The sequence below is a fragment of the Canis aureus genome, chromosome 3, assembly GCF_053574225.1.
Source record: "Canis aureus isolate CA01 chromosome 3, VMU_Caureus_v.1.0, whole genome shotgun sequence".
Classification (NCBI taxonomy): Eukaryota; Metazoa; Chordata; class Mammalia; order Carnivora; family Canidae; genus Canis; species Canis aureus.
Genome location: NC_135613.1, coordinates 14,872,729 through 14,944,817, shown reverse-complemented (window position 1 = coordinate 14,944,817; position 72,089 = coordinate 14,872,729). Strand labels below are relative to the sequence as shown.

At 38.3% G+C, this 72,089-nt stretch overlaps 2 long non-coding RNA genes across 2 annotated transcripts in view; both read right to left on the bottom strand.

Annotated features, from left to right (window-relative positions):
- LOC144310188 (uncharacterized) overlaps positions 1-7,869 on the bottom strand; it is an 11,214-nt gene extending 3,345 nt beyond the window's left edge. Inside the window, exons 1-2 of the long non-coding RNA XR_013375869.1 lie at positions 7,620-7,869; positions 1,897-2,017 (exon numbers count right to left, since the gene is read on the bottom strand). This is a non-coding gene — a long non-coding RNA (uncharacterized LOC144310188). The remainder of the gene's footprint in view (positions 1-1,896; positions 2,018-7,619) is intronic.
- A 21,444-nt stretch (positions 7,870-29,313) lies between these two features.
- On the bottom strand, positions 29,314-31,006 carry LOC144310187 (uncharacterized). Its single transcript, XR_013375868.1, has 2 exons — positions 30,705-31,006; positions 29,314-29,563 (listed from the first exon to the last, which is right to left on the bottom strand). It is a non-coding gene; the product is annotated as an uncharacterized LOC144310187 (long non-coding RNA).
- Between the last annotated feature and the right edge of the window lie 41,083 nt (positions 31,007-72,089).

Here is a 72,089-nt window from a genome sequence, read left to right as displayed (position 1 = left end):
TAGACAGGTAGTTTAAAGAGTGAAGAGGGAATAGTGGGCACCCTTAGGAATACAGACCTTAACCCAGGGAATGACATTTCATTTTTTTAAGGCAAAGAAGGATGACTTGGGCCAGATCTGGGGCTTGGTCCACTAATGAGCAGCCATGCAAAAGCTGCATTTTTCACTAGTAACTGTGGCTTGATAACTTTCTTTCATACAGCCTCACTACAAATTATCAGGATGCCCACTTTCTGCATCAAGGCCCTCTGCCCAGATACACTGGAAGATTTAATTTTTTTCTCTAAATAGGTTCTGACACACAAACAGGTGTGTGTGTGTGTGTGTGTGTGTGTGTGTGTGTGTTTGGGGGGGTTCCCACATACCAGCAATCAATTCTCCAATTCTCAGATTCTCAAGAGGGTGTCTTGCAATTCAATTCTGACACCACCTATCTGGAGATAGCATCAGATTCCGCAGGTTAGGGGCTCAGTCCTTTAAGACTGCTCCCCCAACCCCCTTTAGACACCAGTTGCCCACCCAGACTATTATCTGTTCTGACTGGCTGACTATAAAAGGGAAGCTCCCAAGAGCCCATCCAGTTTGATTACTTTGCTACAGCAACTCATAGAACTCTAGAGGAACATTTTATTTACCAGATTACCAGTTTATTATAAACAGATGTAACTCAGGAACAGCCAGACAGAAGAGATGCAGAGGGTAAGATTCTTCTAGCACTTCCACACGGTCACCACCTTGGAAGATTTCTGAACCCTGTTCTGCTGTTTTTTTGTGTAGGTTTCATTACATAGGCATGACTATCATTGGCACCGGTGACTGACTCAACCCCTAGCCCCTCTCCCTGCCTTGGAGCTACTGAATGTTTCAACCCTCAAATCCTGTGGCTTCCCTGGCAACCAGCCCCCATCCTTTGGTGACCTAAGGGCTTTCCAAAAGTCACCTCGGTAATATAATAAAAGACACCTCTGTCACCCTTCACCCAGAAAATTCCAAGGATTTTAGGAGCTGTGAGCCAGGAACAGGTTGATGACCAAATACAGATTTCTCACTGTCCATCAGTGTCATACTCTCCATTTCCCATCCAGGTTTCTACAGCGAGCCTCCTTTCTGCCTCCACCTCTTCCCCACGAGGCATTCTCTGCACACAGCTACCATGCTTACTCATCTTTCTGCTGTTTCCACTACTGAAATCCAACAAGCTTTACAACAATTCCAACTTGCCCTCCTTTCTCACTCTTCAGCCCAAATGACTGCATGCTTCTGAGCCAGAAGAAAGAATGAGCACAGCCCAGGGAGAGAGAGTACCACATGATCAATCCATGGTTTTGGGACCTGGGCCAAGGAAGACCATTTACTGTTTTAAGCCTCAGTTTCATCATTTAAGAAATGGGCATAAAACATACCTTTCAGGGAAATTCTTGAGATGAAATGAGATAACGTATAGGAAAAGACAAGCAAGCTGCTATCAATTCAACAAATATTAATTATGTTTTATGTGTTGTGTAGTACACAGTGTTTCCTGGTCCTTGTTTTTCATTATACTCATTGTCTGCTGTCTGGAATGTGGTTGGCAGTCAATAGTAACTGAGAGTGACACTACCAAAAAACAAATATTTTCTTTATTCTACATATTGAATTAAGTGCTTAACTTTTTCTTTACTCAACTCTGCATATGATGAGGGTTTATTTAATATTCTAAGCAGGTTTCCTGCCATAGCTTAGGACTCTTGAATGCCAAGGGCCAAATCAGATCCTTATCTCATACAAAGGAGCATTTGGTGAAAGCTTCTGATAGATTTCAACCTTATGTCACTTAGCATATATTAGGAGCAAGTCTCCCACATCTCATTCATCAAGTGATGTCCAACATGATTAAGATATGAAATATGTACTTACCCAACTGAAATAGACAGCTGCTAGTGAGTTAAAAATTGGTATCGTTCTTCATGTTATTTTCCAAATTAAGTAATTGCTGGCTAACTTCAACTTCAAGAGTAATAGCCAAGACTTTTAAGACCTATAAAGTAAAATGAATTTTAGTTCTAGATAGGCCATCAGTATTTTCCTTTTTTTTTTGTCCTACATTTTTTTTAACATCATTTATCATGTTTACTTGAGTGGCTCTGATTCCTCAGGGAAACAAAATTGATAGCATTAGAGATGCACTTTTCAGAAGTATCAAAATAAAGCAGAAAAGAGGAAATCAAGATATTTAATTTTTCCCAAGATGTTTCTGGAAAACCTGGAGTTTTAAGTCCCATGCTTTTAGTTGATCACTCCCTATACTTGTATGTTGCCATCCTAGTGAGGGTCCAGTTCTGCATTCTCATGGTTTTCACTGAAGTCAGACTTGGGGGTGGGGAATAATGGGGATAATCCAGGACCAGGCCTGCAGTGAAGATCAGTGGCATATTTTCAGTCCTGGAGCTAAGAAGTGGTTAGACTTTAGAGTATCTTCAGACACCTATATCCTCAGGTACCAATCTCCTAACTAATACATGTTTAGTTTTAATTTTAAAGCCTTCATCTTAGAACTCAGATTGAGTTTATTCTCATATGAGATGCTCATTAAAGTCAACAGTTACTTATTTTATTCTTATACTGTTGTTACTTTCACCTCAACTGCAGAACTTCACTCTCATCCTGTTCATGTTCAATTTAGTTCACCTCATTGTGAACAAAGTCATAACGAGGAATTAATACAACAAATGAGTGTGTATTTTTGTTTATAATAGACTTTTATTTCCCTTCAATCCTGAGATTTTCTAAGACTATATCTTCTTTTTTTGTGGCTACTTGGCTGGAAAAGGAAATACAAATTTGGGCATTGTTCTGCCCAGAACCACAGAGAAAGCATAACTTAGCAATGGTGATGTTAAAAAGTGTTGCTTCCCTACCACCAATCGTGTATGCTTCACATTCACTTACATAATAGAAAGTTTAACTGTTTATAGTTTATAGGGGCCAAAAAAGAGTATTACCATTTCCTCAAAAAATACGATTTTTAAAATACATGATCAACCAGGACATTCAGTTGAGATCCCATAAAGTCAATGCCATTTGGATAAAGATATGTGTTAGGACAAAACTGTAGCAGATCTAACCTAACAAAACCTTAAAGTGTTCCTTGCCAGGAACAAAGTGATCTGTTGGTATTTTAACTGCAACCAGGACAAAAGCTAACCCTCTTTAGAGGAAGATAACATAATACAGAATCTCATTCACAATGTCCAACATGCAATAAAAAAGTTACCATACATGTTAAGAAGTGTCCAATTATAAATAAAATAGTCAAAAGAAACAGACCTAGAGATGATCCAGAGTTATCAGGCAAGGACTTTAAGAAACTGAGTACTATATAAAATAAAGGATAAAATGAATGTAAAATTGATTATTTCAATGGAAAATTGTGATCTATAAAAAGAATCAAATCAATGTCCTGGGAATAATAAAGTACAGTATTTGAAATAAGGAACTCATTAAATGGGTTTAGTGGCAGAATGAACACAAAAGAAGACAGGATTAGTAAATCTGAACAAATATCAAAGCATAAGTCAATGTACACGAGGCATGACGAGCAAAGGAAAACAATAAAAAAAAAACTCAGAAGTGAACAAAAAGGAAATGTGGGAACCCTGTCAACAAGTCTAATGTATGTACATTGGAAAACCAGAGAGGAGAAAAGATGTACAGAAATTATATTTTAAGAAATAAGAGCCAAGACTTCCAAATCTGATGACAGACATTACTCCATTGATCAAGAACCTCAATTAACACCAAGCCAAATAACTACAGAGAATACCACACTCAGAACATTATATTTAAATTGCCAAACACCAAAGACAAGGAAAACCTTAACAGTAATTGAGCTATGTGTGCACTTTGTTGTTGCCATGGTTACCTTTAGTAGGAGAAGTAGGTGTGATTTTGTTGTTGCTATGGTTACCTTTTGTTCCGTAAGGGAAGAGGATGTGGGTGGGGATTTAGGCCTTCTGTACCACCCCATCCTCCATCTTTTGTATAAGTACCCAATGATGTCCATGAATAGTAACCTGTAAATTGGTACAAACTTCCTTCCCATCTGAAAACCTCAGGGGTTCTATATTCTCACACTCGCCACAGTCTTAGTAAGTCATTAAATTTTTAGCTGAAATTTGACCCATTTGTTTGGCTTATATGGGTTGGCTTGGTGAAGAAATCAGAATTATCTCCTTATTCAAGGTATAGTTGTGTTTGTATCAAGCTTTCTTGGATTGTGGAAAGCCCAAACAATGATGGGGAAAGGAATATTTGGCCAAATCTGTCCATGGTGTTAGTTCTGTTAGTCTCACTCTCTGTACCCAGCCCCCACACCTTGGCAATTACTGCATTTGGATGGTTCCCTTTTTTTGGGAGGAAGGAGCTGTGGGTCCAAGCAGTTGATACATTCCTAAAACTATGTATTCATTTTGTGATTTATCAAATCTTATACTCTTTAAAGATAAGTGTGATACTCTATCATATTCCCTATGGAGCTTCATAATCTGTGGATACATGTGGAGCAGAAGGAATCTTCCTAGACCCTTATTAGACACATATGCTTTTAATATAAGTTGCCCCAACCCACAACTCACACTGGCTGAAGCACAACTGGTCTTTCTGGAAGAAGTGAACTTGTAAGATTTGAGGTGGAAACTTTAATCGATTTTAAAAGATCAAAAGGGTGGAAAGTACTTATCATGGGGGAGGACGGATCAGGTGTTTATGTGTATGGAGGAGAAGAGAGCTGGGTGGTTTGCTAAGGTTTTTGTGTGTGTGGGGGGGGGGAGCAGGGGATGTTGTGGAAGTAGAGCTTCTTCTTTTGTTAGATTTTTTTGTTTGTTTGCTTTTTTATGACACCTGAGATGGTGGCAGCCAATCTATGTCCTAGCAGAGTAGCAAGAGAGAAAGATCATAGCTCCTTGATGATGATGGTAAGACACTGAAATACGAATTGGAGTCATATAAAAATCTAAGCAATATAAATAATCATGAAATGACAGTATCGATAACTTAAAAGTATGTACCAACACAATCTAATTTTAATAAGTATCATGTTTCCTCTAACAATAAAATGAAAACACATCCTTAGTGTAAAAGATAAATGTAATACAAAAGTATATCAACTTCAACATGGACCTTTCTCTGTACCACATTCTCCCTCTCCTGGGCCAAATCTTTCTTTACCTCCTCTGAAGTAACCACTGGCCATTGTTGGATTTCCTTCTCATTCTTTTACTTTGCATTTGTATACTAACATGGGCTTATGCATACACATATAGTTTTATTTTACAAAATGGAAACACAGCATATGTATGTATTTTCATAGTGATTTTTCACTTAATGTCTTTAGATTATATTTCTGATTCATCATACACACTATATTTATGTACTTAAAAAAAAGCAATTCAGTGGGACTCCTAGAAGAGGACTTGCTGCATCAGTGGCTATGCCTATTTAAATTTTGGCTGATATTACCAGATTGCTAGCTAAATCAGCTTTAGCAGGTTATGCTCTCACCAAAAGTGTGTGAGAGAAAGCAATTTTATGTTTTCTGGAAAACTTCTTGGAGAGCAGAAGACAATCAAACCAGTAAGTTGTTTTTCTGATAGGTGTCAGACTTTACATTTTTTACAGTGAATTCCACTTTTAGAAATTAATCTTATAGAAATAATTACAAAAGAGGACAAAAATATATCATAAGGATGGCAAATACAGAAATACTTACAATCTTGAATTGGAGACCACTAAATATCTGACAATAGGCAATTTGTTAAGTGAATTATAATATGAAAGACTATGTACTTCAGAGATTTAATATGTCACATAACCACCCATCTCAGGGAATATATGTTCAAAGAATATAAACCCTAAAATCTAAGGCTCCTAGGTCCAGCTGTCTTTGGGCAATTCCATAAACATTTATCCCACAGGTAAGGGATTAAGATCTAGCAAATGAAGCATCAGAAGACAGGATTTCAAACTTGTATTCTCGAATGTTTTCTCATAATTTTGTAAAAAAGACAAAAAGCCCACAAACTATTTGACCTCAGGACTTAAAAGATGAGTCTCAAAATCAACCAATAGCAATTAGGAAGAAAAATGAACTCAGATGAAAGATATGAAAATTTTAAGTAGAAGTGAAAAGCAGAAACGTTTGATAGTATGTATACATGATGCTAGAACAGATGCTTTCAGTTCTATCCAATATATGTTCCTATCCTCTCACACAGCAATAGAATTTTGACTTTTTTTTTTTTTTTTTTCCTGATGGAGAGCCACTCAAGCTGCACTCCTAGTGCTCCCTTGCATCATGTTGTGGCTCTATGACTAAGTTCTGGCAGATGTGTATACAAAAGTATGGTGAGGAACTTCTGGGAAGGCTAAGAAAGGGGGGGGGCTGAATCATTGGCAATTTGATCCTTTTATCATGCCTTTCTTCCACTTGCTGCTGGCAGAAACATGAATCTGATCATTAGAGCTTCAGTAGTTATTGTGAATAATAAGGATCATAAGGATGGAAGCCAGGTGTTGGGAATTGGAGCATGAAGGTAAGTCTGGGCCCCTGATGATGCCAGGGTGCTAACACATCAGTCCCAAGCTGCACACTTCTGGACCTATTTTACATGAGAGGGAAATGAACGTTCGTCTTAAGATACTGTTCCTTAACTTTTTGTAATATGCTATGTGTTCTATGTTATATGATACAAATTTTATTCTTTAAAAAGACTACAGTAAAAAGGGAAAACCCTAGCCCACCTAATAAACATAGAAAATGAATGTACAATGTCAATAATGAAATATAATCTTAAAAAAGATAAGCTTAAAGATTTATATGAATGCAACTTGTACAAACTTACCATAATAAATTTGGGAAATCTGAAACTGGTTACTTGTCATCAAAACATAAAATACCTCATTTGACCCAAAATGAGAAGATTTGAACAGCCCAATAACCTTAGCCAACAAATCTGGTGGCAGGTTCAGATGGTTTCACTGAGTTTAATCTAAATTCACACAACACATAATTCCCATGTTATTTTAAATAATTCTAGTCCGTAGAGAAAGATGAAAGTTCCCAATTCATAGTATAAAGTATTTTAAAGATGGCACACAAAAGAAAATAAGATGAATTCCTATTACAAATATAGAAGCAAATATTTCAAATAAATCCATTAGAAGTCTGAATCCAGCTATTCATTTATAAAATTATGATATAAACAAATGGGATTAATTTTAGTAATGCAAGGGCTTCAGAAATGGGAGCTTTGTCAACATATTTCATTACAACAACAAACTAAAGGAAAACAATAGATGTGGAAAGCTATTCAACAAATCGCAGAGCTACTGTGCATTAACTACAAGGACAGTAGCAATAGTAGGCAGCCACTTAAACACATAAAGGCTATTTACTGAAAATAGCAAACACTCTTAAAAGGTGTAGTATATTAAAGCCAGTTGCCACTAAAAACTGGAATCAGTACTAACCCCGTCTCATATTTACTCGTTTAATCTTCCCGTTGGTCCTTTGGGGGAAAACTACTAATGCGCCCATTTTAAAGCCAGAGAAAGCGAGGCAGAAAGGAGTTAAGGTAGCTTACAGTGAGCCAAGATCTGTCCGCGGGCAGTCGGGCTCCGGAATGTTTTCTCCGCATCCGAGCCGGTTCATCTGGCCCCCGGGACACTCATGCGCGCATCCCCGGCAGGAGGCCCGCGCCTCCTCCACCTGCAGCATCACACCTGGGGCCGGTGGGCAGCCGCACGACGGTGCTGCGGGCCTGCAAGCTTCTCTCCACTTCCGGGGTCCACGTGTCCTTCGGAATCAGCCTCGGGCCTCGCTAGCTGGAGGGTGACCCCTGGTGACCCCCCACCCCCACCCCCACCCCCATCCCAAAGCGCAGGGGCCCGGCGTCCTGCACCACGTCCGTCCAGCTGGCGCGGGCCAAGGCGCATGCGCAGGGCTCTCCGAGCGAGGGGAGCCGCACGTGGTGCACGAGGCCGTCGAGCTGCGTGAAGCGCATGCGCATCGCGTCTGCCTGGCGCAGCGGGTCTTGGCTCTGCGGGGCGAGGCGCGGCGCTGCTGCTGCTGCTGCTGCTGCTGCTGCGTCTGCGTCTGTGGCTCGAGTCGTGGACCAGGTGGTGGTCCTGGGGGGCGGTGATGGGACTCTGAGCCTGGGAAGCGCTTTGTCCTCGCCGTTGCTCGCGGGCTGAGCATCCCCGAGCCGCTCCCCGAGGCAGGCTTTGCGGGAGGCTTTGCTGGAGGCCTCAGGCTGGAGGCGGCGCCTGCCCTGGGCCTCGGGCCCGCGCAGCATCTTCCTGCCTCCCCGAGGGGCCGCCCCCCCCCCCCCCCCAAACGCGCTCTGGGATGGCCTCGCGCTTCGCAGAAGGTCCTCGGAGGCGACGACAGGCTCGCCGCAAGGCCGAAGAGCTGGGGCTGCGGCCCGTGTCCTGGGGGACGTTCCTCCGGGGCCTGAGGCTGCTGCGGCCCCGCGTGGTCGGTGCCCGCGTGCCCTGCGGGGTCCTCCTCGCAAGGGACCCCGCATCCCCGCCCCCAACCCCCTTCCGGCTGTGTTACCTGCGCCCCTGCAGCGGCGAGACACCAGGTCATTTTCTCTCCTGTGGATTTAGTTCTCTTTGGTTTGGCGTTTTCCTACTGTTATCTCTTCCCATCCTTTTACTGTTCACCTGTCTATTCTTTATAGTGAAAGTTCGTATTTTGTGGCTGACCGGTAGTTCTTGGTTTTTATCCTATTTGACCGTCTGTCTTTTACTTGCAGTGCTTAGGCAGTTTACAATCAATACTGGCATCGGTATGATTGGATCCAAATTTCCTGTCTTACTGCGTGTTTTCTGTGGGTTCCCTCTGTTATTGAATCCTCTCCCCCCTCTTTTCCCGCCTTCTTTTGGGTTAATACAAGTTTTGTTTTGTTGTTGTTGTTTTTGGGGGGGGAGAGGGAGAGAATCTTAAGTAGGCTCCGCCCAGCACCAAGCCTGGGGGGCTCTATCTCGCCACCCCAAGATCATGACCTGAGCTGAAATCAAGAGTTAGAGGCTTAGCTGACTGATCACCCAGGTGCCCTGATACAGTATTTTTTTTTCTTAATGCCAATATTCTGACAAGTTTACTGTGTATCCAGATGGACAAATTCTTGTCCTTATAAAAGAGTTGTTTTTCCAGATTTGCCTGGATAGAATGAATTGCAAGAATTTCCTGTAGGTAATACTGAACTTTTATTAGGTTACATTCTTCTTTTTTTTTTTTGCATGGGGCTCTCCAGGAGCAAATAATTATATTTTGTTGATTCAGGTATTCTCTGTTCTCTAGCTAAGTTTAACATACCCACAGGGTAGGATGACATTGTCACACAGTTGAATATTATACAGCAGTGAAAATGAAGTAGCATTAGGAATTAACATGAAGTGATGAATATCAAAAACTGAAAAAAGCAAATTGCTAATGAGTACATACAGTAAGAAATCGATGTGAATTCAAGAACTCGTAAGTGGTAGAAATACAAATAAAAATAGAGGAATGGTGAATACGAAGTTCAGAATAGTTACACACCCCCTCTTTCACAAGATGAAATTAGGGAAAAATGGGATCAGGAAGTGTCACAGTGAAAGCTTAAATAGTACTGCCATTTGTTAAAGTAAGTGACCTATTCATGGTTCTTCAGGTTATGCTTGCCTAGACCATATACATGATATATATTTTTATTTAAAAATATTAATTTGAAAAGGCAAAATGCTAGACTTGAATAGTACTCAAAACGTGCTTTATCACCCTCTTCCCTTTTCCAATCAAGCATAACTGGCATTCATTCATTCAGTCACCAGTAAATCAGGGCATTTTCAAATTGCTTCCACACTCCAGCCCACGGCTTTGTCTCTGCAAAATAAGGAGAAGCTGTTTTTATGACCACTGAAGTTCCTTATGGAACTAAAATGCCTGGATGTTATAACTATATTTGAACTTGCCAAGAAAACCCCAAAAAGCCAAAAAGCAAAATTGGAGTCTGAGTCTACCATTACTCTTATTTTGATCTTTTTTTTTTTCCCTTTTTTTTTTTCTTTTTGGAGCAGCAGCTAATGCAGTGTGGACAAGAAATGAACGATTTACAATGAACATTGGAGAGAAGAGACATGATTATAAAATTTAAAAACCCAGGGGATCCCTGGGTGGCAGGGGATCCCTGGGTGGCTCAGCGGTTTGGCCCCTGCCTTTGGCCCAGGGCACGATCCTGGGGTCCTGGGATCGAGTCCCATGTCGGCCTCCCGGCGTGGAGCCTGCTTCTCCCTCCTCCTGTCTCCTGTGTCTCTGCCTCTCTCTCTCTCTGTCTCTTTCTATCATAAATAAATAAATAAATAAATAAATAAATAAATCTTAAAAAAAAACCATGAAACTCTATTGAAAACTATGAAAATTAAGAAAAGAATTTATAATAAAGTAGTGAACAGGTATATAAAGTGTTAAGTGCCAAGAAGAAAAAGAAATAAGAGATGTATTAGCGGTTGTCTGTGAAGAGGTTTCATAGTTTATAAAGGTGATCAGAGAAGGTGTGTCTGAAGAGAGCTTTTAGCAAGGCCTTGAATGATTAGATCTGTCTTGACTGGAGATGGAGGATGAGAGTCAAATCCAAACTCTGAGTATCCTCTCAGCTAGTGGTTTGTGGATTCAGAGAAAGTGTCAGATTTAAAGGACCTCCAGAACACATACCTGTTTTCAGTGGGAGGTTGGAAAATACTGGTGTTCCCAACTTCCAGTTGTTCTCCTAATTCTGGTGCGCTGGTCCATGGTGAGCCAGAACAGGAGATGGGAATGGTCTTTGCAAATCTCAGATTTATCTTTACTTTGGAGGAAGAACAAACCCCTCTGCCTAAGTCTGCTGGGTTTGGATATGTCAGAAACATTTTTTTCCTGCGAGCAAGGTGAAAAATTTCGACAGCCCAGTGACCACCAGGGTAAACTTTTTTGCCCAGCAAAATAGGCTTATTAATGCAATGAGGGAGGGTGTGCTAGGTAGAGTCCTGAAAGTATCTCTTGGTTAAGAAGGAGCAGGGATAGTTTTACTTTATTTATTTGTTTATTTTTGAGACTTGTGCTGGTGTTACATGATTTCTAGGAAGGGTTAGAGGAAGCAGGAATCATCTCTGAATTGTTGGCTACCATGGTGAGGTGGAAATTGCAGAGTGGGGCTGGGGAAACCTTTGTAAAAAATCAGTAGCCCTCAAAAAAGAGGGTCATTGTGATATTCTACAGCTGCAACATGACCTTTGGAGAAATATTCTTTAATGTTAACTTTGTAGTTGGCTTTATTGTGTCTGTTATCACAATCAGGTTAATGGCAGGCCTGATATTTAATACCTCAGAGGAAAAGTGTAAAATGTCCCTGACATTTTTACGAAATCAGGGCTGTGATCAATAGTGTTTTTAGCCCCATCGTACTTGAAGTCAGCAGAATAAACCCACTGAATAGCCGCAGGCTGTCTTTAGTTAGATTGACTATCTTCCATCCAAATCAGACTGACCCTGAATTGGAATGGTTTATTTTGCTGAACTGCAAATTGAATCTAAATACTTTTTTTATTGTACTAAAATATTTTTCCCAAAAAATACTACCCAAGGAAAAGCAACCTAACAAACTCGTTCAGATGAAAACTTAACAAATCTAACTTCAAAATCTTTAATTTTTTGTTATTGTGTCAATACATGACATTAATTTTACCATCTCAACCATTTTCAAGTGCATAGTTTAGTAATGTTAAATATAATTGTGTGTATTCACATATTCACAACAAATCTCTAGAACTTTTTCATTTTTTAACATTCAAACTTTATATCCACAAGCACTACCTTCCCTTCCCTCTCTTCCCTTGGTAACTACTTTTCTGTTTTCTGTTTCTATGATTTTGACTATTTTAGATATTTCATATGAGCGGGATTGTACAGTATTTGTCTTTCTGCACCTGATTTAATTCGCTTAGCACAAATATCCTCAAGTTTAATCCATATTGAAGCCTGATAGGATTTCCTTTTTTTTAAAGACTGCATAGTATTCAGTTGTATGTAAAAACCCCATATTCTTTGTCTGTTTGTCTCGCGATGGATATTTGGATTATTCCACCTCTTGACTATTGAGAATAATGCTGTCATGAACATGGATGTGCAAATATCTCTTCAAGATCCTACTTTGAGTTCATTTGGATATATACTCAGAAGTGGAATTCCTGGGTCATATGGTAATTTTAGTTTTAATTTTCTGAGACACCTCCATGTTGTTTTCCATAATAGCGCACCATTCTGTGTTCCTGGTAACAGTGCACAAGTGTTCCAACTTCTCCAGATCCTTGCCAATACTTGTTCTCAGTTCTTTTGATAATGGCATTCCTGATGGATGTAAGGTGATGTCTCATTGTGGTTTTGATTTACATTCCCTATTAGTGATATTGAACATCTTTTCATGTGCTTATTGGTCACTTGTATATCTTCAGAGAAAGATCTATTCAAATTCTTTGCCCATTGTTTCATCAGGTATTAACTTCTGTTGTTGAATTGTAGAAGTTTCTTACACATTCAGGATATTAAGCCCTATCAAACATATGACTTGCAATTATTTTCTCTCATACTATAGGTTATCTTTTCACTCTGTTTATTATTATTATTATATTTGATATGAAGAAGTTTCTGAATTTGATGTGGTCTCATCTGTCTAGTTTTTATTTTGTTGCTTGTGCTTTTGGTGTCCCATTCAAGAAGTCATTACCAAATTCAGTATCCTGAAGCTCTTTCCCGATGTTTTATTTTAGGAATTTAATAGTTTTAGGCCTTACATATTAAGTCTTTAATCCTTTTGAAATAATTTTTGTGTATTATGTTATTGGTGACACAAATTACTTCTTCCTATATTGCATATCTATTAGCATAGATTTAAAATTACTTTTTATGCTTTAATAATATTCTGTATATATTGATAAGGCATTTACTCATCTACCTTACAATATCACAGGCTTCTATATTTGTCTGTATATTTATCTGTGTAGGACCCTGATGAGAGTGGAAGGAGAGTGCTGTGAATTACCTGCTGGATTTTGATGGGGTTGACTTCATGCTCACTTATGGTGCAGGAGCCTTTTAATTAGGTTCTGCATTTCTCACCAAGGTATTTTGTTGGTTTGTTGTTAATAAATCAGTGTTCCTGAGGGAGGGAGGGTGTAGGGCTTCTTATCCCATTGTCTTGCTCATGTCACTCCTCCCAATCTACTTTTTAAAACAAGAACCTGCAAATACTCTCCACTCAATTTAGTTGGAGGTCTTTAGCACGGAGTTCGTAGAAAATCTGTGGTTGGAAATGTCTGGAAGAGGCTTAAAGTATGCATACCAACATACACTCAAATTTATTAAGCAGAAGCAGAGTGCTTGGTTCCTCCCTTCTTTCTCTTCAAAAATAGAATGGAAAATATTTTCAGTGTTTTCATGCCAGGTGCTGTGGGAGAAAGAGGAATGGTACTTTCCATGTCCATATTTTACAGAATTATAAACTGAAGTTCAAAAAGATTTAAAGAAACTAACCAAGAAATACATCTGGTAATTGACCAAGCTAGGATTTCCATTTCTGCTGTCTGAACCCAATTCTTTCAAGAAAAGCATTGTTGGGGAGAAACCAATACTTTTAGACAACTATTTAGGTGTTTCCTAGGTCTTTTCCCCATACACAATCCTCTTTCCTCTTAAAGTTTGTTTTTTCCCTTTCTTTCCTCTGCTGCTCTGTCTGATGGCCCATTCTCCTTTGTCACCCAACATCACTTAGGACCCCAATATGGATAAGTATGAAGGAATGATGTAAGAAAGAGCTATCCTTAGCTTTCTCTGGATTCAAAGGAAAAACAAACTTCAGTTAAGAACCAGGCATTGACTGAGCTGATATATGATTTTCAGGAGAGTAGCCTACATATTTTTTTGGTTCTGGACTTCTTTTCTTCTGTTTATTAAATGAGGGTTAGTGAGACTCACCTTCCAGTGAGAACACCTACCCTTGAGATTGATAAAAACCCAGTAGAGACGGCACAGGCATTTCAAAGAGCAGCATCATTGAGCATCCCTGCAGTTTTCAATTAGAAGGTTACTGGGAACGTAGCTATCACTGTAGAAAACAATTTTTGAACGTCCACTCAGGAGTGTAGGTGGCTAGCCTGGGAGTCTAGAGGGGATTGGGTTGTTATTATTGAAAGAAACACCACCAATTATTTTCCTCTCCTAATAAGATGTTCAAACTGAAAGATGAAATGAGAACTAGGTTCAGAGTGCTACTTTTGAAGGCCTTCAGCCAACAAAATGATAATCTTGCATTTGCATCCAACCTGGAGAAAACAGTAAGACAGTAATGCGGCAGGAAGTTTTTTTTCCTTTGCTTGTTTTTGTTTTTGTTTTGGTTCTGAGGTAAAATCTAATGAGGGAATAAAATGCAGGGGAGTGAAAAAAGATTTGATTGATATTTCTCTGGTGTTTTTGCTCTTCCTTCCTTTCCAGCCTGTACGGGGCTGCTCAGGGAGAGAGCACTTAATGAACTATGGCAACAGATGCCTGCTTTGTTATGCAGTTCTTCAGTTTGTAAAGGTGGAGCACACCTGAAGGATGAATAATATTTTTCTCTAACCAATCCAAAAGAGAAAGTGCTAATAACTGCTTTGAAGGAAAGGTGATCTACTCTGGGGAGGGATGATATTTTATGGGCAGTTGAAGATTTGCTGTCAGAGGGGGTCGGCTGGCCTCAGTTGGAGTGCAGCATGTAGAAAGGAAATGTCCTTGGGCATTGTTGGAAATGGTAGCAAATGAATAAGGAAGACAAATATAATGGCTAGTCTGGTGTTATAATCCTGGATGGGGAAGGCAATGGAAAGTGGACTAGCCAGAAATTTAAGAGGGAGATGTAGGAAGAAAGCACCATTGTGAACAATGATAAGCTCCACTTGTCCCTGGAAGTTTACACAGTTGTGCATATGCATAAGGCCACATATGCTGGTGAGAGGGCCCTAACATTTTAGATGTGTCTGGCTGAACCTGATGCCTTGTATCTGTGCAGAGGTGATATGATAAGGCTCAGCCAATTTACAGATTATGTGAATTATTAATACATTTCTCAACCCACACACAGATCATTGGCCATTGACTCAAACTATTTGAGCACAACCTATAATGAATCATTGGCTGACCTCTAATCTGTGATGACCCAGAGGTGACATTGGGAAGCCAGACTTAAAAACTAAAAACAATATTTGAAAAAAAAGCGAGCAGAGACTTCAGTGTCTGCGCATTGCTGGTCAGATACACTCTGTTTACACACTCTATGAATTAACACTAGTGTTAATCCTAGCATGTCACTAAATAAAGACAAAAATAAACTAGAAAAAATCCATATCAAGGGCATCATAATCCAGATTTGTTATAAAATATTATCTGAAAGGTACAGTTCTCAACAAAATTTTGACACAAATAGATGGGAAAATGTAACTCATGCACAAGGAAAAACATTAGTCAACAGAATCTTTTTCTGGATCCCAGATTTTGGGCTGAGAAGACAGACTTCAAAGTAGTCATTAAAATAAACTCATAAGGGACACCTGGGTGGCTCAGCAGTTGAGTGTCTGCCTTCAGCTCAGGGCGTGATCCTGGGGTCCTGAGATCAAGCTCCTTGCCTGCTTCTCCCTCTGCCTATATGTCTCTGACTGACTCTCTGTGTTTCTCAAGAATTAATAAATAAAATCTTAAAAAAATAAGCTTATAAAACTAAGAGAAAACTTGTTTGAACCCCTAGAGGAAAGTATGAGGACATCGATTCAAGTAATAAATGATCCAAATGAAAAGATAGAAGTTACTAAGAAAAGAACCAAATGGAAATTCTGGAATTGAAAAAGAGACAGTAGCTAAAATGAAAAATTTACTAAAGGTGCTCAACAGCAGACATGAGATGGCAGAAGAAAGAATAAGAAAACATGATGGTAAATAAGTCAACAAATTTATCTGAACTGAATAAAAGAAAGAAAAAAAGAACAAATCCTCAGATACCTGTGAGGTATCTATCGCCAGGCAACCAGTGTATGCATAATGGGAATTCCAGAAAGAGAAGAGAGATATAAATGACTTAAAAAATTTGAATAATAATGGCTGATGTCTTCCCATTTCAGATTGAAAAAAATTAATTTTACATGTGCTTAGTAAACGTTTGTCAGTCTCCTAAATCTTAAATGTAGAATTACAATACGGTCCAGCTTTTCCACTCCTAGGAATCTACCCTAGAGAAGATGTATATCCACACAAGGACTTTTATTCATTATTCATAAAAGCCTATGATGGCTATGATCCGGTAACCCTGAGTAATGCAGGGCAAAGTTTCTACATGAGGATTTATGTCTGACAAGCAATGACCATGGCAGGACTATGAAGACGTTCCCTCCCAGCTCCCCACTCAGACCCGACTACTGGGGGACACGTCGGCGTTACCGGTACTGATTTCAAATTCAATTTTTTATGCTGCTAACTTACTCATCTTAAATCATATAACAGATATTTGTGCATTAATGTCCACAGCACCGTGATTCACAAAAGGTGAAACATTACTGAAATGTCTATTGACAGATGGATAGATAAACAAAATGTGGTATTTACATATAATGAAATACTATTCAATCCTTAAAAGGGAACAGAGTTTTGACACATGCTATAACGTATGTGAATTTTGAGAACATTATGCTTAGTGAAATAAGCAATCAACTAGACACGAAAGGACAAATATTGTATGATTCCGTTTAACAACGGAGTACTTGAGAAGTCAGACTCATAGAAAGTAGAGTGGTGGTTGCCAGAGGCTGGAGGGAGGGGAAATGGAAGTTATTGCTTAATGGTTACACGGTTTCAGTTTGGGAACATGAAAATGTCCTGGAGATGGAAAGTAGTGACTTTTGCACAACAATGTAAAGGTACTTAATGCGCTGTAGTGTAAGCTTAGAAATGTTTAAAATGATAAAATTATGTATATTTTATCACAATACAAAAACCCTAAAAAATAAAAAAGGCAGGCCTTTCCCCCACTGTAATAAATTGCACCAAAACCCACCCCCTTCCCCCTCCACAAAAGCAAGAAAGTAATCACGACAATATGCGTGGTTTTATTAGTATTGTGGACAGATGTGGGGGAATAATGTATCGGTGTTTTTAGGGATGAAAAGTAGCCAAATGGAAAAAAAGAAGTAGCCAAATGATTTTGAGACATCTGGAAATGTTTTTTGGGCACCAAGCATTGTATAAATGAAGCAAAAATACATGTATACTGTAAATAGAAAATATACAACCATGTATTTCCAATGCTTCCTTTCCCTTCCTCACCAACATGGGTTTGTCACGCATCCAGGAGCCACTGTGGGTCTGCATGAGGTTAGCCATCATCAAGGAGTGTTTAGAGTGACAAATACTGAGTGCTTTCCTCGATCCATTCCGTTTACAACTTATGAAAACCCAGGGAACCGGCAAGGGTATTTGTTAAATAAAATAAATCAGTTTGGAGTTGAAAGTAAGTTGAAAATAAGTTAGTTTACAGTTTTATCCCAGACACTCCACATTTTTCTCTTACATCTTAAAGGAATCACATTTGTCTGATGGAAAGAACATGGATTTAGGACTCATAAAATTGCTTCTGTATTTGTGTTGTAACTTTGAACTTCTCAGTATCAATTTCTTCATTTGTAAGTTGGGGGAAATGACTCTGACCTTTCGGAGTTTCTTTGAGGAGTAAATGAGATGAGCAAAGGGCCAAACCGAAGAGCCTGACACAAAGCAAATATTGAGAAAATGCTAGTTTGTCCCCCTCTCTCTCCCGTCCCCTCTTCACAGTTGATCAAGATGTCAGAGGTGTGGGTATTAGTTTGGAAGGCGTAGTGTGGAGTGGTGGGTAAAAATGTGAGTCATAATGAATGCCAGCTGTCAGAAATGGAATCCCAGCTCAGCAATCTGCCAGCTGTGTAACCTCAGGCATGTTTCTTTAATCTCTCATTTTTCTCAGGAATATAATGCAGCATATAAAATTATAAATGTACTCTACATTTTTTATGGAAACAGTGTGAAATAGAATTTATCAGAATTTCTGTGTTTGTAAGACACTCTTCTGTAGTAGTACTGCAAACAGAAGGTACATATATAAGTGAAGTTGAATGTTTTATGAGTACAAACTATCAAAACTAAAAAAAAAAAAAATTAACCATGCTAGAGGAAAGACCAAATTAACATTCTATTCTTTCTAGAGAAAATGAGATTACAAAATTATTGCTATGTAAGAAAGCAATCAGAGTATACAGGTTACAAAAAAAAAAAAGAGAAAAATATTTTCTGGATGCGTATTAGGTACCCAGTTAATAAAAGTGTCATGTGCTGGATTTTGTAATAATGGTGGTATTTTTCAGATTTTTATAGATAATTTCTCTGTGATTTCTCATTGTAAACAAGCACACAGATATGGGGCACCTCGGCGGCTCAGCGGTTGAGCTTCTGCCTTTGGCTCAGGTCGTGATCCTGGGGTCTTGGGATTGAGTTTCACATCAGGCACCCTGCAGGGAGCCTGCTTCTCCCTCTGCCTATGTCTTTGCCTCTCTCTATGTCTCTCATGAATAAATAAATAAAATCTTAAAAAAATAAACAAGCACACACATTTGTACATGATTCTGTATTTATAATTTTACGTTCTTTTTCTTAAATTGGACACCATAATTACTTCCTGGAATTGCCTCTTACCAGATCCTCATTCAAGTAAGTTGATGAGGGAAGGGGAGCCCAGACTACAAGAAATGGTTTGGGCCCACAGGAGGCAAGAATTCCACCTATGGAATCATGTCATCTTTCTGTCATTAGCCCCAAAACCTCGAGTGATGAAAATAAATAGAAGAAAAACTAGTTCCATGACTACTCTTTCAAGTTTTATTATTATTTTCACATTTTGAGACTTTCTGTGCCAGGCACTGTGACCACTTCCCATGCATTATCTCACTTAATAACTACAGCTTTATGGGGTACATACTGTTACTATCTCAACATAATGAGTGAGGAAATGAGGTTTGGAAAGATAAGCCCTTGTGCACAGTCTCCAGGCTAGAGACCACATTATCAGGTGTTTGGAAAGCATAACAGGAGCAGAGGTTATGACAAGTCAGGAGGGTGGTGGGCATTCCCATCTATTTGAATGCACATGCAGGCACATTACTGGGCGAGTACCTGCCTGCTATTTTTCTACTTGTACTTCTGCTGTAGGTTGATGAATGCAGACACTGAAATCTCTACTGAGACTTGGTGAACCTAAATTTTTCTAGCTGCTGAATAGGGACAGTGGCATTTTTACAAGCTTCCATTTATTACAACTGAAGAGGGCCTGTGGGGGGAAGGAGTCAGGGTTTTTTAATTGTTTGCCATTTTAATATGAAAAAGTGCTTTCCAAAACTGGCATGTTTTTGTCATGATTAAAATGATCTTTCTTATTTCATTTTTTAAAGACTCTAAATGCAAAGGCTCAACTCTCTTGAGATTTCTATTTAATTTAAATGATTTACAAACTAAATAAACAAATAAATGAATTAATTATACTAACTGCAATAGTATTACCATTTGGTGACCCAGACTGAGGTCAATATATGTAAATGATGCAAAATTAAGGGATGGAGGGGTCTCACTTTTTCTTTGGACAGTGAAAAATGATGTCACAAATCAGGTACTTCATTTCCCAAATTAATTTTTGGATTATTTAATCTTTGCATAATTTATTTATATAAATGGAAACACATTTTATGATATAGAGCCAGTAGGAACTTTTATACAAGCTAAGTGGTTTATATTATAAATGAAGGCATCTACGTGCAAACGAAGTGGATTTGGTTGTATAAATAGTTTGGGAGACTTCAAGACAAGACTTACAGATTGATAATTTCAAGTTTCAGAAGTGACATTTAATAGTCTTAAACTTCATGGTTCATTTTTCAGAACTCTAACTATGGAAAATTTCAAAAGTCACACCAACTAGGGAAATAGTATTTTAAAAAATCCTATTGTAATCACTATCTGTATTTGGCAAAGATCAACCTTGTATTTGTCTTAAAAAAAATCTATCCCCCTTCATGTATTTTTACTAAAGTATTTTAAAGTGAGTTCCATATGTCATGTCATTTGATCCATTAAAAATGGAGTTAATAACATGGAAGGCAAAGACAGTACATGGTCCCTGAGATGACAGGGTTTGAAGTCAGATTCCGGAGATACCACTGTGGACCACAGACCATGAAACCAAATATGGTGCATATTGATTCACAGTCAATTTCCAAAAGGCTTGGCCTGTGCTTTCTATAGAATGTAACAGAGTAAAAACAATCACTGTGGATTGGAGCATTTGAAAAAGATGAACGGAGAAGTGTGTGTGGGGGGGAGAGAGGATGCACCAGTCCTGCATAGATGAGAGGGATTTAAGAAGAGAACAGCGGGTACACCTCAGATTTTGAAAAAAGTAATAGCATGGTGAAATGGTACTTAAGAAAGAATAATATATATAGGATGAACCTGAGGATGGATATGATGATGGAGGACTGGGTACTCCTGCAGTAGTGCAGGCATGCGTTTATAGATTAGAGTAGCAATAGTGGGAATTAAGCGAAGGAGGAGATCTTCAGATATCATCAGTAAATATACATTTTTTTCCTGACTAGAAAATAAAATTCAGAACATTCTAATGGTGATTAATTTGGGCAATATGGAAAAGTATGAAAAAGGAAAGAAAAACTGACCATGTTTTCATTGCCCAGAGATGATGATTATTAATGTGTCCTTGACTCTGTTTTTTTTTTTTTAAATTAATAGGCCTTATTTTTAAGAGCAGTTTGAAGTTCAAGGAAAAATTTAGCAGAAAGTATAAAGAGTTGCCATACATATATCTCCTGACCCCCAAACCTACAACTACCCCAATTATCAACACCTCGTACTAGAGTGAGCCTGCATTGAGATAAGAGTATAACCAAAGGCCCATAGTTTACATTAGGCTTCATTCTTGGTGTTATATTGATAACTCATTTATTTTTAACATTGAATAATAATCCATTGTCTTGTCTGGTCTTGATGTACCACAATTTATTTACTCATTCACCTAACTGAAAGACATCTTGGTTGCTTTCTGGTTTTGGTGTGAATGAATAAAACTGCCGTCAAATCTGTGTGCACTCTTTTGTGTGGACAAAAGTTTTCAACTCCTTTGGGTAAATGCCAAGGAATTGAAATGCTGGATTATATGGTAAAAGTATGTTCAGTTTTGTAGGAAACTGTCAAACTGTCTTCCAAAGTACCTATACCATTTTGCATTCCTGCTAGCAGTAGATGACAGTTCCTGTTGCTTCACATCCTCACAAACGTTTGTGATCTGGATTTTGGCCATCCTAATAGATCTGTAGTGGTATCTGGTTTTCATTTCCATTTCTTTCATGACAAATGATGTGTAGAGCATCCTTTCATATGCTTACTTGCCATCTGGCTATCTTCTCTGGTGAGGTGTCTGTTAAGTCTTCTGCCCATTTTCCCCCCTAGCTTTATTGAGATATGACTGACAGAAATTGTATACATTTAAGGTATACAGTGTGATAATTAGATATATATATACCTTGTAGAGTGATCATCACAATCAAGCTAATCAACAAATCTTTCACCTTGTATAGTTACTATTTTTTTTGTGCTTGTGTTGAAAACGCTGAAGATCTATGCTTTTAGCAAATTTCAGATATACCATACATCTTTATTAACTATAGTCACAGTGCTGTACATTACATTTCCAGAACTTATTTATCTTATAATTGAAAGTTTGTATCCTTTAACCAACATCCTCCCACTCTCCCAGACCTTGGCAACCACCATTCTGCTTTCTGTTTCTGTGAATTCATTTTATAGAGAGCAGGGATCATAGCTGGGTAGGCAGCTAACATAGCCTATGGCAGATAAGAGATCATCCTTTTGGACATTGAGATAAGAGTAAGAACTCTCCATTATGTATCTTCCACTTTCATATTTTTTCAGTAGAATGCCTGTCAAATAGTACCTGCTCTTTAGCTGTAGGTTGAATATATAAGTGAATGAACAAATGCTAGTTCTTTGGTAACTTGTAATTTGGACTGAAAATTACTCAATCCACTGATAAAAATAGTAAATCAGGAAGCATACTGTGACTACCCTAAAATTGTGTGCCCAGAGAAAATCTTCAGTTAAAACTAAAGAGAATCTGAAGTATCACATTAACTAAATTTTCTAGCTTTTACATACATATGAAAGCTTCAGAATTATCAAAGATTTAGTATCCTTTAGCAGTACTTAAGCCTCAGAGGTAGACACAAAATGGGCTCCTTACCATCTTCCCACTAACCATTAACACTAAGCAAGGGCATGTTTCAGACTTCTTTCCTGCAAATGCTGCTGTAGCAGGACAAGCTTCAGGAATAAAAAAGGTTTAATTCTTATTGGTGCTGTGTCCTAGAGCAAAGCTTTCCCATATGGTTCTCCATACATGTGAGTGTGTGTAATTCTCTTCATATGTGAATCTGAACTTGGTTTATATTAGCAGTTGATTTTGCATGACACATTCAGGTAATTAATGTACAATGATTTTTTTTTGTTACATAAAATTTTAGATCTTAGCAGGTAAGAATTTGAAATTCTTTGAGAACTATAGGGGAGTAGACGTTCACTATCAGTATATGATTTAGATATTAAATTTCAATGTAAAACTCTCATAATCTCGTAATCATACTTGCTGCTAACATTTTGTTAGATTTCCTTACGAGATCTAACTTAATGTCATTTAAAAGTGTAAGATAAATGCATGTTCATTGTAAGAAATAAAAGCAGTACAGAAGGCAGATATCCGTTGCTTCCTTAAACCCCAAGACTTGTTCTTCAAAATTAACTAGTGCTACTGGTTTATAGCCTATTTTTCCCAGACATTTCAGCATGCTTATTTTTAAAGCTTATAAAGCATTTGCCACCACACATTATCTTGTTCCACAAGAAGAAGAGTGGGATTTTACTTAACAGAGAGAGACTATACTGAGGGTCATAATAGATAATGTGTTTGACTTGAATATGAAAATCTTCCAGCTCAGCCGAAGAACCACTTTTGCAGTTCACTTAAGTCCTTGGTGCTGTTTTATACCTTCACAAAGAGATGATAATAACTTTGGAATGCGTAATTCAATTATTTCATGAATGTTTATTTATAGTATAGCTACAATATGCTTGGTATAGTAGTGAGTACTCAGAGGACTATGGAAAAGGTACTGAGCAGAGTTTGTGTGTTTAAGAAAGGAAAGTGAAAATTTGGCAACTGGTTGTTCTAGTTACCTATTTTTATATAACTGATTCCCCTAGTAAGGAGGTGGCAAATATGCAATTTCAGCAGGGCTCTTACCTCTGCTCCATGTAGCATCACAAGAGAGGCTTGGCTGCGATATAGAGGATATACTTAGAAGGTGGCTCACACACATGATTGGCAGTGTGGTCCTGGCTGTTGGCTTCAAACTCTGCTGGGGATTAGGGGCCTTTGACCTTGCTTCTTCTCTGTGTGGCCTTCCCCACAAACTTAGCTGTAGCATTGTGGCTAGTTTACAAGAGTGAGCTATTCAAGAGATAGAATAGCTGCCAGTTTCTTTGGCCTGGAAACTGGACAGTGTCACTCCTACTACACTGTATCAGTCATACTGGCACAGAACCAGATTCAAGTCCAGGAAACGTATAGGCCCATTTTTTAATGGGAGGTGTGTTAAAGGGATCTGAAGTTGTGTTGTGCTGTGTGTGTGTGTGTGTGTGTGTGTGTGTGTGTTCAATGTGGCATTCTCATCCTTCCTGTGGTAGGATCACTCATCTCTCTGTGGGGAACTTTTTCACCCCTACTCACATTTTATAGAATGCTGGTGGGGCTTCCACCCTGTTTCCTCTCCATTGACCGCCAAGTGGGGATATGATTTCAGTCTGGCCAATAGTAATGCTGTATGCATATGGCTGAAATGATTGGGCCTGGAGTGAGCACATGGCTCCAGTAGGTCTATCATATTCTTTCACTGGGACTGTTAAAACAGAACCAATACAAAGCATTCCTCCCCAGTTCTTTTGCTGTTGCTGGTGGCAGTGGTAAAAGACTGTGGCCATGTCTTCACTCTTTGCCACGTAGAAAGAGCTTGTCTACCACAGATTTGAATTTTATATGCTGTATAAATACTTGGCATATCAGATAGCTTCCCTGGGTGTCAGTTTCCTGCCTTGGTAATAATATCTACCTTGCAAGGTTGTTTTAAGGACTAAATGGGACATGGTAGGCACTGACTAAATGGATTATGATTATTATAGCATTATTGATTAAAATAGGTATAAATGGATGAAAATCTTGGAAGTTTAATAAAACAAGTTACCAGATGTTTCAAGTTATTTAGATCTTACCTTTTGGAGGGCATGAAAAGTTGATCAAAGGAAGAGATGTTAATTATCTGATTAGCAAAAGTGAACACACATAAAATATATTTTGATTTGCATCCAGGGACCCGCATTATGAGAAGTCTCAACTTAGTTATTAGAATAATTAGACATTACAGATGTAAGTGTGATATTGAATTATCCATTTGTTTTCCTTATCTAAAATATGATAAATACATTTTACGTGCACATGTGACAATACTGGTAGTATTTACTCCCTGTAGGTAGCATTTCAGCAGATGTATCTAGAATACATGAACTGTTACAAGAGTGAAAGAGGGAATATATAGTCAATATAAGGGAACAATACTCATTTCAGAAATTGTATCCTCATGAAAGTTGAAATATCAACATTTCACAAAAATTGGAATGTACCTACAATTGTAAGTATGTACATAATTAAGACTCATTTTTCTTATTTCTGCATTTTATAAATAAAACCTTACCATTTCACCAGTGATTGAATACATACCTCATCTGTGATAAACTCTGTTTTCAGTTCTAAAACCACATGTAGCCCCATTTTGTATTCATATCTTCTCTCAAATGGTGTGAGTATACGTTCTTTCAAATAAAAGTATGTATCATGTGAAGTTGTCCTTAGACTAAATAATTGCTGCTTTGCGATGGTTATAGCATATACAACTCAGAATAAAGCACGGGATGATGGTTAATGTATTTGTTTTCAATGGGTTATTCACTTACTGAAAAGCATAGACACATATGCCAGCAATAGTAAATGAGATATGCCTTCAGGAGGAACCAAAAGTAGAAACTCAAGAGAAGGGGAAAACATATGGTACATATGCCCTGGAAAAACTGTGGAGCAGTCAAGAGTGCTGACACCCATTGAATGTGTTCATTATGTTTTGTATCAATGAGTTCTCACACAGGAAACTCAATCTCTAGATGTAAGAGAGGTTGAAGTGTTCTAGGTGGGTCGATGGAGGGAAATCCCTGCAGGGATGCATGCATCTGAACACTGTGCTGTTCTAACTCACAGGAATAGCCTTTTCTGTCATGCGCAGGTATGCAATGCCAGGATGTATCTTTGAACTTGAAGTAGTTTAGCAGTCCACCAGAGAGAAATCAGAATCTGTGGTCCATGATAAACTGGCTAGCCTGGCTTATAGTTTTTAACTTTTATCACCATTTTTATTTTGTTGCTGTTCTCAGTGTTCCCATTAAGTAAAGACTTAATGCCCCTAGCATTTTTGTATTCAAGAAAGCAAAGCTATTAAATAAGGTCTTTCCCCCTCTGTTTTTTTTTTTTTTTTTTTTTTTTTTATTTATGACAGTCACACACAGAGAGAGAGAGAGAGAGAGAGGCAGAGACACAGGCAGAGGGAGAAGCAGGCTCCATGCACCGGGAGCCTGACGTGGGACTCGATCCCGGGTCTCCAGGATCGCGCCCTGGGCCAAAGGCAGGCGCCAAACCGCTGCGCCACCCAGGGATCCCTCCCCCTCTGTTTGAAGGAGTGGGGGGAAATCAACAAAAATAAGGGCTCCAGTAACTGAAGAAGTGGCCCTGCAAATGTTCAAGTTTCAGGTGCTTCCTATTTACATCTCAGGGTGCTGAGATGAAGAGTCTGGGTAAGATAGCAATACTATTAAGTGGGTTCATAGCCCATTGACAGTTAATTAATAGTGCCAGGGAGGGGAGAGTTGGCAGTGGTGTTCTACAGGGTCTCTGTCTGTCCTTGGTCTGCTCTTCCTCAACATCTGGATGAGGATGTAAGTGACACTTCTTTGATTTTTTTAGGTGAAAATGATCTTGACAAGCTTGAATAATCCATGGGTTGCTTATAAGAGTATAATAGAAACATATAATAGTATCCTCCACTTAAATCTTTATATTAACTGTATTATGTGGACAAAGAAAAAATCGAAAGAGCTAAATATTTATATAAACATTCCTGAATTCATATATATCTGGGAGTATTTCTGGAAGGAGATAAAAATACGGTGACAGTGGTTACTCTAAAGAGGGCTTGAGAGACTGGGGATCTGGACAACAAACAAGTAATATTTACTTTGTCCCACCTACATTTTTCTGTTGCTTGAATTTTCTTTTTAACTATTTAGTTTTTTAAAATGTCCATGTGTTAATTTTTCTGAATATGTTCCTAATCAGAAGGAGCAAGTGAAGATGCATAGGATTTTAGGAAGATATGGATTAACAGGAGCCAATTGGAAAACCCCTAGCGATTATGATAATTGTAAATTCCAGTTTGAATCAGTGCTTGGGTGTGGTTAGTTGACAGCAAAGTGAATCTGTTAGATTTCCTTAGTGGGCCCTGGTCAGAAAGACCTGACACCCTATTCAGTTTACCTGGTTAAGGGAGCAGGTATAATAATCCAGGTATTATCCTTAAGTTATTTTCTTTTAAAGGCCTAAACGGCTCTTCCATTTACTGGTTGGACTGCCCAGTGTTATTCTGTAGGCTTCCAATATTCCTCCAAAACCAGAAGATTACCATGTTAGATCCTCAGACTTGAGCCAGGAACAAAAATGAAACCAAACACATCCAAAATGAGGAATTAATTTTTTATTTGTAGGAAAGTTTATTCTCAATAAAGATTTCCCAACATTAGCCTAAATTAGGAAAGATGGTGGTAAAATCAGCTTTCATGACATCTTAGGATATTTACAATAGTGTAATAGATGAGACTATATGATTACCAAAGATATTTCCATTTCGAGATGATATGCAATGCTTATTTTTACGTGGGAAATATATTGTTACTCATTTTGCTATATTACAACTGTCTTTAGTAGAATTCCACCTTTTGCTTGCTATCCTTATTGGCATATACACTTGATTTTGCCTGATGTTCAGTAATACCAATTGTCACTTTGAAAAAAAGCAGCAAGACAACAGTGTCTACTGATGTAAAAACAATTAAATCTACTGACTTTATTTAATCAAGGATGTAATGTGGTTGGAACATTTGATGGTATGTTCTAGGCTAACTATGTAACTTGATTTCCTATGGTGATTCATACTTTGAGTCATTAATTGCATTAGAGTATAATGGAACAGTATTTGATATCCTTTAAAAGGCCGTGAGAAACACCCTACTTCCATCAGAAATTGTATTTTAAAAGTACCTTTAAGTTATAGAATATAAATATATAGAGTACATAGATACATATTCTGTGTCAATATATGGAGTAAAAAATTGTAACGGAAAGATTTCTGACCATATCAGCCTCTGTGTGCTTTTCCCTGCTCCCTATAGCCTTTTTAATTTCTTTATTTTTTAACTATTAGAGAAAAACAATCTGGATGCTGGGGAAGTTGGAGCCAGTCTGGTATTAAACAAATAGACACAGATAATCTTCCCTAGTTACCATCAAGCTTTCTCCCAGTGCTAAAGCTGAACCAACAGTAAGTACTCCCAAGCAAATCTATTTTAACCACTATTTAAAGAGATTCCTAAAAGAAACAACAACAACAAAAAAAAACTCCCTCACAGGTGCAGATCATTTTTTCTTAATCTCTACCTTCCACAGAGTGGGGTTTTAGAATAGTTTCTGTTGCTCATGGCACTGCTGGAAGAGATAGCGGGTACCGGGGAAGGACGTCGTTGACACCTGCTGCCGTGGGACTGTACCTTGTTCCCACACCTGCCAAAACAGCTGGCTCCCTGCTTGGGGACAAAGACACAAAGAGCCTGTTTGAATGAGTTACTTCTTTTGATTTGAGTTGGTAGGAAATTTAGTTTATTGGGGGGTAAACTCAAAAAGATCACAAGTACAACTGTAATGTGTATAGATGGGATGTAGCTAAACAGAGCATAACAACAGTTATCTTTGGATGTTGGCATAATGATTATTTTAATGTTCTATTTTCCTGGGGTTTTCATATTTTCTATCATATATACCAACACCTTTTATAATCAGAAAAAAGTTATTTAAATGTTTTTTTTTTGTTTGTTTGTTTTTTGTTTTTTGCTTGATCCAAGCATCTCCTATCTAAAAAGATCATAGGATAACAATAAGACATGTCAGGATTGAAGTGTTTTGTGGTCATGGTTTATTTCCTCTTTTGTTTCTGAAACAGAAGAAACTAAAAGCATTGCCTAAAGCATTTCCTCCGGGCAACTATTCTTAACCCCAATTTACGCATCCCCCTTGCCAGATTATTCCCAGGTACATAGTGCTATTGCTGGTTGGTTCCAACGTGAGACAATTTTCAGAGCTCTGTGTGGAGACTGGTGGTCACTTGGAGCCACAGTCCTGATGGAAGCAACTGAAACTTTGCCTGATAAAAGAGCAGATAATAAATCGTTCAACCTATAAAAACTGACTCAACTGGGCCTAGGAGTCATTGGTTACTTTGATCTATTCCTCAGCTGCTTAATTTACTTATGGGGCAGTTCTGGCTCTGTAGGTCTTGAAACTGGAAAATAGACTTCTTGATAGTAAATCCTTTTGAAAGATTAGGTAGAAAGCCAGTTGCCATGTTCACAGTGAAGTGGTTCAGATTTCTGAGAAAATTCACAAGAAGCTGGCAACCGTCATCTTTCAAGAGGAGGCTTGGCGTTTTGAAGTGTGTGGGAGGTGACCTACCTTTCCTCACGTGCCCTTTGAAGCTGTTTGCACTTACGACTTTGCACTTGTGCTGCATTTTCAATTAAGCAATAAGTAATAATTGTGCATGGCTTAAACTTTTATTTTCTGACTTTTAATGACATGATTTTCTACATTCTACCAGGGATGACTTCACTAAAAGTAACTGAAAAATTTTTTCAAGAAAGGCAACAGGTTCTTAATATAAAGTTTTATGAAATATAATTGGATATACTTGGCTCTCAACTTCTTTTCCCCTCATGGAAAGGCTCTTTAGTGTACCTTTGTCCTGAGGAACAATGTTTTTATTTTGTGAGGTATCATGAGATGTTACTGATATCTTCTTGTACTTTTGGAAGAGGAAGGGACTTCATCCTGTCTTCTCCCAGAGTGGTTTGGTGTCACCAACTCCACTCTCATTACCTTCCTTGCTTTTTGGATGTCACCTGGAAACCACACAGACAATTCATTTTCAGCTTCTTAAAAACATTTTTTTTCTGCCTCCGCACCCAAATCAGAAGGCTGAGAATCACTCCTGATCATCCCTGCACTTAACTCTGTAATCCTCACCTTTCACAGCCATGCAGTCAGCCACCTAGTCCTGAGGTAGCTAAATCTTTGAACTCTTTCATGCACCTTTCCACTTTCCTCACTGTGGACTATTCTAGCTCATTTTTTTTTCAACTCATTCATGCATCAGTGCAAAATCTTCTCATAAATATCCTTGCTCCCAGTCTAGTCTCCATCTCATCCATCCCTTGATTGGTTGCCAGGTGGTTTCTCTAAAATGTGTATGTGATCTTGTTGCTTTTTAAATTTAAAATCCTTTGATGACACACTTTTCTTTCCCTAGAATATTATTTGCAAGGTTATTTCTGACCTACTCTGGATGGAAACTTCCAGCCTCATTTCTCAGTACCCTTTTACACAGTAACCGTGCTTGATTTCTTAAAAATCTTCTCAGTGGGTCATGGTCTCTCTCTTCCTTGCCATGGCACATCCTATTTCCTTGGTCAGAAATGCCTTATCTTTCTTAGTGCCTTCCACTTTTTCACGAAGTGGTCCCAGCCTCATCTTCACCAGTCCTGCTTATATTTTTCTCTTGAGCTGCTCCTAGTACTTAGCTATGCATATGTTTACTCTTGCCCTTTCTCTATAATTTTAATGATTGGCTTGCTTATTGCTCTTCATACTAGATTATAAACTCTAATTTATAATTTGGAGGGGGTGTCTGAGGGAATAGTTTGCAATGGTAAGGGAATATATACTTATTTTGAATTCCCACTTGACTCCATTTTTGATGTTTGACTACTGACAACTTTTAATCCCCATCACTCTTCTTCCCCTTTTGCCCCACATTTGGGAAGGGTGATAAGAAAGCCTGGATTCTTCCTCCTTTGGCATCAGCAAGAAGTTCAAACAGTAGAAGTCCTGGCCCATAGGCAGGAACCCTCACACCAGCCCAGAACCAGCCCCAAACCCCAAGCCATTCTCTTCTCTATCCCCTGAAGGCATTCTTAGCCATGTTTGGGAGCCCACCCAACTCTCCACAGAGCGCTTCATTTTGTGAGCAATAACTTTCCATACCATGTTGGTGAGTGTGTGGCATCATCAGTCTTGGTAACTGAACCAAAATTTGGTTGGCTGAGAACATCCAGCTGCTTCTCAGGGGTGAATACCACTCCCCCATACACACATGAGTCTCCAGACCCAATTAATATGATATTATATGCACATAATACTCATATAGTACTTATTAAGTAAAGATGACACATTCAAAAGCATCTCAGTATGTAAGTTCCTCCATTCAGATGGGAAGTTTGGTTTCCTTTTTTGCCTGGAACATGAGAAGAGGTGAGGGAATGGGAATGAACATAGGCATTTATCAACCACTAAGGAAATATAAATATGAACTATTATTTATTACATCATAGGTACTTGCTTCTTCCAGATTCCGTTATGGATGCTTGAAATGAGTGTTTATGTATTTCACAGAATATAAATCTGTTTTGGGGTATTCCTTTGGTCACAAGATGTCCTTTGACCAGTGGGATGTTTTCCATAAGCGTATTTTAATAAGAACACAGCACTGCCCCAGAGCTTGTTTCCTGCACCTGCCAACTTCCATGAGTAAGTTCGGTGAGCATAATTTCAGTCCTGTAGTATCACTCCTAAACCAAGCTTGGTCAAGTCACATCAGTTTATTTAGGTCTTGTGCCCTGTAAAAGGGTTGGAGGGCTCATGATAAATCCAAGACCTCTTGCTCAAATGGTGGTATCATTATAGTCTGTCTTCTTCTTCTGGGCTTTTCAAGGTCATGGTGTCCTAGCCCTTAAAAGGACTCAGCAAAGTGATGAATTTTGCATTTCAGGCCATATAAAAATTGCGTTACTGACTAAAAGAACAAGAAGCCTCTTACTAAGTAACTAATCCCAATTCAAGCACTTTGAAAATAGCTATAATGAAAATCACACCAGGAGAAGGACATCAGACGTCTGTTAGCAAAACAAAGCATAATGAAACCCTTTACTTTACTCTATTACAAGGACCCAAATCACAGGCTACTGAAGAGATTTTATAGAACACCACTTCTTTCTTCCTTCCTTTCTTTTTAAAAAATGTCTAACACATTGATGTAAGTACACAAAGGAAATGTCAAAAATAGAAAATGTGTCCTATAATTCAGTTCTTTTCAATATGCATCATTACTGTTTGAGCCTTGTTCCAGTGATTATATATTTTTAAGTAGATATAAATCTTTTATGTTCTATTTCATTTTAATGGATCATATATTTTTTCTTTTGGAAACATAGTTTTCAAAATGATCATTTAAAAATAACTGCATAACAATACATGTTATTAATGAATCACCTTTTCCAAAACTATACCCCTTTGGTTGGTCACTTAAAAGTTTTTCCAGGTTTTCTATTATAATTACACATAACAATGTTTTTTTTTCAAGTGCAGAATCCATTTGTATGTTGAATCTTTTATGGAAACGCAGTGAACATCTCTTAATTGGATCTCTTTATTGGTCTTTTTACAAATAGGAATAGGAAACTGCTAACAGAGTTCATAAACAGTGGTATTACTATAGTTGGAATTCTTTTAGACCAAATGGTAGAGCTGAATCTAGTTGTGTGATATTTCTTTCAACAAGCATATCAGAAGTCTTATATGCTCTTTAGTGCTGAGCACATTGATATTAAACAATATAGCAAACTAGGTCATTACTCCCTAATACTGAAGACCCTGTTTTTCAAGATAAAGACATACTTGGGAAAGAAATATTTTTAGCTCCCACAGTTCACAAATATTCTACCTGAGGGGAAAAAACACATTATGATGGCTTTACTTGACCAAAATATCATCATAAAATTAAAGAAAATATTAATTTATTGGAGCAACAATTAATTTTTAAAACGGAGACAGGTTTGGTCTTTTTCCTTGGGAAGTTGACATTTTAATGGAGGTGATGGACAAGTAAAGAGGCAATTAAAATGTAGTGAGCTGCTAGACCAATCCTAATGAGACCTGCCTTTTCTGTGATCAAGAATAATCTTTTAAATTATTATGATCATGGGAGGGAGGCTGTTAGGAAATGTGACAGATTTTGAAATGAGCAAAAATGATAAATGGATGTCCTTTCTGGTAGACTTTTCCAGGTTATCTGTGTCTTTGCCTGGCTTGGAGCTATTTTACAACTCTGTAAATTATAGAAAACTTATAGCCATGCAAATGATTATTGTCTATAAAAATGTAAATAAATTTTGTCTGGTGCTATACAATAGATTGTTGCCTTGTGGCTATTCACCAGTCTTATATCTATTTGTAAATTCATTTCGGCTTTCCTGGTGGCTCCTATATGTGTATCATCTCAGAATTCTTTGAACAAATTTTAACTTTTTACTGATTCCCTCATTAATTAATGAGTTAAAATCTCAAGCGTTCATTTAATATTTGTATGATGGTCATGATTTTAACTTTTTTTTTTTCCCAAAGAAATATCTTTTAGCACTAGGGTACAATAGCTGCTTAGTAATTCTTTTATACAACCTTCAGTAAAGGCCACACTTGGCATTTCACAGGTTTTCTAACAAGACTGACTTTCAGTGACATAATTTTGCAATTATCCAGCTTAATTCAAGTCTACGAAGATTTATTGATCGCTTGCTCTGTGCATGCGGATCAGAGATCAATAAGATCCACTTGGGTCCCATATAGTCCACATGGGTACAATTACAACTCCAAGCCTGACTCTGTCGTGTATTATGCTATGTGTAATAATAGAATCCTATGCAAAATGCCTTGGGAGACTGAAGAGGAAGCAATGAATTCCAATGAGATAGAATGTGCTGTGTTTTACCTAGAAGGCAGAGTTTTATTTGACTTGAGTCTTATAGAATAAGTAAGGTTTTTACCAAAGGAAAGGACACATTTTCTAGAAAGTCAGTGGGATACTGAAGGGGGTATCTCATCTAGAGAATAATCACTCAGGTAGGTGGGTGTGGCTGGGATAGGGGAAACCCTGGGGGTAAATGGGGAGATTTGAAATTTGGAACAGGCCAGTTAAGAAAGCTTTGAGTGTTAAGCTTCAGAATCTGGACTCGATTCTAGAGCACTTAAGACCCGTCACAGGTTTTTAGGCAGAGAGTGAGTGATGCTATCAGATCTTAACAGAAGAGAAATGGTTGGAATTGTGGTATCTTGAAATAGTCCAGCTGCTAAACTACTAGAAGAGATTTGTGATACAACCAGTGAAGATGGGTTATTTTCACACTCAGCTTGGAAGGGTGCCCTGGACAAAATGTCCTGCTATTGTTTTCCCTCATTTTAGTCTTTATATTTAGTCAATATATTCCTGGCAGTCTCCCTCATCACGATAATCTTCTCAAAATTATTCTTGATCACACACATACAAAGGCTGATCTCACTATCACATTTCTCATCCTTCATAGGCTGTTGGAAGAATCACAGGGATTTTGGGAATCCAACTAAAGAGAAATTGATTCAGAGATATATTTGGTTAGAGGTCAGTATTGTATATTGTACCATTTGTAGTCACTTCCGTGCAGAGTTAAGTTATTGCTAGTCATACTAGTATAGGAAAGTCTTCCAGGAATATTCTTATCATCTACTATGCTGACCCATCTTGCATAGGACATGAAAGCACAGGACTAGAAAATCTCTGGTCCTACAACCGCATCCTGTGGCTCTGGGCACTATAAGGAGTGGGAGAAGAAAGGCTTATATAATATCCAGAGCCAGATGCTAGTATCTGGAAAATTATTAATGAAGGTGTGTCAGATAAAGAATAAAATATTTTTGTGAATATTTTCTGCTTTTTTTGATATATGTGATTTTTTATTCTGAAATGATTTTATGTCAATAATTTTCTGTTGTTTTTTCTTAAAGAGAGATCCCCCAATTATGTAAACTTCATGTTCCCTAAAACCTGGATCTACCTTTGGGTGTGTGACAATAGATCTATTGTAACAATGTTATATATTATAACAAAAATAATAAAAAATGCAACAAAAAGATCTCCTCATCACCCATTGTCTTCTCTCTCCAACATCATTGCACTGAAGAACTTGCGAACTTTACCAATCACCTAATTACTATAATCTGATGAGTAATTTCTCATTGAATTTTATTTTTTTTCCTCTTTGTTGTTGTTTTTTAGAGAGGTAGTGGGAGAGGCAGAGGAGAGAAGCAGGCTCCATATCCAGTGTGTAGTCCCAAGTGGGGCTTGAGATCTCATGACCCTGAGATCATGACCTGAGCTAAAATCAAGAGTCAGATGCTTAACTGAGCCATCCAGGCACCCCTCATTTAATTTTAAAGTAATTCCAAAAATAATCTGACAATAAATGTGAATAATGCAGGACTTTGAGAAATGATTAAAAGTGTACATTTTCATTCCTCCCACCCCACTCTCAGTTCTAAAGTCCTTCCTACATCCAGTCATTTTTAGTAGTTTGAAGCGTTCTTCCATAACTCTTTTTTTATGCATCTGTAGGTATCTATGAGTATGTATATGTGTTTAAATATGTACTTAATTTCTATATAGACAACTAATTTAAACAATTTTCTGTTATTGAAGTATAGTTGACATACAATGTTATATTAGTTTCTAGACTAATTTTTTTAGATCACTAATATTCTGCAACTTGCTATCTTTTAATTTAAGAATACCTTTCGGAGGTTTTTTTAAAGGTTATTTTAAGATTTTATTTATTTATTCATGAGAGACAGAGAGATTGGAGAGAGAGGCAGAGACACAGGCAGAGGGAGAAGCAGGCTCCATGCAGGGAGCCCGATGTGGGACTCAATCCCAGGACTCCAGGATCACACCCTGGACCAAAGGCAGGCACTAAACCGCTGAGCCACTCAGGGATCCCCCAGAGATTTTCCATATGGGTACAAACATACACCACTTTCCTTTTATTATTTCTAATATTACATAGGATGAGGTTACCATGGAATTATTAACTACTGTGTTATTGAGAGACACTTAGCTATTTGCTAATTATTTGCTAGTGCCAATAATGTTGCATGTGAGTACCCTTGAATATATGACATTATGTAAAAGTATGTGCATTTCTATAGGATGAACTTATAGAAGCAGAATTGTTCTTGAGATTAGAAAATAAGGGGTATGTGTATCCATAAAATAAGTGTGAATAAAGAGAAATGAGAAGTTGAGAAGACAAGTGTTAGCTGGGGATTCATCAAAATGGAGAGGAAATTTATAGTGAAATACAGGCTCTGTTTTCAAGTAGGTTTGGATGATAATGAGGAGGGATTTGGGAATGCCATGGGATTTTTCTGAATATTTGAATACCAGTTTGTCTCATGGACTCAAAAGACTATTTTCAAACAAGATCTGTGTGGGATATTATGTACCAGGACTTGGAGGCTATGCTGACAATTCATGGGAGGTTTTACATAGTAATGGGGGCCTTGGGGACAGTGGCATTTTGCAGAATATGACTTTGCTGGGAGGGAGCACATGGAGCAGGAGCCCTCCCCAGGACTTAGAGTGACATCACTGGAACCAGAGAAGGCAAAACATCAGACGCTACCAGGTGGCTGGGAGGAGTTGTAAGCCACTTCTAGCAGCGTTTTAAAAATAACTGCAAAGGAATGACTGAGTGAGGAAGAGCCACAGCAACACACATTACCTGAATCAGTGAGATCTAAGGGAAAGGATGAGCAGCCACATCTCAAGTGATAGTTCTCAAACCTTGATTGTACATTAGGATGGCTGGGCACTTTTAAAAATCCTGATTCTCAGGCCTCTGCCCAGCCCAATTAAGTCATAATCTTTGAGAGTGGATTCTGGCATCAGTATTTTTGAAGCTCTCTAGGTGATTCCAACGCACCTGACTAATGGAATTAAAAATAACTACAATGAGTATTCGTCAGGCACAAAGAATTATAGAAAATGGACTCGACAGGTAAGGCTCAGATTTGGAATATGACCTCAAGTTATGTGGCATTTAGGAAAGATGCTTTCCCTATTTCATCCCCCTATAACTTACTCTGTGATCTTAGAGAATTTTATTTACTATTAGCAAATAAGTATATCTGTAGGTATTAAATCTGTGGTAAATCTGTTTACTGATTTCAACTCATTGCAGCTCCTGTGAGCAGGTATTTGTCAGATGTGCTTTTCCTTGGGTTTATTTTTTTGGACTTGACATTTCCTTGCAGTGTCATGGAGATGAAAGCATTAGCGGTTCACACAGGGTGTCCTTGTCTCCCGGTATAATTTATCATCTGAGGTGGGGAACTGCCTTGTATTCACCTGCAATTATTTCTTGTAATTAGAGCTGCCCTCACATGTAATAATGCTCTCCCCATGAGATCCCAGAGAATACATTTAAGGGTAAGGATCATTTAATTCTTCCCCAGTGAACTGATCCCTCACCCAAGTGTTGCAATTTGTATTGAAAAAGTGCTATGTGGGGTCAGTCCTTAGATGAGTTTATGTTGTTCTGTCATTTTGCCATGAAATATTTCTACAAAATTTTCCCCTTAGTTTAAGAAAGAGACCCAGCGGCAGAAAGAAATACAGAGGTTGTCTTAGGTTGAGCTCTTTGGGAAGCAGACTCAGACAGAGTTTAGTAAGTAGGACGCTTCATAAGGAGAGACCTTGGAGCCAACACCTGTCGAAGGGAGGAGCAGTTAGGAGTTGGAGAATTTGAGCTGCTGTCCAGGCCCAATATCACTCTTGCCTGAGCCTGTAGGGGAGCTTTGGGCTGCGGATTACCATTCAGAACTGTCCCAAGTTGGACCTAGAGGGCCAGGACTTTAACCTCCCTCATCTTTATAGGCCAGCGCAGGAAGGGTAGCCGTTGGGTGAGGCAGCTCAGCAGCTGAGGCTGACAGCACCCCCAGCAGCTGGGGCAATGAGCCATCCCTTGCAGGGTGATCTTGGCAGCACATCTCAGGGTCCCTCGCAAGTGGAAAGAAATCTGTTCCTGCATTGACAAAGCCCATGGCCTGGTGAGCTAGAAAAGGAAATTATTATGTCTTCAGATATATTCCAAGGGTCAGTGCTGTGGGTGAGGAGTACACAGGCTGCTAAGGATGCATGATGTATGAGTATGCACACACAGGATAGAAGCCAGGGGGAGGCAGAGTGTCAAGCCATGCTGTACTTTTCGGCAGGCAGAGTTACCATAATCAAGTCATGAAGTCAGTTGCTGACTCTGAGGGATTGGGAGCAGTTATAAGGGGGAAGACAGCAGAAACTCACTACTGTGTCTGATATCTATTTGGTGTTCCTCAGAGATATAGTGATTGGTCAACTTTAAACAATTAGATAAAAGCCAAATACTTCTTTTAAGTGAATGTGCACGTTGCTTGATGGGCAGGCAAACGTTGCGTGATTTTCCTTTTCTTCCACATTCCCTAACAATAGCATCTTCTGCAATACACAAACCGTGATTAGGCAAACAGTAATAAATACCCAAGCTCCACAAACGCCCCTTCCTTACCTTCAACATCATTGATCTGAACACAGCTGCCATGGAGAATTTGCAGCCCAATGGCTATGTCTGTCGATATAAAAGCCTGAGTCATTTTCCTGCTGACACATGTTCCACTTTTCCCCTTCCTTTGGCAAGGAGGAGGGGTAGATGAGAAAACTGACCATGGAGCAGCTGCTGATTTATACTTCTTTTCTGGACCAGGGAATTCATATTGATTAGTTGGATGAATGAGTCTGTCCCTTTGTTTCAAATGATTAGAGTGAGTGTCTGCCCTTGGAATATATCACAACTCCACAGTGACATAAGGAATAAGATCCACTGTGTTTTTTGTAAATCTCAATGCCTTTCCCATACTTATGAAATATACCTGTCGATGATACTTAACCTGGTTATGGAGAAACAGGTCTTTAGAGAGTTCTGAAGAATGTATGTGCCAGTAGGGACATCAAAATGTGTTAGATTCTTTCTTCAGGCTCTTTCATGTTGCTTAAAGTATTTACACTGAATTTGTCATCAAAGTGCTTGATGACATATTTGTGACTCATCTGAATTCAGTTTTCCTGTTATTATTCTGCTGTGGGATTTCATAATTGATCAGTGCTTCTACAAATAACTTTTGGCTGAGTTTTCTTTTCCGCAAGACTCACTTGCTTACTGATGGTGGGGGGGGGGGGGCATGACCATAGAGTACACTTCTATATTTTAATGGGATATTTGTCTTTAAAGTTTATAATTAACTGTTTACAAAAATATATTTAACATTTTATGTTTTCCAGGAATTCTCTGGGTGATAGACTTTTTTTTTTTTTTTGACGGTTTTTGCATTAACTTTATTTCCAGACGCTTCCCATTCAGCTCAATTAACAAACTTTTTCCTTCCAAAATCTTGCATCCTCTTGTGGACATCAGTTAATTCAGCGCTGGAGACCTTTGACTCTGCCATCAAAACCGTATCACCTTGGAGTTAGAGTCGTGGGCCTGTCCTTGGTAAAGACACCATCCCTGACTTCCTTCATTTGGAAATGGGTGATAGACTTTTAAACCAAATGTGCTTCATTCCCAAATTGTTAGAAATGGATTTATTTTTCAGAGCTCAAGTTTGTTTCCTTGAATTCTTCCCTTGGCACTTCCTGGTTTTTCTCTGTGTAAGACCTCAACACAACATTCAACTTTTTCAACCGGGCAATCCGTCAAATGTTGAAGACATTTCTAAGGTTTTTTATTAAGTTTCTCGTCTCCTAATAGACTAATTTTTTCAACCATTCAAAAATTAATTCAGTAATTAATGGTTTTGATGCTTAAGTCTATCTATTAATATCCCTCCAGGTAATCAAGGTCCAGAGGAAGTGCCTGGGGCCCTCTCTGCTCCACCAGCAGGAACTTATCTCTTCCTTGTCTGTGTTGAGGTAGATTATGCACTTTAGTTGTAGCATTGATCCTGTGCTACCCAGGTGATTTATGAGTTTCTTAGCTCCCCCTCTCGCAGTGCTCAGAGCCCCTTTGTTTCCAAGGAACCTGGAGACAGTTCTAATCAATTGGGCATCCCTATCTCAGTAAATTCTTACATGTGCAGGATGAGACAACGAGGGATGTGGTGAAGGGTGAGCAAAGAGTAGTTGAAAAAAGTTTGGAAAGGGAACATCATCTTTTTGCAAATGTGCTCAGGAGTCAGTGTCTATCATACAGAATTAGCCCTAAGTGAAAAAATATGTACTCCAGACATGCTAACTTCTAGTTGCAATTCAACTTCAAATAGTACTCTTTTCACCATATTCAATACTTGAGCTTTAAGTGATATTCTTGGCAACTTATCTAGATGTAGATTGAGTATCCCTAAATCTCCACAAATGCTTCCAACTTGTACATAAATAATCATGTCAATACTTCATAATCATACCTATCAAATGTGTTTTTATAAACTCAGTTCAGAGAGCACCCTGTGCCATAACCTGCCTATCTTTCACCCTGTGAATAGATAGATACTGGATCATTCCACCACCACTCCCAAGTACAGAGGACCATTTGCAAAGATTTCGCTCCTCTTTTAATTTTGAGCATGCAGCTCTATCTTAGCCTTGCTTTTGTATGTTTGTAGTGTCTTTAACTTTTGATTCAGGGCAAGGTTCATGCTATGAAGCATGCATTTCGGTTTTTAAATATGTGGTATATTCTTTTAAAATAACCATGAAGCTGTAAATCCGTATATCTCTTCAGATGCCATCTGATGAATTCCTCAAAAGGTGCAATTGCCAGGCTCCTCATTCCCTGCTGCTCTTGGCAGCTTCATGCTATAATGTCCCTGCTAGATCATTCTTCTTTCCCTTATCTACGGTATCATATTCAGTCAATAGCTGGCAACTGTGATTAGTGGGAAGAAAAAGCTAGCATTGAGTATCCAGTGGGTAAAATAAAACATAAATGGGATTGAGAGCAGGTGAAGCAGTGAACACAGCACAGATGAGGGTGACTTGCTGAACACTAAAAATCAAAGATACGAGGACAGCTGAAGTGAGAATTTATGGAGCTATCTCTTTTCTCTGCCAGTGTCCCCATTGAACTTCTGAAAAAAGGAATTCTGCCCAGAGCATGTCCCACTGACAATGCCTGGAAGTCCCCAGTGGGCTTCCCACATGTCCAGATTCTCCAAGGCTTTTCATGCCTTAGTACTCTCCCCCAAGCCTGTCTGGGGTCTTGAAACCAGGAGACTCCTGTAGCCTGCCCTAGAAGATGACAGTAATTCTTCTTTAGCTCTTTCTTTAGATATCTCCTGGACTCTACCAGCTAACTGCTGGAGTTTCCAGACTTACTGTTACCCTCTGCTGTGGTTTCTTGGGCTTTAATGTTTTTCCAGGTCATGAATGGACTCTGATACAGTCTTGGCAGTGTGGGTCCAGTGTGGTCCCAGGTATGAGACACATGGCAGGGACAAGTTCTGGGAGTTGGGGCCACCCAGACCACAGTGCATGTTGGCCCACTCAGAAGTGAGCTGTCTTAGGCGTGTGGTGTATATGGCTGAGTTTTTTGAGGAGAAGCCACAAGGAGCTCTGGTTTTGCACCACCATATGATATGAATTGGTGAAATAAATCCAAACAAATTAAGCTCTAAGTATAGGGATAGCCTATGACGTGCCAGACCTATCCTAAAAGCATCTGGAGGAGTATGAGTCATGATCCTTGGCTATCACTGTGCTTATAACCTATACAGGGAGATAAGCCATGAGTGAGAAAAGCAATAGCAATATATTAGAACAGTGGCAACAAGAAGGTACTAAGAAGGGAGAGATATGTTGAAGAGTTATGAGCCATCTTTACCAGTCTGATTTAACCCTGATTTATGACAAACTGGTTATGTGTAGGAGTGAACTTTTGCAGTCTGGCTGATGAATGACTGAGCTTTGTGATGTTATAAATGTGAGCTTTCAAAGAATCGGATCATTAATTGATTGCTTTAATATGAAACACATTTTCCTATGGAAACAGATGCTAAAAATGGTGGTTGGGCCTCCAAAAGCCAATTTAACTCAAAACGTAACTGAAATATTGAGCTGTTGTATTATAGGTTTCCATTTTATATTCAAGGATGAAGTATTCCATACTCCAGGTCACCTGGCTGCAGTCTTTTCTAGGTGCATATCTCTGCTCATTAGTACCCAGCCTTGAAGTTTATTCTTCTTATTTCCCAGCCCAAAACAGTATATTTTTCTTCCCTCTTCCCTCCTATACCTAGGCCATGAGAGGGTGTCTTCTTCCCCTGCCCTTTTCTAATATGTGGGCAATGCCAGTGAAGTCTCCCACCACTCCCTGCCCCAACCTATCAAACACACATCCTTTGTTTCTAGCAGTAGTGATTAAATGATCACTGGTAGAAACATTGGAAGAAGTTTTTGGTATAAAAGAGTGCGGAAATGTATTTCAGAGAGAAGGTGGGGGTGATAGGGAATGTTGGGGATAGCTTAATGGTAATTAAGATTGGTTGGATTGAGAACAAGCTAAAAAAGTAAGGCTGCACATAATGTTCACATGTCTCAGTGACAAATAAATACCTATAAGCTGTGGCTGCCTATGTTTTACTGTCCAGATGTCTCCAGAAAGTGGGAAAATTCCTGTTGATCTATATGTTTCTCCCATTTTGCTTAATGGCTTGAAACAGTCACTATGATATGATCTCTTCCAGTTGTGTGAGCTGATTGGGTTCAGCTAGGCAGTTCTCTAGCTCAGCCTTGGGATTTCCCATGTTGTTGTGGTCACATGGAAGCTGAGGTTAGATTCACTGGAAGGTTGACTGAGATACTTTGACAGTTGGGTTTCTCACCACCTTCATCCAACATGTCAGCTTTTCCTCTCCATGGAGCATCTGTATCAGATTTCTTCATGTGATGTCCCAGTAGAACATCTTGACTTATATGATGACTTGGGTTTCCTGAGAGCACCAGGGCAAGCTGCAAGACCTTTTTAAGGCTTTAGGTAGCTTCTGTTGCTATAGCTTCAGGGTCACTGAGCTTTTCTTTCTCAAGTATCTAATCTGCTGTAGAATATGAGCGAAATATTGAGTGGAATATTCATTTCATATGAGTGAAATATTGAGTGAAATATTCATTTCGTATCTTGCAATGTTCATCTCTAAAATTCCCAGTTGGTTCTTGTTTATATCCCACATTTCTTTTTTCATTATTTTTATGTTTTTCTTTAAATCCTCAATCCCATTGAAGAGACTTCTAAAAGATGTTTTAAGGTCCTCTGTCATTTTGGTCATTTCTGATGTGTTTCTATTGATTCATGTTTTTCTCCTGATGTGGATCATATTTTCCTATTTTCCTGTCTAGTAATTCTTATTGGCTGTAGGACATTATGAGATTTTACTTTTTTATTGCTTTTTTTTTTCTTTAAAAACTTGGATTCTGTTAGGGGTGGGCAGTTAAGCTACTAAAGGATAAATCTGATCTTTTTGAGAATTGCTTTTGATATCTTCCATCATGAATCTACAGTAGGATTACCAACTGTCCTGAGTTTTCTGGGAGTGAGGGATTTCCAGAGATATAGGACTTTAAGTGCCAAAACCGGGAAAACTGTGGGCAAACCAGGGTAAATTGGTTATCTTAGACTTCAGGAGACCTCTGAAAAAATTGTGGAAAGTAACATTTTTGAGACCACGTAGACTAAAAAAATGCCTATATTCTGCCTTTAAAATTAACTCATAGCAAGTTTAGCATAAAAATAAGTTGGAATTTATTTCATCTGATGATTTTGAAGGCATTGTTTTATTGCTTTTAATTCCCACTGTTGTTATTGACAAGTTGGAATCTTTTTTTTTTTTTTTTTTGAAAAGTTGGAATCTATTTGAATCCTTGAAACTTTGCATTGACCAGTGTCATTTTGAGTGGAGTATGTCTTTGGTTTTGTTTTTCCTTTCTGAGAACCTGTAGATTCTTCCCTTTTTCTTTTTCCCTCTGTGTTCTGAAATTTTGTAATGAATATGCCTTGGTCTGAGTCATGTCATTCACTCTTTGTGGATATGGCAACCGTATCTTTCAGTCCTAGGACATTTTTCTTGTATTTACATGTGACCAAGTACCTTATCTCTGGTCTCTCTCTTTCTCTTCCTGGCACTGCTGTTTACATATTAGGCTTCTTGGACACCTCCTCTGGTTTTCTAACTGTTTTTGTCAATATTTCCCCATTGTTCTCATTTTTGGAAGATGGCCTCAACTAAGTTTCCAACTTTTCTATTGAGTTTCCCACATCTCAGTAGAAGACTCAATTTTTCTATCACATTTTTAATTTGCATGAGTTGTTTTTTTTTGTTTTTGTTTTTTGTTTGTTTTTTTTGTTTGTTTTGTTTTTTGCGGGGAGGCTTCCACATGTGTATGTTTCCTTTTTCATACCACCCTATTTTCCTGGCTGTTGTTCTCTTGGGTACTCTCAGAATGATGGTTTTGATTTTAAGTTTTTCCTTTTCCTGTATAAGCCTCTCATTCTTCTAAGAGAATGTAAAGTGTCAGGCTTTCTGTGAATGTGTGGTGAGGAGCTAGGCATATGTCTTTTTCTTTGGCAGAGTCTCAAATCATATTCTTACCTTCAGCACCATACTTTCATGCTCATGTCCTGGCAGTTTAGGGAGTTGAGGTATAAATCCTCTTCGTATCCATCTTTCTCAAGTTGACCACATCAATGAACACTTGTTCTGTTTCTCAGCTTCCAAAATATGGTTGTTCTTTTTTCCTTTGTTCTTATGTTTCAATGTCTAAAAATATCTTTAATTTTAATAGAATTTGGGAAGGGATCTAAGTCTTTTTGTGTGCTCAATCCATTTTTTTTATCCTACTTGTTTCAGTTTAACATAATCTACAGTTGTTTTTGTGAACCAAAATATTTACAACAGTGTTTATTGCATGCATCTTAGATATTTTGCTTAAACATTGTTTAGGCTTACTCTGGATGAAAAAAAAATTATTTCCAAGGTTTTTTTAAATTTTTCAAAATTTCCATAGAAATCTGGAAATAGTAATCATTATTTTTAACTTCTCAGAATCAAAATATATATCAACCTAAAATTATGAATCAGTATTTAATTGCAAATGGAGAGTATTATTACTGAGAAACAACATGATTGTAGTAGTAATAAGGTGAAATTAATGCCAAATTAAATACCAGATTAAATTTTTTTAAAGATTTATTTTTATTTATTTATGATAGACAGAGAGAGAGAGAGAGAGAGAGAGGCAGAGACACAGGCAGAGGGAGAAGCAGGCTCCATGCAGGGAGCCCGACGCGGCACTCGATCCCGGGACTCCAGGATCACGCCCTGGGCCAAAGGAAGGCGCTAAACCACTGAGCCACCCAGGGATCCCCCCAGATTAAATTTTTAATGCTAACAGTTTTTTCTTGGATTGCAAGTATTGGTGCATTTTGTAAATTTTATTTCTTGCTAAGAGCCTAAGCTCATTGCATGTTTTTTCGTGTTAAGTTCTTGGATAAGGGTAAGTGGTTTTAATTGTGCAAATTAAACTAATCAGCCATCAGGAAGTATACAGAAAAACGTATATCTATTTTCCGATTTGTTCCTTCCCGCTGTGGACACTGCCAGTAACATATTCATTTGGAGAGAACCATTGCAATGTTATTTCTTAGTGATGAAAATCAAAAAGGCAGGAGACAGAGTTGAAAGCTAGAGCAGGATGCATTTTTAGATGGCCAGACTGCTGAGTAAAATAGCTTATTGCTTTTTAAATTGCCTTATATTTTTTTCCAAATTCTTAAACAGGCTCTAGAGAACAATTCGTCCTATGTCTTTCAAAACTAGCTACTCTAAGAAATGCTGATTTGGTTTTTTAGTAGAAGTTGCACCAGTTGGAGAAGATGGTATAGGATTTTGGTCTTACTGTTGCTGTGTGCTCAGACAGTGGGCCTCTGGTTTCTTAAATGTAATGCCAAGAAGCTCTGAATGGGTGTAGTTCAGAGTTGATCATTCTTTTCTTATATCTTTCCGAGTACAATTCATTTGGTTCTTCTCTGGGTGCTTCTCTGTGTTTTTAGTGTTTATTCTTTTTGTTTTATTTGAGTCAGTTTCTCAATCCAGTCCAGTCTAATCCAGTCCAATCCAGTTCACTTAAGTAAACATTCATAGTGTAAATCTTACCACCACTTTCCTTCCCAAAGAAAATTACATGGGAGCTTACACATATATGGACCCCAAATATTCAAACTTACTTTAACTTGTGCTTCTTTTGTCCTCTTTCTCTTCTTTATCACTTGTTCACCCATCTCAACACTAGTCCCTCTCCTTGTGCTATGAGGTGCTTTACTAACCCTTTTTTTGTTCATACATCCAACCTCTCTCACTCAAGATCCTCTCACTAGTTTCTAAGCATGCCCAGATATTAAAACAAAAGTGGAACATTCCTCCTCAACTCTACTCTTTTCTAGAGTTTTGCCCTATTTTAATTTACTCATCTCAAATGAGTAGTTTGAATTCAGGGTTTTCATTTCCTCTGAAACCACTGAGTACTCAAACCAGTCCAACATGTCTTCTCTGCTTATCACACCATCAAAGCACTTCTTGTGAGGCTCACGGTGATCTCAGCATGGCAGAGTGCAGTGGGCATTCTCAGTTCCATCTTTACTCGACTTCTGCACAGTTTTTGACACCGATACACACTCTCTCCCTAATACATTGCCTTAGGTTGGTTTCCTCCTGATATTTTGTTCTTTTCCTGTCAGCTTTATACACTCAGCCTCCTGTATGGGCCTCCAGCTACTCCTCATGGCTCTTACTTGGGTCTTTTTTCTTCTCATTGTGCACACTTCCTCATTGGTCTCCTTTATGCCTATGGTTTTAATTATAATCTGCACACAGAATACTTAAATCTATACCTGAAATGTAGGCCTTCTGTGCAATTCAGAGTTATATACTCAGTTGCCCACTCCTCTTCCAGAGAATGTAAAGCCCCCTGCCCACAATGGAACTCTCTGTCTCCACTGACAAAGTGAAGCATGTTCTTTCCAGTTCTCTCTCTCAGTAAAAGACCTGTCCTTCCATCCAGTTGCACAGATTAGCGTCCTGGGACCCTTCAACTCACCCTTCTCCTGTACTTTCATATCTAATCTCTGAGTGCTCTAAGTTTTAATTTCAGTTATTTTCCGAATATGTACACATCATCTTTCCTCTGTCACCCCACTTTGCAGAAGCAGATGTCATCTCTTTGGCCTTCTGCCTTCTGCCTGTTTGCCCAGATCATCTCCAAGCATCTCTTGTTTGGTCTCCATCCTGGAGTCAGAGTAATCTATTGAAACACAATCTTATTGTAAGCCCTGTACTTAAAATGGTTCAAAAGCTGTCCACTATTTTTTGAATAAGTTGACATCCTTACCTTTGCCCGATAGCTCTGCATAATCTGGTTCTATTCTTTACCAGGCACCACTTTTCTTTCTGCTGCAATCATAAAGGCATTTTATATTTCCTCATTTAAAGCCTCCTGATCAATTCACAGATTATTTACACATGATGTTTCCTCTCCCCAGTAAACATCATCAATCTTTCTGGTTTAATCTCTCTCTTCCTTGAGAATACAAAATCTATCAGTATTTCTTAAGGAACATCTTGCTTTAATCTTTTTGATTTGTTTTTTCTTTTTTTTCCATTTTATGGCCGTAGGTACAGGTGATGCAGTATGGTGTACCACCAAGATCACTCCTTCATTGACAGAAGATTCATTACTCCCACCTGCTGGGAGTATTGGCCACTGATGGCTCCTGGCCCTGTCTCTCTTTAAGCCCTGCCTCAACCAAACGGTGCTGTACCACTCAAGAGCATACCCCATTACTGGAGACATCCCATCCAGTGATAGGTCAGTGGAAGGAAGGAGGTTATAATTTGGACTCCTTCCCTCAGTTTGGGACATCAAAGAATCATCCTAGCTCTTAGTGCTACCCATCATATAGGCTAAGGTCTCTACTCTGACTGCCTAGCTCTACAATGTCTCCCTCTTCTCAGTCCTGATTTCCATGCTCTCTCTCTTTTTCTTTCCATGCTCTCTTACGCATGCTGTTCCAAGAGCATTCTCCAAAGAACTTCCTACAATACACTTCTCTACCTCAGTGTCCATAGAACCCAATCTAAGGCCCCATATGCTATCTTTCCCCCTGTTCATCATGGTCGCAAACATATGCCTGCCTCTGAATCTTGGCTCTTCTACTTAACAGTTCTGTGATTTTGCTCAAGTAAATTATGTTGCATGTGCCTTAGCTTCCTTACCTATTTCACTGTATTAAATTGCTTAGGACAGTGTCTTTGTTAGTTTGGGCTTTGCCATACCAAATTACTATAGACTGGGTTGATTAAAGAAAGGGGGTGCAGGGGCAAGGGAGGGGGAAGGAGAGGAACCTCCTCTTTTTATAAGGGCATTAATCTCATCATGAGGGCCTACCCTCATGACCTGATCTACCCACAATTACCGCCCAGTGGCCCTCCCTCCAAGTATCACATTGTGGGTTAGGGTTTCAGTATGGGAGTTTGGAAGGGGATGTGAACATTCAGTCCCTAGCAGACAATGTCTTGTATATAACAGATTCTCAATGATATCTGTAATTATTATTGTGTTGTTGTTATCATCATCATCATCATCATCATCATCATCATCATTCCTGTCCCAAAAGAGTATTGATGCTTGTATCTAGAGACAGTCTAAAATGTGAATGCCTTTAGGAGATGATGCCTTAACCTGAAGTTTCACTAGAGTATTGTTGCAATTACACTGACCCACGAGATAATGCACAAATGAAGAATTCTTTGTTTCAGTAAGTGTGAGAAGAATTCACAGATCTCACTTTTGGAGCCTCAGGGCGTAAAGACTAAGCACTTAAAAAATAGTCTGCTTCACTTTTTAAATCCAATAGTCCCCAAATCCCTACTATGGAGACATTTCCTCAATTAACATCTATCAAGCTTCTGTGGCTCTATTAGGAGTGCTTCATCAGGGGTGATTTCATGAAGAGTAAGACAGGTTTGATGTGATTGCAAGATAGGGAGGGGCAGAGGGGCTGATTACCCACATACAGTGACTTCACAACCAACCACCAAAACCCTGTATCCAAGAGGAGATTGCAACACAAAGCAAGGAAGATTACTAATGAGTATTTGGTCTTCTACAATCACAAATTGCCTGGAGTCTCCCTTTTTTCAATGTAAGTAGAAGTATCCAGCAGAGGAGCTTACTGTGTCCTGCTGCTGTGGGCAGTGTATGGCAGTTCCTGGCTTGTTATCACAGTTTTCTGATAGCAGTGACTGATGAGGTTCTCATGGGAATCCCACGCCCACCTGGCAGAGCTTCCTCATCAAACAGTTTCTTTTAATTTTTAAAAAAATTTTTGAAGACTTTTATTTATTCATGAGAGAAAGAGAGAGGCAGAGGGAGAAGCAGGCTCCATGCAGGGAGCCCGACTCGTGGGACTCGATCCCAGGTCTCCAGGATCACGCCCTGGGCCGAAGGTAGCGCCAAACCTCTGGGCCACCCGGGCTGCCCCAAACAGTTTCTTTTAGTCAACTCTACTGACATGAATGCACACGTACACAGAGAACTTTCCTTTGGAAAGGGAAAACACATTTCCTTTTTACTAAGGTGAAATATATGAATAGGAATTTTTGTGCAGATGTGGATAATTGAGATGAAGGAAAGTGGAGGAAAAAGAGGGAGGCCAAGAAGTCTGGTTGACCTTTGAACAGCAGTGAGTTTGAATTTGTCCACTTACACATGGATTTTTATAGCACTGTGCTGTAAATGTAGCTTTTGTTCCTTCTGACTTTCTTAATAACATTTTCTTTTCTCCAGCCTAGTTTGTTGTGAGCATACAGTATATAATGCAAATACAAAATGCGTGGGTTTCTTCTTGAAGATTTTATTTCTTTACTTAGAGAGGAAGAATTTGTGCAAGAGTGTGTGAGAGGGGGAGGAAGGGCTGAAGGAGAGAGAGAGAGAGAATCCCAAGCAGACTCTGTGATGAGTGCGGAGCCTGAGGCAGGGCTTGACGGGGCGCTGGATCTCACAACCCTGAGATCATGACCTGAGCCAAAATCAAGAGTTGGACACTTAATTAACTGAGCCAGCCAGGCACCCTACAAAATATGTCTTAATCAACTGTCTGTTATCAGTAAGGCTTTTGGTCAACAGTAAGCTATTAGTAATTAAAGTTTTGCAGAATCAAAACCTATATGTGGATTTTCAACTGCAAAGGAGGGAGGGTGTCAGTGCCCTAACATCTGTGTATTCAAGAGTCAATTGCACTAAAATATAGTGTACTAAACTATGATGCATGAACTATTAATAGCTCCAGTATTCCCAAAATGTTTGAGAGATGAAAGTAAAAGGCTTTTTATATATATTATATATAGTAATAGTCCTTTGGTGTCCCCTCAGAATTTATATGTCGAAACCCTAGTTCCCATCTATACTGGGAGATAGGACCTTTGGGAGGTCATTAGGTCATGAAGGGGAAGCCCTCATGAGTGGTATTAGTGCCATATAAGAAGAGGCTAGAGATAGGGCTAGTTCTCCTTCCCCTGTGTGAGGATCCAATGGGAAGATGGCCATCTTCAAAGAAGGATTCAGGCCTCAACAGACCCTGGGGCCCTGGCATCTTGATCGTGGACTTCTGTCTCTCCAGAACTGTGAGAAATAAATGTTGTTTAAGCCACCCTGTCCATGATAATTTGTTATATTAATCTGAACTAAGGCAGAATACATTATATATATATATATATATATATATATATATATATATATATATATTCAAGAAGATCAGTTAAACCTATTTCATCCATCCCTGTGTCCCTGTGTTTATTCATCCATCCATCCATGCATCCAATACTACTTCATTCCTTTAGGTCAATATGGACTGAGGTTCAAAGCATATAAAAATGTCATTGGTGTTGAGTTTAATAAGTTCTTTATAGATCTTGGAAACTAGCCCTTTATCTGATATGTCATTTGCAAATATCTTCTCCCATTCTGTAGGTTGTCTTTTAGTTTTGTTGACTGTATCATTTGCTGTGCAAAAGCTTCTTATCTTGATGAAGTCCCAATAGTTCATTTTTGCTTATTTCTTTTGCCTTCGTGGATGTATCCTGCAAGAAGTTACTGTGGCTGACAGAGCAGTGAAACGCCGGGACACCTGCACCCCGATGTTTATAGCAGCAATGTCCACGGTAGCCAAACTGTGGAAGGAGCCTCGGTGTCCATGGAAAGATGAATGGATAAAGAAGATGTGGTTTATGTATGCAATGGAGTATTACTCAGCCATTAGAAATGACAAATACCCACCATTTGCTTCAACGTGGATGGAACTGGAGGGTATTATGCTGAGTGAAGTAAGTCAATCGGAGAAGGACAAACATTGTATGTTCTCATTCATTTGGGGAATATAAATAATAGTGAAAGGGAATATAAGGGAAGGGAGAAGAAATGTGTGGGAAATATCAGAAAGCGAGACAGAACATAAAGACTCCTAACTCTGGGAAACGAACTAGGGGTGGTGGAAGGGGAGGAGGGCAGGGGGTGGGGGTGAATGGGTGACAGGCACTGAGGGGGGCACTTGACGGGATGAGCACTGGTGAGCATTATTCTGTATGTTGGTAAATTGAACACCAATAAAAAATAAATTTATTATAAAAAAATAAATAAATAAAATAAAACCAGAAAAAAAAAACAAAGCATATAAAAATAAATTTTGTTTATACACCATTTTCAATTATAAAAGACTGAATTTCTGTATATTCTGTTAAGTGCAAGGTAACTGAGAATCAATAGCTGGTGAAACATGCTAACCACAGATAATTCTCAGAAAAGGGAAGATCTGGGAATATTCGTTAAAAAATATTTGTCTTGGAATAATTTACTACGTACCTGCCTCCTAACTCCAAAAGGTAGCTTAACGCTGTTTTTGATAGAATGGCAGTGGAAATGACGTTTTGGGAAATGCCAGCCACTGCTAAATGGTAATCCAAGTGTGGAATTATTGTACAACTTGATATTTTAGATAGGCAGGGATTTAAAAATTTTAAAAAACAGGGTAAAAGATATACCATCCTGAAAAATCCTTCAAATTCTCTTGATCATCACCAACATATTTCTAATGACACCAGAAACAATAGACCTTTCCAAGACTCATTGTCTCTTCCAGGTGCTAGTATAATTGAACTGAGGAACCTGTTAAGTTTCATTCCATACTGAAGTTAGCTAGCAGTTTCTTGAGAACTCAGCGAAGCATCTGGTCCTCATTGCTAGTATGTACTGATTTTTCTATTTTCGAGATCAGTTCTTAAAGTGTGGACTGTCTTGTTAGATACATATTATATGTTTATAAAAAATGTGATATATATTTCTATCATATTTTATATGTATATAGAAGTATATATTTATAAAACTCCAGATAATTTTCTTTATGTGGATTGAAGGCGAGCTGAAATAAGGTCTTTAGAAAACTTCCCATTTTGAGAACATATTTGTATCTTTTATATCTTTTTAATTATGAACAAAAGCACAGTAGAATAAACATAGTAAAGCAAAGGGAAATAAACCATACAGGATTAAAAGGAGAAGAAAATGAAGCAAGATACAGGACGGTTTCAAAAGCAATGTTATTTTTTATTATTTGGTGCAGAAAACTGTGAAGCACATAAAACAATCTAGAGGAAGTGGGAAAGATTTCTTCTCATTACTGGCCTTGAGGCGATTTTTTAAGCTGCCATAAACTGACAAATAGACATGATGGATATCATTATAAAATACACTGAGTTGGAAAAAGGAGCACAGAATGAAATGGTCCACATCAAAAGGAAAAAAAAAAGTCCCATGGAGTCGAGTGAGTAGCTCCAATACTGTTAAGGGCTGATATCACTAAATTACTCCAACCTTGCATTGCTTTTTTCCAGAGGACCATATGATCTTTTCTTTATTACTTATACCTTGTGATTCCAAAATTCATATCAAGACCTATCAAGTAAAATTGGACCTAGTAGACTTAATATTGAACTTTAATAAACAACTATTATAATGCATCTACTTCAGATTTAAATAATAAATTTCAAGAGTAAAAGACATTAATGGAGATTTCCCCATGGTTCAAACTCATGGAGGGTGGGGTGTGTGTGTGCATCAACCCTTTTGGGCCTCCCATGACCATTATGTTTGCATCAATACCAAATTGTTCCAGAAGGGTAAGCAGCAATTCCTCTAACATATCTATGTACCCCTTCAGGTTTCAGGAGGATTTGCACTGGTCCCCCGATAGCCTATCCTGTAGGAAACCTCCTCAGGTCCTGCTCCAAGGCCATGCAGATCATTGCCAGATAACAGAAAGCTGTGTGGTCCCAGCAAAACTGTGATGTGATGGAGACACAAATCTGTGGGTCCTGGCATCCCCAACCTTGCCCTAAGCTAAACTGTGGGACACACATCCCTTGCGTTACCAGTGTTTGGGTTAGTTTTCTCATGGTTATAGCAAAGCCCACCTTACCTGCTTATAGCAAGAATGTAATAGAGTAAGTTGTATATCAGGAATAGAAGTCATTGTTACCCTATCTGTACCTGTTGCCTGTCATTATTGTAATTTGTCCTGTTATGTGTTGGTGATTCAGTTTGATAATCTGAGGATTTTTACATCTGTGCTCATGAGCGAATTGGTCTATAATTTTTTCTTTTCTTTTTTAAAAAAGATTTTATTTATTTATTTGGAAGGGAGAGAGAGAGAGAGCACAGAGTGAGAGGAAGAAACAGATTCCCCACTGAGCAGAGAGCCCAATGCAGGGCTCTATCCCAGGACCCTGAGATCATGACCTGAGCTGAAGCAGATGCTTAACCAACTGAGCCACGCAGGTGCCCCTATAGTTTTCTTTCTCTGTACTGGTTTTGTAGGTCAGTATCACGGTCATGCTCACAAGATAAAATGAGTTTGGAAATGTTTCCTGCTCTTTTGCTTCCTTAGAAATAGTGTAGAATTCATATGATTTCCTCTTTAAATATTTGGTAAAATTTGCCTGTGAAATCACCTGAATTTTTCTTGATATAAATGTGAATTCAATTTAAAAAATTTATCATTACTGACATTAATAGTTTTCATATATTATTTTAATATCAAAAATTATTGATAACTTTTATTCTTGATATTGATAATTTATACCTTCCTTCTCCCTGTCTCCATCAGCCCTCTTGCAAGAGCTTTATCAATTTTACTGATTTATTTAAGGCTTTTCATTTTATTTTATCTGTTCTTCCTAATTTTGTTATTGCTCTCGTCTTTAATATTTCCATTTTTTCTATTTGATTTAGTTCTATTTTGTTCTCCTTTTTCTAATTTCTTGAATTATTGATTTGATACTTTTTTTCCCCTAATATAAACATTTAATGCTAAAAATTCTCTCCAGGGACAGCTTTAGCTGCATCCCACAAATTTAGATATACTATATTTTCATTTTCATTCAGTTTGAAATGTTTTCTAACATTTCTGGAGATTTACCCTTTCACATATGGATTGTTTGTGTATGCATTCTTTACTTTCCCGGTATTTGTATATTCTTCTTTTATTTTCCTCTTAATTCCTAGGTTTGTTTATGGTCAGAGAAAATACTTTGTATGATTTTAGTTCTTTGGGTTTGTCACGGTGTGTTTTATGACTCAGGATATATGTTCTGTCTTGGTGAATATTCTGCAAATACATGAAAAGAAGGCTTATTCTGATGTTTTTGGTGTCAGGAAAAGATAAATAAGACCCACTTGGTTGATGGCATTCAGTTCTTCTAAAACCTTGTGATCTTTTGCAAAGACTTTTTTTTTTTTAATTAAATGTTAGAGCTCTTTATAGGGAAACATTTCCAGAGACACTTTCTAGGTACTGCCAGAACTTAGGGTCCCAGTTAGGTGGAAATCCAGGCACACAGCCAATCATTAGTGCCTCCATTGGAGGAGAGATGGCCCAGGCCCTGGAGGGCACTGAGGACAGCTGCCATAGGCAGCTACCTCCAGCGGCCTGAGTCAAACCCCAACCCCACTGCCCAGGACTGGCCTGAGGCCCTGCACCCCCACAATAACAGTTACTAAGGCAGATAGTGTGAGAGGAACCTTAGGTGGCCCACAGCCTCCCCAAGGTTACTTAGATCTGCAGTGACCCCTGCTGGCTCTGCCCCAAATCACCCTGCCTCCTTGTCCCCATCTTCCTGGCCTGCCTTATCCTCCACACCCTTCTTCTCCCTAATTTCTGGTCTTCAGCACCTTTCTCACTTGCCTGCGACTCAGTCCTACTGGGATCCACCCTGACAACACCCTACCACCAGGGCTTCACTCTTTTCCCCATCCCTGGGGTCGGAAATCTGGCTGGGCTTTGAGAGACTCCACTGGTGAATTCTGAGGCCTGAACTGGCAAACTCTGATGGTGTGAGGAAGGGGGCTCCAAAGACTGTTTGCTTCCCTATTGACAGCATGAAACAAACCCCCTAGACTACTATAATAACAGCAGACATTCATTGAACACTTACTGTCTTCTAGGAACACAACTAAATCTCTTATGTAGATCATTCCATTTAATTCTTGTAAAAATTTTAAGAGGTGGACTCTAGAAACTGAGACTCAGAAGAAAAGTAGTTAGTAAATGGCAGGTCCAGGTGGATTCAGATTCAGGTCTCTGACTTCAGAGTCCATCCACTCTACTATTTTACTGTTCTTGTGTCTGCTGACAGCCAAGACTACCTGTGTGTGCAAGTGTCTGCTGAGTATTCACTGCTTTGGGGAAGCGTGCCTCAACAGGTGTTACCCCATGCCTTCCAGGCATAGCCCTGTGATCTAAACCTGGCAGCCATAACCTTAAAACTGGACTGCAGATTTGATTGTTGAGCAGAAGAGGACCCATCCCCTCTTCTGCTGATTTCATGTGGATTTATTTTGGACTATGCCTGACAACACAAGTAAAAGTGGCCTGGATGGAGATGACTCCACCCCCTGTCTTCAGGGGAGTCAGTCATGTGATTCAGGCCTGGCCATTCAAGCACCAAAATATCCTGCCCATAGTGATTGGTTCAGGAAGGACATATGACCTAAACCTGACCAGTAGAGCTAATCCTGGAATTTTACTCCAGCCTCTGATTTTCTGCTCTGGAGTTGCCAACTGGATACGTGTCTGGCAGGATCTACCAGGACTGCTGCCTAGGAGATCATGCCTGAGAAGGCAGCTGACACAGGAGAGCAAAGACCAGTCCTGATGGCATTATTTGCACTGTGCCAAAAATAGATCCACCCTGGACTTTTCAGTGACCAAGAGCCAACAAATTACTTTTTTTGTTGTTCTTAAGCAAGTATGAATTGAGTTCCTTCCTTTGAAACAGAGATCTAGCAAGGCCTCACTACCATTGTTTATGAATTTATGCTGTTTTTATTATTTTCTTTTTAGTTTTGAAATTCTCTTCTTTTGGATCCTTAACTTTTTAAATACAATTTTATTAATTTTTTCACCATGGTAAGTATACTCTTTTATCCCCATCCCCTGTTTCCCCACCCCACCTCCCCTCTGGTAACCATCAGTTTGTTCTCTAGAGCTAAGAGTCTGTTTCTTGGTTTGTCTCTCATTTCCCCGCCTTTGCTCATGGGTTTTGTTTCTTAAATACCACATTTGAGTGAGATCATATGGTATTTGTCTTTCTCTGACTGACTTATTTTGCTTAGCATTATACTCTCTAGCTCCATCCATGTTGTTGCAAATGGCAAGATTTCATTCTTTTTTATGGTTGAATAAAATAGCATGTCTTCTTTATCTGTTGATGGACACTTGGGCTGCTTCCATACATATCTTGCCTGTTGTAAGTAATGCTACAATAAACATATCTCTTTGAATTAATGTTTTTGTATTTTTGGGGTAAATACTAGTCAGATTCCTGGATTATAGGATATTTCTATTTTTAATTTTTTGAGGAACCTCTGTGCTATTTTCCATGGTAGCTTCACCTACTTGCATCCCCATCAACAGTGCACAAGGGTTCTTTTTCTCTACATTCTCACCAACACTTGTTGTTTTTTTTAGCACTTATTTTTTGAAAAAAAAATCAGAATGGATTCAGGGTTATCCAGATAACAATGCACTTTTGAAGTAGGTCGGGTCTACCCTTGGGGTGTGTCTTCTGTGGGATGTTGGCCAGTAGGTATGGGGTGCAGCTAGGGAGAACAGATGGAGAATAGCTGGTATAAACTGGTGACAACACAAGACAGAGTGAGGTACACACAGCCTGCTGTGAGACCACAGGGAAAGGAATGATTAATTCTGGCATGAACTATATGCACAGAGGGAAAGCAAGAGAAATACAGCATAAATGGAATCAACAACTAACCTTAACTAATAAATAATGCATATTGGTGAATTATCTTTGTGGTGTTCTCTGCAGCATCCCTTTGATGTCTATGTGATGTCACCATGGAGAGTTGGCATCTGGAGCTTGGGAAATAAACTGGTGCTTGGATTTTGTTGTTGTTTGTGTGTGTGTATGTGTGTGTGTGAACTTATTTCCATAGGTGCCCAGTGACCCAATTTCTTTATTTCTTGGCATTTAGCCAATTCTCTATTCTCTGAAGTTTGAGTCAAATTATTTTTTTGGAGTCAGGCATGAGCGTATGTAGTAACAATAGCTCACTTCCTCCTGTTTATAAAACTGCAGTAAGAAAGCGATACCCCCACAGCCTGCTGGAGAGATTGATGAGGACGCTGGGAGCTGGCAGTAACACAGGGAGCTGAGAGTCCTTAATCTTCCAGCAGAGCCACAAACTCCTTGGGTCTGCATCTAGTGCACCGAATGTTCTAGCAGCAGCAGCAGCCCTGTTAACCTCTCAGGAGAGGCATTTGAATAAATGCTTTTGAACTCAGGTAGTATATTTTATCTGTAAGGATGGAAGTACATAGTTCACCCTGACACCCTGTGTATTTCAAATTACTATTGATAAGTGCTAAGCTGACATTTTTTGGAGGATAATTTTCTAGTCATTTAAAATAACATTTTTAGATGCTCTTTGTAATAGCTATTTGAAATTGGTCCAGGTATTATCCTTCTTTTCATAACATATGGAAACAATGGCCCCAAAGGAAAACGTCTTTAAGGAGATGAACTCATAGTCACTTAACACAATTTATAACATTCTTTTATATCAGAACAGTATGTTTGCATTTCTAAACACACTTAATAACTGCTAATGTATTTTTTTTGGGGGAATGAACAGGGTGACCATTATTGTGCTCCTTTTTCAGAGACAGAAATTGAGGACACAGAGGGTGCCTATGGTAGGAGAGCCAGACAGATCATATATCTTGTAATTCCTCTTTCATCCAGGAAACAGAAGGTAGTGGAATGGGTAATTGAGCCAAACACACACACTCCCTCTTTAGCGCAGATGAGATAAGGTTCTGTAAAGGCAAATCCTGCAGGAAAACATTTCCAGGACGCCTTGTGGCCAGAGGAAATCTATCCATGAAGCTCTGAAGGCTATTATAAAAGGACATGCAATTGTGTGACCTCACCAAAATAATAGTAGGACTCACCCGAGAGGTGTAGATGGACGTTTGAGGCTTAACTACTTAGAACAGAGAAAATCATACCAGCCGTCTTGAGAGCAGGCTCTGGGTGACTTAGGCTCATCCTGGGTGAAACAAGATGCCTTATAGTTATTGTCTTGATGTAACTTTTCTGTACACCTACCATTAGAACAAATTCAGTATTCTTTTGTAAAAACCGAGAAGTTGCATTATTCTTAAAAATAATTTTATGTATATTTGAATAGTAATTCAAATTCATTACAAAAAACTTGGAAAATAAACAAAATAAGAAAAACTGTTATATGTACTGCTCTTCCCCTTGTACTTAGCATTTTGTGCCTGGACTGAGTGAAATGAACTCACAAACCCAACCAGGGAGATTTACTTTTAGTATTCAGTGTAAAATGAAAATACTTTTATGTGTTTTTATTTTAGTTAATAATACACATACACCTTGCTCTCTGTGTGTATATGTGCATTAACTATATATACATATATATATAGTTACATTATATATAGTGTATATTTTCATATATATGTGTATACATAGGGACATTTACAAAAGATAACAAGATCAAATGTACATTTGGGTAAGGGTATTTTTGTAGATGTAATTAAAGTCCATAGTCTGCTGATTTTGAGTAAAGGATATTCTCCTAGGTACGTTAACAAAAGATAACTACATTTTTCCCGTAATGTTGGTAACTATTGGACACTTTTCACCCTGTTGCTTACAATATTAGCCTGGAGAGGTGGGATTGGAAGCTCAGGAAGTTTAAATAAATGGGCCAAGGATGTGCTGGTGACATGTGATTGACTCAGGTTTTAAATCCAGCTCTATTTACAAAAAGATTTGAACTCTGAATTACTGCCCCAAATATTCTGACATGGTGTTAATAGTAAAATGTTGCAGCTATTTCATCTTACTGTTGGGTTTTGCTGTCAGACATTTTCTAATGGCTTGAAAATTTTCCATTGTGTAAATGGAACAAATCTTTATTTAAATATTCTACTGTTTGGGACCATTTATTTTCCTTCAGGAAATCCTTAGGTTTTACTTCTAAGGCCTTTCAACTGATGAAATTTGGCACACTCAGGTTACCTAGGATAATCTCCATTACTCAGAATCAACAGATTATAGACTTTAATCATACCTACAAAAATACCCTCACCCAGATTCACGTTGGGTTGAATAACTGGAGACGGGAGCTTAGCCAAGTGGACCCTACAAAGAAAGGCCATCACACCCATCAACACCTTAGTCCTAGTCTGTTCTGTTTATTATTCATTGTACACAGTCAGTGAATGTTTGTGAAATATGTGAATGAATAAAATGACTTTCGAATTGATGCTCTTAACTATAGGCTAACTTTATTCCTTCTTTTTTTTTTTTCTGTTTAAGAAGCTGTAATACTTCCGTGTTAGCTAGCATTTCTAATACAGCCTTTAAAATCTAGCATTCTACCTGGTGATACTAACTCTTGGTCCTCTGGCCATTAGGAATCCTCAGATTCCTACAGATACTGTGCGGTTTTTTGTATTTCTATGCTGTTACTCATCAAACAGCGGCGCCCCAGCCCAGATCTCTGGAATGGATTTTTACCTCTTCCTTTGCAAGAACATGATTCAAAATTCTTCTAAACAGTAATCTTTCTCAAGGCTTTTCTAATCAACAATATGTTATTTATTTTGTTTTAGTTTTTTAATTTAAAACTTGATATTTTGGACTTCTTAAGGACTTCTGTATTATTTGTTGTTTTTCTCTTTTTGTGTTCTGAATTGATGAAGCATATTGAGAATAATATCAATGTTTCTTGCACATGGTATGCTGTTCTTTAGGTCATAAATTCTCACTAAATGCTTCTCCATAGACTTGGCTCAAGTCCCTGACCTTCCAATATCCTAGTTCTGTGACTGAGCTGTGTGCATTGGGATGCTCTAAAACACAGTTACGGAAGAAAAAGCTAAATCTTGTATGCCATTTTAGCTTTCATCTGTCAGTAAGTTTGGGTCTTCTGTTTATTTTGCAAGAGTAAATAAGTAGTCACACAAACATAGTCTTTATCCTTTATATCCTATAGAGTTACTATTCTTCTTATAATCGATCATCCAAACATTTTGGATGGCACCTTTGAGAGTATAATAAAAATTTTAAATAGTTGAATTTATCTAAATTTTTTCCTTAATTTCTCCTGCTGATAGTTTTAATTATTGAATTTTTAAATTATTTGTCTCTTTATATCTACATTCACCAACTTAATAGTTAAACTTACGTATTTATTAACTGATAAATTTGGATCATTATATATTGGTGGATCTATAGTATAGTTTTATTCCAAAACCATTTCCTCAAAAAACACAATTTTTATAAAACTAAAAATAATTTAATAAAAAAAAGAAAACCTCTTTTTAAAAGATATTTATTTGAGAGAGAGAGAGAGATCATGAGAGGGAGGGGCAGAAGGAGAGGGAGAGAGAATCTCAAGCAGACTCTGTGCTGAGCACGGAGCCCAGTGCAGGACTGGATTCCACATCTCTGAGATCACAACCTGCGCTGAAACCAAGAGTTGAACACTTAACCCGCTGTGCCACCCGCCCCCCCAAAAACCTCTTTATATTGATTATCTAGGCATTAAAAAAGAGCATATAGGAGAATGTTTCTTGGTTCATATTCATGTATTTTAGTCCGTTTCTTAGCTCTGTCTTTAATAATGTGTATCTGATGTTTTCTGATTTCTTGTTTCTAAAAATTCTTTTAATTTTTGCAAATAAAAATGCATGCTCTCATCTTCAGAATTATATTTGGTGGTTAATAAATATGAAAGTATTTGCATGTTCAAGTGACTCTTTTACATAAATCATAATATTTTTAAATTTAAGAAAAAATGATAAGTGCCCAGTCATCAAGTAGAGTCAGGGCAAATTCTGCTAAATGAAGAATAGCCTCAAGTCTCTTTATTTCACGTTGGGACATATAAATATTCTAGCCTAAATATTGTCATAGGCACTGGCTTTTTGCCATATATAAGGTACTTTTCTTTGTCAAATATGTATATAAGCAAAACTTTGACAAGTTGTTTCTATTAGTGATTATTTTGAATGTTTAACCCAATTTAGATGTTTCACCAAACCGTAGGTTTTCTCAGTATGGTTCCAAGAATATTTTTCCAGTTATAAATGGGAACTTGGGATATCCTAAAATACTGTGATAGAAGTTCAAAACTAAATTTTATATACTGGTTTAGCTCTCATCTGTAAGTTTGGGTCTTTTCTTTTGCAAGAGCAAATATCATTATCATTCTCTTTGCAAACTTTATATCAATAATTGCAAGTTCCCAGAAGTTCCAAAGCTTCCAAAACTTCAGCTTATTAGGCTGTTCGTTTGATATGATATACCTGCCAAATTTAGTGTAGTGATGAAATGATTGATATGATGTGTGATAAATGCCAAATTTAAATATGTTTCTAATCTATAGATTTCTTAATTTATTAACAACACGGCTTTTACCAAGATTCTGTGTCCCACCAAAATTTCTATTAGAGTTATCACTACAAAATCAAATAATATTTTCCTCAAAATAAAACTTTACTGAATTTATAATAGCATCTACAGTAACAACAGATATTTTACCTTTTACTAAATAAACTTCTCAGAGCTTAAATTTAATTCCAATAACTGGCTGGAAAAAAAACCAGAACATTTATTGAAATATATTAACAGATAGTTTTGTATTTAAAGTATGTGATGGTCTTGATATTAAATGACATTTCACTTGAGTTCTTTTGTTGTTATTTTACAAATGGAGCTAACATATTAACAGCTACCATTTTACTTTTTATGTGTACAGAAAATATTTGGGATTAAACTAAGCAGAATTAATTATGGAGGACAATCTCTTGATCTAAATGAAAAGTCGAGCACTTTCTGCAGATAAATAAGGATCAGTGACTTTGGGTTTGTCTTCTTAAAATAGCAACCAATTTTGAAATAAATGTTAATACTTCTTTAGCAAATCTGAGTCTTCTGGTTTTCCTGTGATTGGTGAGATCTAAACACTATACATTCACCCTCAAATTTTATGATTTTTTAAAAATTTAATATACAATTTGAGCTTATCGGGGTCTAAGGTTTCAAAGCCAAATAAAAAAGCATTAAAATACATAAATGAAATAAAATAGATTCAAAACATGATAAATGACAAAACCTCTGCAGCAAGAGTTTCAGACTATTATGTCTTTGTACTCTTATTTCATGTACCTAACTTACAAACCATCTAACCTGTAATTTCCTTCGCTCCCCACTGCCTCCTGTTTGCCTAGCAGGTGTGTGCTCCCCACAAGTGGTGGAGCCAACCACCGCATAGCCCTGTGGGACACTGAGTAACCAGCAGCAGTCTAGAATCCTACTTCCTTCCCATCACTGCCCAAGACCTGATGAAGTCCCTGCCCTAGCTGCTCCTGTCATAGAGCACTTAATTTTATCAGCGAGTGCCCTGCTTGCTATCCTTGGGAGGGAGGTGTTAATTACCTTGTGTCTGTAAGGTGTTTGGAAAAGAGAGAGGTTCTAGCCAGTTATCGTGTGGATCCAACCACATGTTTCAATAAGCTCTCTGTTTTCCTGCACCTATGACTCAGATATTTCATTTTCAGGCCCTGGCAGAAGCTGAAAGGACACAGTGCAGCTCTGTCAAATCCAGCTTAGCTTATGCTAGTGTAAGTATTAAAATAATACCTTATTAAAATATGAAAAATCCAGGACATGTGCCAAGCCAGACAGGATGAGACAATATGCTGGGCCAGCAGGGATAAACCAGGACACATGGCTACTCTATTTATGAGGATGAAACAATGCATAAGAAAATTCTAAATTGAACTGTAATACAAATTCGTTGTCTATACATGATGGTGGCTATTATTTTGGCTTAACTGGAAGCTCACATTTGGAGAATCATTTATTTCTCAAATCCAGATATAGTCTTTTTTTTTTTTCAGTAAAGGGCTAAGTAATTAAAATATATTATACTTTTCATTTGTTTATTTATTTATTCCACAGAAGCATCAAGTATTTTCTTTGCAAAAGCACAAGGTTGTCTACAAAGTTAAGTAAAGCAAAAAATGGCTATCCTCAAGACTACTATTTTGGGGCACCTGTGTGGCTCAGTGGTTGAGCATCTGCCTTTGGCACAGGTCATGATCCCGGGGTCCTGGGATCGAGTCCCACACTGGGCTCCCCGCAGGGAGCCTGCTTCTCCCTCTACCTATGTCTCTGCCTCTCTCTCTCTCTCTCTCTCTCTCTGTCTCTCATGAATAAATAAATAAAATATATTTTTTAAAAAGACTGCTGTTTTGTTTTTTGTTTTTTAACATTTTGAGGGGTCTGATGTCTGGATCTAGATGAAATGAAATTCTCTCCAGCAAAAATATGCCTATACACATGTTTCCACAATAATTGCAAGATGTCTCTGATTCCAGACCAAGGCCGTGGATCTCTTTGTCTAGGGCCTACATGTATATGGATGTATGAAGATGGAGATCGTGTGTATGCAGAGCAGAATGTGAAAATAAATGTATTAGGGTTCTTCAAGAGAAACAGAACCAATTATATAGACACATATATAGGAGATTATTATAGGGATTGGAGAAGTCCTACCGTCTGCCCTCCCCAAGCTGGAGAACCAGGACTGATGGTGGTGCAGCTCAGCCTGAATCTGAAGGCCTGGGAAGCAGAGCTCTGATGTCTTAGGGCAGGAAGACACCCCAGTTTAAGAAGAGAGAAAACTTGTTCTTCCCTTGCCTTTTTGTTCCATTGTTGCCATCTATGGATTGCCTGCTGTCCACCCACATTGATGACGGCAAATTTCTTTACTCATTGTAGCGAGTTAAATTCTAAACTCTCCAGAAACACCCTCACAAACATCACCAGAAACAATGTCTTACCAGCTATCTGGGCATCTTTTAGCCTAGGCAAGGTGACACATAAAATTAACCATCACAGTAAGTAGCTCAAAAAGTGAAATAGCCAGAATATTCTTTCATTATGTTATCTTTATTAAAGGACAGGCCACTGTAAAGATTGAAGCCAGAGTCTTTGAGATCCATGTAAGAGGAACAAATAAAATTCCTTGATCATCTGGGTAAAGTAGTATGAGTCGGTATTCTCCACTCTAAAGTTATTATATTTCCCCTTCCATAATCTGTGTATTAGAAGCAATTCACTAAGCCTAGCCCACAGTCACAGGGAACATGTCAAGGCATACCTCCTGGGGAGGAGCATCAAAAATTTTGTAGAGTTAAGTCAAAACCACTCCAATAATTAACAAAAAAATGTTTGTTGGAAGTACTTGGAGGCCATGCAAGTACTCTTTCTTTTCCTGTTAAGTTCTACTCACTAATTTTAGCATTCTTCCCTGACGTTTTGCCTGTGGCAGTTATTACTGTGGTGTTCTAATGCTGATTTTCCATTTGTGTTTGGTTCATTCTGCAACCAAACACAAATCCATCTGCCTAGAATGCAGCAGAGCCAATCACTGAGATAAAAAAGAGACATCAGGTTTGCAGCAACAAGTTTTTTTTCTAGAGGCAGCCAAATGAGACAGGAGGTCATGCCTCAAATCCACCTCCCCAAAGAGGGAGAGAACAAGTTTTTTTTTTTTTTTTTTTTTTTTAATAATCATAGGGGTTGAGATTACATACATATTGATGAAAAGGGCAGGAAACCTCATGTCTGTTCACAAAGAAAAATGGCACATGTGCATTGAGCAAACATGTATGTAGCATACATTCCATGTCCACGTTGGGTGGAGACTTAACATCAGAACATGGCAGAATTCAGCCCCTCGTGTCAGGAGGTTGTCTTCGGACAAAGAGAAGGGGCCACAGTTGTGCTCTGGGAGCTGGTGTGAACTGGATGGGATCTTGGTCTCCTTATTTCGGGCAAGGAATGCAGGACTTTGCTTGTTCCTAGGCTGGAACCCTATCAGTTCACCTTGAATCCAGGCATCTGCAGAGGCAGCAGGTTTGTGAGTGGGTTTGGAAAAGTCACAACAGCTGATTGGGGAAACAGTTCTCTGAAAAATAGGCTTTAAATTTTATGCTGGTTTCAACCTCACTAACCCTATGGAGCATGGTTTCAATTTCCTCTGCATTTATTATCTGACATTCTTTAGAGAGGAAGAATTGTCTCTTTTCTCCTATTTATTCAGTCTTTATTAATATCAGTACAGGCTCATGGATATTTATTTTATTATTAGGATTATAGTTCAATAACATCAATATTTATTTTACTGCTAAAGTTGTTCCAGTTTTGGCGATTGTGGGCTCTTTCCACTGACTCCTGTCCCATGTGATAGTCCTCATTCTTTTAAAAAAAAAAAAATCGTTTTGTTTAAGCACTGTAGGATTTTCCAGATTCACTGTGGATATTTCCTGCCCCAGTTCAAAATCAGCCCATTTCTCCAAAGAGCTATGGTTCCTTTTTTTGGAGTAGAATTTAGAAATTAAGATTTGGGTACTAGGTGTCTTCACAGCTGCTACTGGGGCATCACCAATTCTAAGCCCCCAGAGCTAGGAAATAAATGTTTGTATACTAACTCATGTATACATACTCCCGGTTTTTATTTCTGTATCTATCTATAAACATGAGTTTATATTTATATCTACAGTCTAATCCACATTCTAGCCTTCTCCCCTTGCTTTTTTGTAACTTCTTTCTGAGATAATGAGAAATCTAGCTCCCACGATGTACAAATTATTTACTTGTTTAATCCTGGTACGCATATAAAGTAGCTACAGAACTGCTAGCCTGTACTCCTGTGAGAAACAAAACTACCCATTAGAGTACAATGTTTATGTGCAGATCTTTTGTCTTTAATCTTCAATATCCAGTCAGAACACTGTTTTCCAAAGTTATGTAGGTCAGCTCATTTTCTCCCCACCACCTCCAGTGAGGATACGCCATACATTTGTAATGCAGTGTATTAGATTTCTAGTGCTGTGTTAATTTACTACGACCTAGTGGCTGAAAAGAATATCTATTTATTAGCTCACAGATGGTTAGGTCAGTAGTCTAGGTGGGCTCTACTGGGCTCTTTCCTTAAGGTCACACAAGGCAGACATCAAGAAGTCAGTTGTGCTGGACGTCTGTCTAGAAGTTCTGTGGGAGATCCTGCTTCCAGGCTCATTTAGGTCATTGGCAGATGCCACCTCCTTGCATCTGTAAAAGGGACGTCTTTATTGCCTTGCTGGCTATCAATCATTCTCAGCTTCTAGAAGTTACTCTGCAGTCCACCTCAAACTTCAAAGCCAGCATTGACCTCTTTGCTTCAAAGTCAGCAGTGAATCCTGCTTAGACTCCAACTTCTGTTCCAGGCTGGAGAAAACTCTCTACTTTTAAACTGTTCATGTCATTAGATCCATCTGGAAAATCTCTTTTGATTAACTTAAAACCATTTGATTCATAATTTTATCTGAAAAATCTCATTTGACACATAATATAACATAGTCATGGATGTGAGATCTTATCATCTTCACTGTCCCAGGGGTGGTAGAGGAAATTCAGGGACCATTTTAAAAATTTGCTTAATACATGTTGTTGGATTGACTTGTCATCATCTGCATTCCATGCTGGGATCCCCTGATAGGCAAGTTGAGTGTTTCCAGTTTGGTAAATGTTTGATATGTCTGTTTCCTTGATAGTGCTAATGGTGTCATGGTTGTTTGCATATGTGCAAACTTATCAAATTGTACACACATTAAATATATGTAGTTCTTTGTGTATCATTTATATATCCATAAAGCTGTGTAAAAATTGAATAAATGCTTGCATGTGGTTAAATTCATTCTTGATGGTATGGAAACACATGGTTGTGTATCTAACCATCAAAGTGGCATTACAGAACAGTTTTGTCACTCTAAAACTCCTTTGGGCACTTTGTAGACAACTGTCCTTTGTTTTTTTTTTTTTAAGATTTTATTTATTTATTCGTGAGAGACACAGAGAGAGGCAGAGACATAGGCAGAGAGAGAAGCAGGCTTCCTGTGGGGAACCTAATGAGGGACTTGATCTCCCCAGAATCACCACCTGAGCCAAAGGCAGACACTCAACTACTGAGCTACCCAGGCACCCCGACAGCCATCCTCTTAACAACCTACCTTTGGCAGCCACAGATCTGAATCTGTTTATTTTCCCTAGAGTTTGTGTTTTCTAGAATGTCATATGAATGGTGTCATATAGTATGTAGCCTTTTGGGTTTGATTTCTTTCACTTAACAAAAACCCATTTAAGATTCAACCACTTCGTCGCATGAAATAAGAGTCCCTCCCTTTTGTATAGTTCTAGTAGTATCCAGTGTTTGGATGTACCAAGCCTCCCACTTTAGTGTTAAAGTGTTAATGTTAATTCACGTGACAGTCTGTGGCAACAAAGGAACTCAAGTTTGTCTTGTTATAGAAGTAAACTTTCATAAATAGTTTTTGTAAGTCTGAGGGACGTGCATTCACAGACGTGTGTGTGTGTGTGTGTGTGTAACTGACTTCTTTTTGACTTGGCTTTTATATCAAATTGACTTATAAACTGTACATGAGCCATACTGACCCCTCCAGCTTGACTTGGAGGGAGTTTCTCTAACCTGGAAAATGAGAAAGTCCTGTTTTAATCCTATATGCATAAAGCCTTCTACAACCAGCCCCATTTTCTTTTCTTTTTTTTTTTTTTATGGTAGAGGCTTAGTCAAAGTTCCAAATATTTACTTAATCACTATACAACAGAGAAAAGACATTCTGTAGTTTTTGGGTGGTGCCTCCAAGGAATATCACTAAATTAAAAAATTGTGAAGTTCTGTAAGAAGCAAATAATTTTAAAAATCATCTTAAATGATCACATTTTTCTGCAACTTAAAAATTGCAATTCAAATCCTTTAGTTCTACTAATTTTTTATTAATAAATTTATTTTTTATTGGTGTTCAATTTGCCAACATACAGAATAACACCCAGTGCTCATCCCGTCAAGTGCCCCCCTCAGTGCCCGTCACCCATTCACCCCCACCCCCCGCCCTCCTCCCCTTCTACCACCCCTAGTTCGTTTCCCAGAGTTAGGAGTCTTCTATGTTCTGTCTCCCTTTCTGATATTTCCCACACATTTCTTCTCCCTTCCCTTATATTCCCTTTCACTATTATTTATATTCCCCAAATGAATGAGAACATATAATGTTTGTCCTTCTCCGATTGACTTACTTCACTCAGGATAATACCCTCCAGTTCCATCCACGTTGAAGCAAATGGTGGGTATTTGTCGTTTCTAATGGCTGAGCAATATTCCATTGTATACATAAACCACATCTTCTTTATCCATTCATCTTGCTATGGACACCAAGGCTCCTTCCACAGTTTGGCTATTGTGGGCATTGCTGCTAGAAACATCGGGGTGCAGGTGTCCCGGCGTTTCATTGCATCTGAATCTTTGGGGTAAATCCCCAGCAGTGCAATTGCTGGGTCATAAGGCAGGTCTATTTTTAACTCTTTGAGGACCCTCCACACAGTTTCCCAGAGTGGCTGCACCAGTTCGCATTCCCACCAACAGTGTAAGAGGGTTCCCTTTTCTCCGCATCCTCTCCAACATTTGTGGTTTCCTGCCTTGTTAATTTTCCCCATTCTCACTGGTGTGAGGTGGTATCTCATTGTGGTTTTGATTTGTATTTCCCTGATGGCAGATGCAACCCCAAAGATAATTCTACTAATTTAAGGAACATATTGTAAGAGGTGGAATATTTTCCATGCAAAACATTGAAAAAGAAAATTTGGACTTTTGGAAAATGTCTGATTTATGTGTAATTTACTTAAATAAAATTGCTCTTTGTCCCAAATCCTATGTTTGCATACAAGTGAATGACTAAAATAATGCATCCTGTGCAAGTATTTCACTCAGGTATACTGCTGGTCAACTAATATTCGATAAAGGAGGAAAGACTATCCACTGGAAGAAAAACAGTCTCTTCCATTAATGGTGCTGGGAAAATTGGACATCCACATGCAGAAGAAAGAAACTAGACCACTCTCTTGCACCATACACAAAGATAAACTCAAAATGGATGAAAGAAAAGAAAATGGATGAGAGATCTAAATGTGAGACAAGATTCCATCAAAATCCTAGAGGAGAACACAGGCAACACCCTTTTTGAACTCAGCCACAATAACTTCTTGCAAGATACATCCACGAAGGCAAAAGAAACAAAAGCAAAAATGAACTATTGGGACTTCATCAAGATGAGAAGCTTTTGCACAGCAAAGGATACAGTCAACAAAACTAAAACACAACCTACAGAATGGGAGAAGATTTTTGCAAATGACGTATCAGATAAAGGGCTAGTTTCCAAGATCTATAAAGAACTTATGAAACCCAACAGCAAAGAAACAAACAATCCAATCATGAAATGGGCAAAAGACATGAAGAGAAATCTCACAGAGGAAGACATAGACATGGCCAACATGCACATGAGGAAATGCTCTGCATCACTTGCCATCAGGGAAATACAAATCAAAACCACGATGAGATCCCACCTCACACCAGTGAGAATGGGGAAAATTAACAAGGCAGGAAACCACAAATGTTGGAGAGGATGCGGAGAAAAGGGAACCCTCTTACACTGTTGGTGGGAATGTGAACTGGTGCAGCCACTCTGGAAAACTGTGTGGAGGTTCCTCAAGAGTTAAAAATAGACCTGCCCTACGACCCAGCAATCGCACTGCTGGGGATTTACCCCAAAGATACAGATGCAATGAAACGCCGGGACACCTGCACCCCGATGTTTCTAGCAGCAATGTCCACAATAGCCAAACTGTGGAAGGAGCCTCGGTGTCCATCGAAAGATGAATGGATAAAGAAGATGTGGTTTATGTATACAATGGAATATTGCTCAGCCATTAGAAACGACAAATACCCACCATTTGCTTCAACGTGGATGGAACTGGAAGGTATTATGCTGAGTGAAGTAAGTCAATCGGAGAAGGACAAACATTATATGTTCTCATTCATTTGGGAATATAAAAAATAGTGAAAGGGAATAAAGGGGAAAGGAGAAAAATAAGTGGGAAATATCGAAAAGGGAGACAGAACATAGAAGACTCCTAACTCTGGGAAACGAACTAGGGGTGGTAGAAGGGGAGGAGGGCGGGGGGTGGGGGTGAATGGGTGACGGGCACTGAGGGGGGCACTTGACGGGATGAGCACTGGGTGTTATTCTGTATGTTGGCAAATTGAACACCAATAAAAAATAAATTTATTATTAAAAAAAGATATACTGCTGGGTCAAACATGTCATTTAAATATGATTTTTTCAAAGATACTCATTTAGTTTTAAAGCATATGTATATAAGTAGGAAAAAGTAGAAAATAAAGCAGCATAATAGATATTACCGTAGTGGAACTATCTTATGGATTTGAACATAGTGTGGTTCATTGTGATGGTTTTAAAACATTTGCATTATGTGTGGGTTGATAACCAACATTAAAAAAATAACTTTATAGAACAATGTAAATATGAATTTTGAAGTAATATTTGTGATTGAGGGCAAAGTAATATTCAGAAAAGAAAAAATATTTACTTCTCTAAGAAGCTTATTATAATAATCATCCTACAGATGTTAGAAAATAAGGCACAAAACACACTTAGATGAAGTCATTTTGTGATGCATTAAGTTAATAGCAAGGTTTGCATCACCTTTTTCTTTTCTTAGTTCAGTTCAGTTTTTACTGGAATTCATATTCTTTTTTTTTTTTTTTTTTTGGAATTCATATTCTTTTTTGGGGCCAGGAAAGTCTGGATTATCCCCGCACCATACACACACAGCACAAAAACACATGTATGGAAGTTAATGCTTCATCCAGCCAGTGAGTCACAAATTGTACCATACCATTACTAAAACTCACTACTCTCTGTTGAAATGTGGATAGACTTACTATATATATATACACATTACTACACACGATGTATTGGAACTATATTTCCTTCTCTATCTACTTTATAGAAGACGCAGCACTCACTTTAAACCTTGCTTTTTTTTTGGAGAGAAGATATAAAATAAAAACAAAAAATACAGCGAAAATACAACCAATCGAAATCCCTTCAATTTAAGATGGAAACCGTCAAGTTCTCTTTGCTTTCTCCTTTTCTAGTTCTTGGTAGGTTCACCTAAATAGGAATACCAATGGTATTCAGTTGTTTCATCTTTAAAATAAAAGAATTTACTTCTTAGGCTAGGTTTCCTCCATCCTGCTTATATGCAGGCAATTTCTTTTACAAAGTGATCACAGGGAAAGAGGGTAACAGACAGGACTGTAAAACAAAGGAGAGTGGACCAGTAAAAGGTCTCCTTCTGAGCTGCCCACTTTATGGAGAGCCAGTTAGGTTATGATTTTAATAACCAAATGAGAAAATTAGGTGGACAGAAGCAGAATGGGGGAAAGTACAGGGACAGGTTACAACAAAATTCATTGAAGCAATGAAGGAGGTAAAAGTTAAACAAAATGGTATTAGGATGTGCTTGATAAATGAAATGAAGCAGCTTCTGATAATTAAGACCAGCATCTCTAGCATTCAGGTCCTTTTAATCCCTTTTTCTTTTTTGCAGTCACATCTCTTCTGCTTTTGAGTCTTGACTTACCTAGTACTTTTGATACAAAAGAAATAGGGAATGCACATATTTTAGATATTTTACATTTTGGGATCATTGTAGGTTTTATATGTTTCTGTTTCCATTTATATTAAAGAGTTATAATTAAAACATGTGGACCTATAAATTTTGAAACAAAATTAACAGTACTAAGCCGCAATATTATCAGGTGGCTTCAAAATCTCCCATTTGAGTATCAAGCTGTATCACCTGAATGAAAAATTTAGAAGCTTAAGTCATTTATGGTGGTAT